At 39.9% G+C, this 72089-nt stretch overlaps 1 protein-coding gene across 1 annotated transcript; it reads right to left on the bottom strand.

The window, feature by feature from the left end:
• Nucleotides 1–23787: 23787 nt before the first annotated feature.
• On the bottom strand, nt 23788–67577 carry TEK (TEK receptor tyrosine kinase). Its single transcript, XM_037373729.1, has 23 exons — nt 67196–67577; nt 54989–55300; nt 49640–49750; nt 45883–46035; nt 43562–43693; nt 42251–42391; nt 41399–41527; nt 40185–40339; nt 39756–39897; nt 39213–39374; nt 38240–38374; nt 37170–37463; nt 35560–35859; nt 34828–34985; nt 33383–33593; nt 32323–32433; nt 31808–31998; nt 31326–31439; nt 30401–30471; nt 26346–26386; nt 25128–25224; nt 24546–24645; nt 23788–24434 (listed from the first exon to the last, which is right to left on the bottom strand). The coding sequence occupies exons 1-23, from the start codon at nt 67245–67247 to the stop codon at nt 24360–24362; spliced, it is 3387 nt and encodes a 1128-aa protein (XP_037229626.1). The 5' UTR covers nt 67248–67577; the 3' UTR covers nt 23788–24359.
• Between the last annotated feature and the right edge of the window lie 4512 nt (nt 67578–72089).

Below are 72089 nucleotides of genomic sequence, written 5' to 3'. Positions count from 1 at the left end.
ATTATCACTTTTCATGAATATTGTGGTTGTTAGGCTTAATATTTGTAAATCAAATCTAGGATCCAAATCATATGTTTCATCATCAAATAGGCAATATCCTCCACCATCGCCTGGCTTTTTCCAAAAGTCTGGCCAGGTAGGCCATTTGTCATCAAGATAATTCCAGTTTTGAGAGGCCACCCTGACGTGCGGAATTAGACTCTATAACTCGAAAGTTATAAAGTAGGTATGTTTATTGCGCGCAGATGCACGGGGGATCGCTCCTCCACAAGCGTGCATGCCCGAAGTGAGGAACCATCTCACATTTATACAATGAAACAAATGAATATTCAATTAACGCCTATACATATTCGTTACCTAAACCCCGCCTTCGTATGTTAATTAGCTGATCAGTCCGTTTCCTGGAATGTGGTGGTCTTGCAGGTTTGTAGGTGATTCATGTTCTTGTGACCATCCGATCTTCTTCAGGTGATTCATGTCCTTGTGACCATCCAATCTTCTCCAGCAAGGAGACTTAGCACTCCCTCCCTCTATTTGAATGTCTCTCATCTTTTTCTCATTCTTTTTTAAATAGCCCCTTTGTTAGAGAAAGAAGGGCAGCGTCTCCCCGTCTCCCCTTTGTTAGAGGAAGAGGGGCAGGTCTCCTCAAAACTGTAGTTGTCTCCTCAGAGCTGTGTGCCTATGTGACCAGACACCGCACCCATGACTAGTCACCATACCCACATTCCTCGAGCAGACACATACAGTCACAATCGATGTCCATTGTCCCCATTTCACACTATTTCTCCATATCAACCCCGTGCAGGGGTGTTACCAGGCCTCCTTTAGGAAGAGAGGTACATATCCAGCATTCCTTAGTTTTCATAGCATTAATAATTATTTGTAATGTTTAAGATGGGTATTGTTTACCCATGCTTCAGTTTCTGAAATACTGACAACTGTTACAAACAAGATCAGAATAACTTCACACAAATATCCCCTGATCCTTTTGACAGTCCATTGTGTCTCCAGAGATTTCTTTACCTGTCAATATCAGGTTCCTCCTTTATCTTGATTGCAGTAAAGATGGCCAACAATACTCAATAGGGTCCATTCCACTTCTCTTGTAGAGGATCACCCCATTATAATTATGATCTAAAGAACCGTAGTCCCATGGGTCCTGCCGAGGTGATGGCCCATGATTTCTCAGGAGCTTTCTTTATCCAGAGTAGTGAATCCAGGCTGGTTGTTCTTTTATCTTGAGGGCGGTGAAGGTTGTCAGCAGCACCAGATAGGGTCCTTCCCACTTTTCTTCCAAAGGTTTCCCTGGAAAAGTCCTTATCACCAGATTTAAGGGAATGGACTGGTTGATCTAATCCTCTGACCCTTGTTAATTGTCTCTGGAGGGCCTTCACATATTCACACAAATATCCCTCCCCTAACTGCCTTAAATCTTCTCTGGCAAATTGTAACTGGTACGGTCTCCCATATATTTCAAAAGGGCTCAAATTCTCCTTTGTTCTTGGTTTAGTTTGTATTCTTAATAATACCAAGGGAAGAAATTGTGGCCAAGTGAGATTTGTCTCTTGTCCTATTTTCGCTATCTGTTTAATTAAATGGTTCATTTTTTTCACTTGCCCACTTGCTTGAGGCCTATAAGGAGTGTGTAATTGCCAATCTATTCTTAATACTGTACTCACTTGTTGTATTATTTTAGCACAAATGTGTGAGCCTCTATCAGAAGAGATTGTTGCCAGAACCCCAAAGCGGGGGATAATTTCATTTAACAATCCTTTCATTACCTCTCTTGCTTTATTTGTTCGACAAGGAAAGGTTTTTGGCCAACCTGAAAACATATCAGTCATAACTAATAAATATCAGTACCCCCCTTTTCTTGAGAGTTTGGAAAATCAACTTCCCACTGTTGTCTGGGGTAATTTCCTTTACTAATATTGCCTAGTTTTATTCTATTTGCTCCATTGGAATTATTATGTAAACACACTTCACATTGCTGAGTCACCTGTTTTATTACAGTATATAAGTTTCACCCTATCAGTTTCTGATTTAGACTTTTATATAATGTATCAGCTCCCCAGTGACTCTTATTGTGTTCTGTTAGGGCTGTGGTCCATATTAAATTGGATGGTACCACTATACGGCCATCTGCCAAATAAGCCCACTTATTTATTTTTATTTTACCATTCATGTCCTGAATTAGCTTTAGGTCTTCTTTAGAATAGATTGGCTCCTGATCTGTACTTACAGTTTGGATTTTCCTGTCTGGTATTAAGGATAATTCCTCCTTTCCTACCTCCTCTGTTACTCGTCTGGCCTCATGGTCAGCCAGGCAGTTTCCAATTTCCAAATCAGTGCCTCAATGGGCCATCTTATGTTCTTTGTTCCTGGATGACCCTCTTATAACAGAGGGGGCCATTCCTCACACCAAGGTCTGGCATGGCATATGTTCCCACCGCTCAACGCCTACTGGGTTGCAGCCAGCAGCGGAGCTCAAGATTCTTCTTGGTGGCAAACACAGAGGCCAACCCAGTCTTGCCCTTGACTGTGGTAGGAGGCACCTGACCAACCTTATTCCTTGTACTTCGTTGTCAATGCAGTTTCATCTGCGCATCCCATAACAAGTCACTGTCATGGCAAAACACACAGATTTACATTAGTAGATCTACTACAGAGTGTATTTTATCTCAGTTTTTATGTCAATATTCCCCACAGCCTTACTGACCAAGGGATATTGTTTTACTGGAACTAGGCAGGCCTCCCGCTTATCATTTTTACTGTAGCAGGCAAAGCATTTTTCGCCTTACCTGGAATTTATTCCCAGATATACCTGGTTAAATATTTCTTTTACTTCAGGGAGGTCCTCTTTTCCACTTTTCTGTTGAATTAAAGATAAGCTCAAGATTTCAATTACTTGATAATTTTTAACTTTTGGTTTCATTTCTCCTTCTTTAAACGTCTAGATGTTCTAATAAATCTCACCCCAACAAATATTTTGGTGAATTTGGCATTCTTATTTGTCTTCTTGGTCACAACCAAATTCCAAGCATCTAAATTCCTCCATCGAAGATTCACCTTTATTCTCCTCAGACCCATTGCCGCCTTACCGGTCCTGTTGTACTGCAAATGCTGCAGCAATTGGGGTGACATTGTCAGGTCCTTCTATTCAATTGTCAGCAACAGCAACCCCCTCCTCCTCACCAGCAGAAGGACTGGGGGGAAACAGCAGACACCCTGCCATGTGTCCAGCATGACTCAAGGCGCACCTTTGAGCGGGTATGGGGGTTTGTACAAACTCACCCCAATACTTTAACACTTTCACAGGGTCTTTGATTCTCCACCACCCTCCTGCTTCAGATCTTACATACATTAGTACAAGCTTTTATCTTACAACGTGTTTCATTCTGGTTGCTCCACAGAGGTAACCACAACCTGAGCTTGTTTTTCCACAAAAATTTCAACAAGAACATCTTTCTAGTTTAGGTCTCAGTTTTCCCCCATCCTTTTCTAGAGCCATAATCAAAGGATCAGGTGGTGTTAATCCCACACTCCTTCTGCCACACAAACGTATCTGCACACATTACTTCATCCCACTTTTGTTCCCTATGAAGAAACAGCATAAGCTGTAAAATTGTGTTGTAATATAAGACTTCCTTCGGGTGGCCATCTTTCGCCATCACCTAATGTATACAAAGGCCACCAATTCTGACAATATTTTAAAAATATCTTTTTGTTCAAATTTCCACTGGGAATTCCGCCAAATTCTTTCCAATGTTTCAAAATAAATCCCAGGGGTGTTTTGGTATTTATTTCTTGGCTCGGTCTGCCCCCCCATCTTCCTAATAAGTCTGGTATTTGTCTACAATGTGTTGGTTATTACTGGAGGCACCATACTTATCTCAGAACACACACCACAGTTCAAGACCTCTATTTAGCCTTATTTCTTGATCTCATTATTTTTCTTCTTATTATTACTATTTTGCGAGGAGATAATATATCTTAGACACTTGCCACCCTTTGTTCAAGTATACAGACAGAACCTACGACAGTAAGGGCAGAGGGTAATTCGTGTTTTTTCCAAATGATGTTAGTTCTACGGTTTTGTCCACAGTCTCCCGCTCTAATTTCTAATTATGCATTCCCCCACTTCATAAACTGATTTTTCAATCGCTCTGTCCGTCTCTGGCCGGCCCCTCGCGGGGAACACGGACGCGCAGGTCGGGACTCCCCACTCGCTTCGCAGTGACACCGCGTCTCACACGCACCCCGCTCTCCGGGCACTCTCCGGGCAGCCCTCAGCCGCACGGGCAGTGCGTTACGCGGTACCGTGCACCTGCATACAGCTCTAGGAACGCTGACAGTTCGCGTTATCACACAAAGTACGCATTTCAATGAACAACTGCCAAAAAAACAGATTCTGATTTTTTTCTGGCCCTAAGCAGGGTGTTAAGTTCTCACACTATTCGCCTAGAATTACCAGAATATTTTCTCATTCATAACTCCAATTTTGACATGTAACAAGACAACACCTGGAACAAACAAGACACGGAGCGCTATTTCAGTTGCTACATTCTAGGAATTCCCCAAATCTTAAGCCACCCTAAAGGAAGTTTTCAGCTTCCCAGTTCTTAAGGCAATCGAACAGGGCTATTACCCTTTTCAGAAGGCATCCCTTTTCTCAGCCCTGCCAGACAGCCTCCAGTCTCTCGTCTTATGGGGTAAAACCAAATCTGAAGACACCCTAAAGGAAGTTTTCGGCTTCCCAAATCTTAAGACAATCAAATATTCAAACCAAAGAATAAATATAAATACCTTTTATGTTGTGCAGAAGTCCTTGTCCACCTGTGTGAGGAGCCGAGGGGTAGGGGAGTCTCACCGACAGAAGATGCATTCCAGCACCGGTGGAGAGTTCTCCTGCCTGGCTCACCAAATTGATGCCAAAACGGCACAGAGTAAATGCTCAGAGACAAATTTTGCCTTTAAACAGCAACCCCCACCATATATTCAATAGTTCTTTACACTGTAGGCACTTTAAAACATACAGAGGTTTACACTTGCCCCTCGGATGCTCAAGACAGTACTCACACACCAACATTCATATTATACAGAAATGTTCTCACATTTCCAACATAAAATAAGTATAATATTTAATATTAATCCTATAATTATTAATCTTACATACACGGATTGACTCCAAATTATCAAGTGTTTCAGTCTTCTGACTAAAACACGGATTTCCAATATTACCTTAATATTAAAACAAATACCAAAACAGAATCAGAGTTTGCTGCAGTGTTTGTCACTGCGGTTGGGGTGTGTGTGGCTGCAGTGTTCGTCATGGCGGTTGAGGTTTGAGTGGCTGCCGTGTTTATCACATTGGTTGGAGTCTCTGCAGTGCTCATTGATGTAGTTTGAGTGGCTGCAGTACTTGTCAAAGTGGTTGGGGTTTGGGTGGCTGCAGTACACTGTAACTGCACTTGGGGTTTGAGTGGCTGCAATACTTCCTGAAGTGGCTGGTGTAGCTGCCATGGCTGTCATTGGGGTTTGAGCAGCTGCAGTGCGTGTCACAGTGGTTGGAGGCTTTGGAACACCTATTACTGTGGTTTGAGTGGCTGCCATGCTTGTCTTGGTGGTTGGGGTTTAAGTGGCTGCAGTGTTTCTCTCAGTGGTTGGGGTCTGAGTGCCTGCGTTATATGTCGAGGCAGCCGTGGTTTCAGTGGCTGCACTGCCGGTTACCACAGCTGGGGTTTGAGTGCCTGCACTTCTTGTCAAGGTGGCTGGGGTCTGAGCTGCTGCTGGTGTTCGTGCGGCTGCAGTGTTTGCCACGGTGGGTTGTGTTTGAGTTGGTGCAGCACTTTTTGTGGTGGCTGGGGTGTGAGTGGCTTCAGTGCTTATTGTGGAGTTTGGCATCTCCACAACACCTGTCACTTTGGTCTGAGTAGCTGCACTGCTTGCTGTTCAGTGGTTTGAGTGGCTGCAATGCTTTTTGTGGCAGTTGGGGTTTGGGTCGATGCAGTGCTTTTCGCTGTGGATTGGGTTTGTGTGGCTGCAGTGCTTGTAGTGGCAGGTGGGGGTTGGGTTAGATTAGCTGCCATGCCTAATTTTGGGGGTTGAGTAGCTGCCGTGCTTTTTGTGGGGCCTAGAACAGCCACAGCCAGTAGCTTAATTCTCAAAAAGATTTAAGCCAGATTCCGCATTCCCAGCAATATAATCAGGGTCACTAACTTTTTGGTCCCAACATACCAAGGATAGTCTTAATTTTTCAGAAGCCTTAAACGCTTCTGTAATTGGCCTGCAGGAGAAGGCGAACGTGTAGGAGAAGGGGACTGGGTGACAGGCTCATTAAAAAGCCCACGGTGTAATTATCACTAGTCCCGGCAGAGGGCGCGCGAAGAACAGTGTCGGCGGCGCAGGGCGCGCAGCGGCCGCAACGGTTCCGCGGCCGGGCGGTCCGTCGTTCCGCAAACCGGCACCGCAAACACCACAGCGGTAACTTCGACCCAGGTCCAACGGACCATAAACAGCACTACTTGGAGCACACACTGCAAGTAAAGCACTTAACGCAGTCCTTACATCATGAGTAGGGACTCTAGAGAGCAAAGAGAGTAACAACATTGTGGCCAGTGAGTATTAAATCAATCCAAAGAATAGTTAAAACAATTCGGTTTTAACACGCTCTAGTCACATCTGTTGTTATCGCAACCCTTCATGCCCCACATTGGGTGCCAAAAAGGACTGCCGCAGTTTAACCCCCGGTCAATAACCAAGCACCACACAGCTGCTTGCTCCCCCTCACCCAGAGGGATGGGAAGGAGAATCGGAAAGGAATGTAAAACTCAAGGGTTGAGATAAAAACAATGTAATAGTTGAAATAAAATAAAATAAAACCAACAATAATAATTAAAATAATAATAATAACAACAATTACAATGACAACAAGGAAGAAGGGAAAGGAATAAAATCAAAAGGGAAGGGAGAAATAAACCTCAAGTGATGCACAACCCAACTGCTCACCACCCGCTGATCCATGCCCAGCCAGGCCCCCAGCAGTGATCCCAGGAACCAGCCAGCCCCACCCCATTTGTATACTGAGCGTGATGTCCCATGGTATGGAACACCTCTTGGCCAGCTCAGGTCACCTGCCCTGGCTGTGTCCCCTCCCAGTTTCCCGTGCCCCTCCAGCCCTCTCGCTGGCAGGGCCTGAGAAAGTAAAAAGTTCTTGACTTAGTACAAACATTACCCAGCAACAGCCAAAACCATCAGTGTGCTGTCAGCATTGTTCTCACACCAAATCCAAAACACAGCACTGCACCAGCTACTAGGAAGACAATTACCTCTATCTCAGCTGAGGCTAGGACAACATGTCATCTTTTACAACAAAAAGGGTTCAAGTGCTCATGTTGTAATTCGAGTTTGAAAAAGTAGGAACTCTTACAACCAAAACAGAATGCCTCTAGGAAGGGCAATGTCTTTAATGTCACAGTTCATTTTACTTAGCCAAAAGACATTCTTACGGAAGCACCAAAAGCTACAGACTGGATCTGTATGTGTCTTCCTTCTCATCTTTTCTTTATTCTATCAACTTTAAAAATCTTGCTTATGTGAGTAACAGTGTCAACAGTAAGTAAGCTTATGTGAGTGTTGATTAAATAACGGTTTTCAGACTATGAACCTCTGTTCTCCTAGTATAGTTATATTGTTCTCAGCCTTCAGTTTTTCTTCGTATTTTTTTCTGCAACACTCTCCTCTCAGCACATATTTTTCCACTTACTTTTTAAATGCCTGACTTTTCTTTCTGTAGTCAGCAAGGGGAAATATGCCAGTTTCTTATGTAAGACCTTAGCAGTTTGTGCTTTGAATCTTTCTTTTGTTGCCCATTTTTCAGTTCACATAGCTAGAATGTTCACGTAATCTAGACTCTGGCACAGAGGTAGTTACATGGGTAGTTTGGCAAATTGGTACAGATTAGGGGTAGGATACCTTTTCTAGGTTTTTTATTTAAAATCAAGCATGCCAAATAATACTAGAAGCCTATGTCCTGCATTATTTAAACAAAGAACATTGTATTTTGAAGCAATGAAGTCCTTAAAGTTTACACAAAGACCTTGTAACCAGAAACGTGTTTGAAACAGTTGTAGCTTACGGCCAAGCAACAATAAAAGGTGAGAACTAAAAGTTTTATTGAATCTTACACTTGTAGTTTGAGTTGCAGGGTGTGGTGCAATAAAACTCCCTGCAGCAGAAGTATTTTTATTTTTTTTTGAGCTAGGATCTATTACAAATTACAGTGCCAATTGCACCTCCTCCCCTGAACAACCCACAGCACGGTTTAACAGTGTGTGGTTACTTGGAGAGGAGCTATTCAATCCTTCTGCATCCACAGGACCCTCTGCAGCTCCATTTGTAAGACTAAAGAATAATTATATTATCTTAAGTAAGTGTCCTCTTTGCTCCAGTGTGATTTGTGGGATCTTTCCAGGGCAGGCTTACCTTCTTCTCTAACTGCCTTATGACATCTGTCAGCGTGGTACAGATGTCACGGTACCCCACCTTAGAAGGAGTATCACATTTCTCATGACTAAGTAGAGCAGTCATAGAGACCAGGATAATCTTTGGAGAAGTAGCATCATTTCCACTACGAAAGTAATTTTACTTTTCTTTTTATCCCTTACAGCTTCTGCCGGGACTACTACAGAATTTATTTTGCTTGATGGTATGTTCTAATCAAAATTTTATTCTGGTAAAAATTATTATGGAGCTTACATTTTTTTAGGAAAAAAAAAAGCAGAAGGTATTTCTTCTTTTCATTATTTTTCTTTTACATGAAGCTTTTCCTGAGAGGGCTTAATAAGATCTTTCCCTTCCAATGTAGTAGCACTGTTGGTTTAGAAACATTCTACAGTTTCACTTGTTCTACCTGTGTGCAGGTGCAAAAGCACACAGGAGGCAAAAGTGCATAGAGCTTGTCCAGCATCTCCAACAACCACACCCCATCCAAACAAAACATAACCACTGGAGCTTGTAACGCCAGAGAGAAGAGCATCTGCTCACAACTCTGTGAACCAAACAACAAGCTGAAATGAGAATTGCACAAGGTTTGCTCCTGAGCTTTCTCACCATTCAGGCACAGTCAATCCTGCAGATAGATGACAGGGTTCAGTCATCTGGAACTGTGAAATGCTAGGACACTCACAACTGTTTTTCTAGCTGCCTCCCTTTCAGATTCATTGGTTCACAAGGGAAAGGAAAACCAACTTTGTTTCACAAGGTAAAAGAAGAACTGTTGGTTTCCTGACAATTGCAGCTGTTATCTTACACTCCAGACCCAAGACTGGAATATTTTCTTAGCATATATAATTTTTTGTCCTGACTGAGAAATACCCTGATTGGCATGCTGTACGATGAAGGCTGCAGATTGAAGTGAAGTGAGAGCCTGACTCAGGAGATAGTTCCTGAACATCAGTGTATGCACATAGCTGCTGGAAACAGGCCATACTTAGAAATACAGTGTCATATGACTATGGAGATCTTAATTAAACAGTAACAGCATTTTTAAAAAAGTGAGCAGCATTGCTTTATAATTTATTAAACTGTTCTAAGTCACTTGTTGCAGCAAATGTATTTTGCAGGCTGTCAAATCATCAGCAAATACTGTTACACTAAACCCCAACAACATATATTTGACTAAGAAGCTATTGACTAAGCATTTTCTAAATTTTCCAAAGCAGCACTACCTGAAGACTATTTGGAAGAGGAAAGGAAGAAGATGATGATGATGAAAACAACACTAATGTTGAACAAAGTCCTGGTAAGAAGATTAAAGAAGTTAGAAATGAAATCAAGTTGAAAAAGTATAGATATTCTGTCACTTCAGGATCAGGTGTTTTACGTGAAGTGGAATTCTCCCTTTTATATAATGTGAACTTAATGTTTGCAATCCCTGCTCATAACACTGTTTTATGGAGTCACCATCTCCACCTAAACCGACTGCATTGCTTACACATTCGTGCTAAGTCAGTGGTGAGTTTCTAGTAACAGGATTGGATAAAGGCATCTAGGACCCTGTTAGTTATGTCCTTGAAACAGAGCCCTGTTCTTTGATCATGCATTGGCAAAGCTGCGTGCTTATAGACAGCACAGAAGTGAAAAGCCTGTCTGTGGTGGAGCAGAGGGAAGACCAGACTGCAGAACATCTCATGGACAAAGTCAGCTTGGTTCTTTTTCCAGCAACATTTGAATTACATAGATTTGAAATACCAGAGCATTATAACATTAAAAACTGGAATTATAAAATACCCCTGTAAGCAGAAGATTTTAGTTAACTGCTTCTTGCTCTAATGTACCAGGAAGAGGAAGATGGAAGAGAGAGGAACTGTGCTGTACTATTCAGTCCTTGAACTAAGAACGTTCAAAATTTTTATTATTCATTGATAAACATGTTGTAGACTGGGGGGAAAAAAAAGGGATATTAGTAAAAAAAAAAAAGAGGAAGAAGCTGTTATATGTGGCCTTCAAAACATTAATTTCAATTGTACTTTAGGCAGTTACAGAATAGTGCAATCCAAATTTTCAAAGGAGAGAATGGTTGCTTTCTCTATAACAATGACTGCATTTAATGAGCCACAGATCAGTTAAAGCACAAATAGTAATGCAAATAAGTACTTTGAATCTGAAAACATGCTTCTATACCAAAACATTTAAGAATGGTTTAGTTTGTGTATTTCTTGGTTTCCTACCACCAGGCACATTTCATTACTACTTTATAACTGCTGCAAAATGTTAAACATATTCACAAATATATGAAGTTAAGTTTCTATTGATCTGAATGAGAGACATGCATTTGTGTGTAAAATTTGGCCTCTGAGATTGTATGTTTTCTATCCATACTGATTCATGAATGAAACAGAAGTATATGCTTTCTGTACCTCTGGTGAATAAATTAGCTTGCTTCTATTTCTGAACAGCTAGAAAAATATACCAATCTCATTTCATTTTCTAACAAAAGGCTAATAAGAAAACGCCTTCCTATAAACCAAACTGTAAGGAAAGAAATTTTCCTAAAAGGTTTACCTGTTTATTGTGAATTTGTATATAGGATCATAAAAGGTGAAATAAAAAGTTATTGCTTAAATATAAGGTTTTCCTTGTGTAATACTGGATTGTTACTACTTCTTACAGTTTTCAGATTCAAGAGCCAAATTTATGAATGTTTATGGGGATGTGTCTGAAAATAATAGAAGTACACGAATGGAGTTTCACCTTTATAGATAGAAGTAGCTTTTTATGTGGTTTGGAACTATCCTAAGTTCCAAATGACTGAGAATTAGTCACTATTTTAAAATGATGCATTGCTAAAAACAAAAGATCTGATCAGTACTGCATATTAGAAGAAATTACACTTACAAAAGTTCAGAAGATCTAGGAGAAAGTGGGCAGGGTTTAGATCTATACAAACTATAGCAAAACTAGGATACACAGATAGCTGTAAAAAGCAGTAAAAATTAAAAAAAATAGAAGACAGAGTGACTAGCTCACTGAAGGCAGCTCTGAGTTTCATTGCTTTACACAGGCAAAAGAAGTAAAATGCTGCAATCAAGTGTGTTGTAGCAGTCACACATAAATAATTTTAAATTGTTCTAGAACAGCCAGCTGTTTGCAAATTGTTTTTATGCCACTTGTTTCTCTTAAAACAATAGAATTAGTGACGCATTTAATAACAGATGAAATGTAAAAAAGCAATGGAATCTTTAATCACTTCAAAGACATTTTTGTCATCAACAAGAGCACATAATCAGGTTCCTGATCTCAGTGACACCAGATACCATCCAAGCAATGCATTTTTCAAAAAAATACCAAATAAGAATACAGTATAGCAGTCTTGATGGGTTTTGCACACAGTAAATTAGTAATATGTAGTATCAATGGTTCCATAGATACTTAAGACCACCCAACCTCCTCAGATGTGAAAAAATGGGTTCTAATAAACTCACAGTAGTAGCATCTCCACAGTCCCTGGGGCCTATGAAACTTCTATCAGAATTACCCTTTCTGACGGATACAAATGATGTCTAGAAAGACTGGAAGATTTGCTTTTGTCCAATTGATAGACAACTAAATGAATTTGGGGTTTCACAGAACTAGTCCTTTTATTAAGAAGTGCTTATTTTTATTTGCAAATCACACAGATATAATCCATTGCTGTATACATCAATTTATCGAGGACATTACTAGTGCATACTAGTGGTGCAGTGTGCTTTACTGTTGTAGTGTCAGGCAATGCTGATTTGCTTCAAAGAAACACAGCTCAAGAAACAAGCCAAGAAGATTTTAAAGTAAACATAATGCTTGCTGTGCCATGTATGACTCCTGTCTGCTCCTTGGTATTTATGATATGCTGTTGTATGGCTTTCTTTAAGCACTGGATGGAAAAATAGTAAGATTTCCAGTCATGTGCTGTGCTTTATTATTTAGATAGTAAAGTAAGGTGCTACTCCAGACATAGGATTAAAGAGTATGCAAAAATGTGATAAAAGCTTGGAAAGGCTGTACACATATATAGTCAATTTGCTTACTTTTCCCCCTGCACAACCAGAAAGTTGTATTATTACCTAGGTGTATGTACTAAACATTTCCTTATAAGTTGAGATGCTTCTCTTTGTCAGTTCCAAACTTGGGAAAAAAACCAGAAAGCTCAGCAATTTGTTATCAGTCTTCAATGGAACTTGTTAAGTTTCTATTAGGTTCCTCTGGTTAGAATAACATAATGATTTTTGTTCTGTGTTTTAGGAAATCTTGTCACACATTTAAATGCTCACATGAACAACACAGACCAGCTTCTGCATCTTACTTTGACTCTCTGAAGGGGGTTCCTGATTCTTCAGTTTCCAGAACTGCAGAAAGCAACCTGTGGGGTGAGAAAACAGCACTAGACACACAGAGTAATGGGAAAGCACAAAATCAGAAACATCACCTGTCATAAATTTCGTAGTGTTACACCATCAACTTCTCAAGCATCAAGTCTCAACAGTATTCATTCATATTAAGACTTAAATGGAAACCACAACTAAATAGAATCTCATTGACAGTAACTAACAAGCTCTCTCAGATGCTGGTATATGCACAACTGTGCTTATACCAACAACACTTACGATTCACTAAATTTGTAATTTGAAATTTCATGGCAGGACAGAATAACCTTTTCATTCTGGTAATACATTCGGATACGTAATTAAGACACCCACACTTGAGAAAGGGGTCAAGCTGAATTTTGGTAAGCAGTCTGCAGACTATAAAAGTTAAAAAGACAGTGGTTAGTGGCTTAAATATGCAGCTGGATAATTTGACTTTCAAGGCTGCTTAAAGTTTGTGCACAATTATAAATATGCCTGCCTTGAAATGTTATTGGGTATTTGGGACAATAAGACTTGTAGTCTTGTACATAATTAATAAAATAGATTATTTCTTCTTCCTATGCTGAAATAGATTATTTCTTTTTCCTCTGCTGAAATCTGTAGATTGCAGTATAGGATGTCTTATTTTTTTAATAATTAATTAATATCTGTCTTTCCTCGAAGAGATGCAGATGATTTACAAAACCCCCAAAGGAATTAAAATAGTAGTAGATTCAGTCAAGAACAAAATCAAGGAACGGAAGGAACTCTCACAGTACTGTCATCCCTGTGAAAGGATTATAAACACCTTAACCCTTGAAAATGATCTTAAAGTAAGATACTTTCTCCTAAGAAAACAATTGTAGTGCATTTTTGGCACATACATGTCATGTAGTTTCATTTTCCTGCAAATAATGGCTGTTGCCTTTTAATTAGAATGATACATTGCTCATTACAGTTCTCCAGAAACTGTCCTTGAAGATAATAATCTACAAAACTGTTATGCAAGTTTTTCTCTCTTCTGTAACACTTAAGGATGAAAATGCTAAGCAGCAGTGTAAGCCAACAGAAGTATTTCCATGTGAAAATCAGGACAGGAATGCAAAGATACCTCCATTTAGGAGTAGATGCATATTCATAAACAGGTGAAGAAACTTCCCTTATGAAACCTGAAATGAAACTTCAAGAATCTGACGATGAATGTGATCTTGTCACAGATGTGCCGTCACAAGCGTTAACAAAACTTCAAGAATAAGTAGGGACTGTACAAACAAGAACAGGGATGAAGAACTGGCTGCTGTAATATATGCAGAAGAATTACGTGATAATGCTATAGCAGCCATTCTTGGGTGTACAGAAGAAAAATCAGAGAAAATGATCACTTTGCAGAACAGCAAAGGTTTGAAAAAAGTCTGAAAAACTAGGCAATGTTTCTCCAGAAGCAAATGAGATTTATTTGGCTGATGCAAACACCAATACATTGAAAGTTTTGGAGGAAAAAGATGCCCTTGTCTATAGTAAGGAGAAACATATCTTTAGCTGCTTCTCTTACGGCAGACATGCAGAAGGGAATTCTGAAGGAAGGTAATGCAGAAACCCATATATTGGTGGAAGCATTTGTTCAGGAGTACACTACTAATGAAGACTGTGAGCAATGGAAGAGTAACACAGCCTGTTTTGTGTACTGCTCACTTGTCAAAAGATGAAACTACAACCGAAGGATCTTACACAGAAGAATTAATAAATGCAGAGGAAAGCCAGAGCATATAAGACAATGGAGGCAATGATTACCCAGAAGATGCGTAACCATGTCCAACTTCTTACTTAAACGCGAAAGTGAAATAACTCTGATGAGTTCATCTGCTGAGGAAGTGAAACGCAGTGGGGGCACAGAGCTGACCAAATCAGATGCTCCATTACAGAAGGGTTGGAGAATTTTTGGTGAGTTTGAAAGAGGAGCACAAAAGGACAGTGATAAGCAGGTATTTGCTTCCTTTTCAGTGCTAGGGATCTTTTTTCTGAGCCTGTGAGGGTGGGATGTGATATACAGTTGAGTTAAAATACTCTTTCCAAAATGTAAGTAAAAGGTTACATATTTGATCCTTCAACACCAGTAGACAGTCATAAAGGAACATTTACAATTCTTTGGTCTAGTTTGACAACAGGTGATCTGTGTGGTACCTGAAGCAGACAATTTCTTTGAATGTCTCTGTGCCTTGGGGTAGCCTTTTTTACTTTTACTGCATTAAGTTTTAAAGGCAGTAATGTATTTCAGTAGTCTCCTGTTCTTCTTACAAAAAAAGGTAGGAACTTTGAGTACCACTGCCTCAGCTTCAAAGCACTGTGGCTTCGTTGTTGTGAATGTAAAACAACAGTTTAATACTGATGGAATTGTAATTTTTCTGGTGATTTTTTTTGACAGAATATCCTGAAACATTGGAGTGAATGGATCACAACAATATTACTGAAGTCTATAGCTTTATAAGAGTTGGTCTAAATAGTTTGTTCTTGTTTTTAATAGCTTCATGGAGGAAACGTAGTTCTCAGTTTATTAGAATCCAAAGCAAAAGTTCCTGGACAGAAGAAAAGAATTGCATAAACTGCAAAATTGGATATGAGCTATAATCTTTGTAATAAAGTGAAAATCAGCATAGCTTTACTTAATATCTGGAGACTTATGTTGAACTTCAGGCTGGCTGAATCTTTTAGTCTAACTTTCAAAATATTTTGAAATTAATTAGAACAAATGTCTCATCAACTCTTCTGTTAAAAGTTGTAGCAAATATTTTAGTACTTAAGAGTAGGTTTTGATGCAGAAGTAAGCTGCTGCCCAGGGCAGCTGAGGTCAATGAGTATTGAAAAGTCAGTTTGGACTGCAGGCTTGTACCGAGAGACAACAGATACAGTGCTTGGAAACCCAAAGCGGCTGTTGCTTTCTCTGCTTTTACAGTGCTTTAGGTGTCAATGTTAATAGTAGGCACAATTCTTTAAGCCCCCTCCACCACTCCTGAGCTCCTTCAGCTTCATGTTTTCCTTCCAGGGACAGCATGCTGAGCTCTGAATGCCATAGCAAAATGCAGTTTTAAGAAGCAGAGTGTTAACTCCATCACCATCTCTCTGTGATTTGAAACTGCTTGAATGTTAACTCTGTTTTTTCCTATGTGTGTATCAGGTACATAACAAAAATGAAATGGTGCCTTTCAGAGCATACCTTGATGGCAGGGTCATAATGCAAAAGTTCATCAGGCACACTGGGACGCAATGGAGTTTGCAACTGCCGTTAAAAAGGTACAAGCTTTTATTGCTACAACTCCTTAACAGAAATCAACTATGTCTGCATTGTCAGCTACCCAATTTCAAAGCATTGGACCAAGGGTTATGACAGCTTGATCTGTAGCTTTGACAAACAAAGTTTCTTTTTGCTTCAGATAGACATCGCTTGAATGTGTCTGTTTTGTTGTGAATGTTAGCTGTGAGTTGACTAATGGTGAGCACTTAGCTTGTGCACGTATACAAGGTTATATGTGAAGTCTTGGTAGCTGTAGTGGAAAGGGGAAAAGTACTTGGTGCCAAGTTATTTGAACATGTACAGTTTTGACCAAAACTGTGAAAAACATTTGTTTTGTGGAAAGTCTTTTGATAAACAAGTTGAAAGAATCAAAATAAAAATTAAAATAATAATAAAAAAATATGGTGAGTTTCCTTTTAGTACTGTATCAACTGTTAAGTTTCTAGTCTGAAACATTCAGACCCTCTAAAACAATTTGTTAAATCTTGTGATTTGATAATTGTGTGCTCTTCTCCCTTTAAATTCTCCTTTATATGTGAAAGATCCTGGAGTAGAAGTTATTTACAGCATTTGATACTAGTTAAACAGTGTTTCGCTTCCAGTTGTTCTACTATCACTTTGGAGGTATGCTTACAAATTAACCTACCAAGCAGTTAATAAAACACTGCTTCCTAGTTTCATTCATGTGTTTTCATTACAGATGCTATAAAACATCTTCACATAAAATTGAGTTATTCTGCCACTGTATGCATTCTTTCTAAATAGCAGTAAAATGAATTAGTGTATTTCATGCTGTACAAATGTGTCCTCCTGTATAATAGATACTGATACAAGGAAAGTTAAGCAGGATGACTGCAAGGATGGCTCCAGAACCTCATGAAAAAATTTTATTTCTAAGATCTGTAGCTTTCCTGCCTTTAAAAATGCAAAGCAATACTTCAAGATACTTACTGATTGCATTGACAGATGAAGTTAGAATGGTGGATTTCCTTGATTTTTCTTCTTGCTACCATGATTTTTTGTGGGGAAGGGGAAAGGGAACAGGGAAGGCAGGCAAATAGGTGTTTCAAAATCATAGTCACTACAATCTGAAAACAGCTTTTCACTTGACTCGTGTAGCTGCTTTATTCTAGTGTCTTCAAACTGATGTATGATCTCAAAAATACCAGAGAACACTTCGCATAAACTCTATTGGAAGGAGTGAAGACTTAATGTGTTTCCTGATATTCCAGGTTTGCTTCAGTGCATTAGTTTACTTTTACCCTAGTTTAACAAAGAAGCTGTGAAATACCCATGTTTCAGATTAGTATAATTTAATAATAAATCTTACTATTAGAGTTTAGATTCAGTCTGTATCTTCTGTGTGTTTCAGCCTCTAAATTTGCTTGAAGTTCAGGCCATTGAAACCAGCAGTGGTCAACAGCACATAATGCTGAAGGGAAATGTTGCAACAACAATCCTTTGTCGACTTTCTGTTGGTTCATTCAAAAGGACTACCCTTTGCCATGCAAGGTGCTGCAGAGTTACTGCAACAGAACTTGGATATATGATTGTGAACAGAAGTATTTTTTAATAGCAATTAATTTCAAATAGTATTTTGGTAATGTGATACACCAGGATAACTTTTTTTAAAAAATTATTTTGTTTCTGTCATGCTTTACTCAAGTTGTTACTCATACTGTATTTTCGTTTTCCTTGATTATTCTAGCAGCCACTACACAAATATAAGCAATTGAACATACAAATTGTTAATCAAAGCAGTTTTGATAGGAGAATTAAGTACTAGTTTTTCAGTCAACACATGCTTGTGCATTGGTTATTTTCCCTTAAAACTTCCTACCACGTGTACTGGCAGAGGATATGTGATGACAGGCTTTATTTGGCATCAAGAAAGGTACCCTTACAAGTCAAAGGGCTGTCGAGGAACTTGTCAAAAGGTTAACAGAGGCATACTTTGGTTTGTTAACGCCAGCTTTGCTTTGCAGTATTGAATGGCCAAATATCACAAGGTTCTCTTCTCAGAAAATTTACTCTATCCTTGCCTTTTTGGTTTTGGGTTGGTTTTGGTAGTTTTTTGTTTGTTGGGATTTTGGTGGGGTTTTTTTGTTTGTTTTGGGTTTTTTGGTTGTTTTTGAGAAAGCAGAGTTCACTGAAGCTCCCTGGAGTCAGACAAATTACATGATCTGAGTTTTGCTTTCTAATTAAGAATGTCAAGTAGTATGGCTTCTGTCAGTTTGATTATTAATATTTTTCTGTAGTATTACATCTGGATTACTTCACGCTTCCTATCTCCAGTATGTACCTTCTTGCTTCCTAAATGGTATAATGCATGCCCCAATAACGGTGAGACTAGGCTGTGATAACTACACACACAGCCTTTGTTTCCTTTGTGCAAAATTACCTTTCTCTTGGTAGTAGCACACATTTAAATGCTGCTCTTAAAGGATCTTCCCTGGGGAAAAAATGTGGTATAGACTTATCATTTCTTGTTTGATACACTCTATGCATCTTTGTAACTGGATCTATTTGGGTGCGACAGTGCTATGGTTAACTTAACTTACTGACGGATTTTTGAATGTGATGATTTAAAATTCTATGCTGGATTTAAAAATAAGCATATTGTGATAAGCAAAACTTCCACACTGCATTGTTAATGAAGGCTATAAGTTCCTAAAAATAACCTCATTTTTTTCAGACTAATTCATTGGGTCCTTAGTTTATGCTCTGAGTGAAGTACTGCCTGAAACAAATGCCAGATGGAGAGTGTGACTTAAATCATGACTGCATTGCTAGTGCTTGCTGAAGGACTGAACCTTTTCTAAGAAAAAAGAAATTAAAAAAATAGTCTTGATATCTCACATAACTTTGAGCAGAAGACCACTTTTTTTATTCAACCAAGGAAAACCTCTATAGCTACTCTTTGTAGAAACTTATAATGAAATAAAATGATATTTTAATTTATAAATACTGGCTTAAAATATTAACTGGAAATGTAAAATTGAGAAGAAATGCTAAAAAATATGTTTTCCTGACTTCAGGGTGACTTAGTAACAGCAGATTTTCCAGTGACACTGGATCCATAAAGTCAAAGGAGGAAAGCAGTAAAAAAGGGGGAAAGGAGATGTCAGTTGTCCACTTTAGCTTATAAATGGGCTTATTTCAGCCATGAGAGGAACCTTCTTGCTCTCTGCAACTCCCCAAAAGGAGGCTGTAGGCAGTTGGGGGTCTGTCTTTTCTCCCAAGTAACAAGCGACAGCACAAGAGGAAGTAGCCTCAAGTTGCACCAGGGGAAGTTTAGGTTGGATATTAGGAAAATTTCTTCACTTACAGGGTAATCAAGCACTGGAACAGGCTGCCCAGGGAAGGGGTTGAGTCACCATCCCTGGAGCTGTTTAAGACATGTAAGTGTGGCACTTAAGGACATGGTTAACAGCTGGACTTGGTGATTTAAAAGTCTTTTCCAACCTAAACAATTCTAGGATTCTATGAAAATGTTTGTTGAAATGAAAAGCTGAAGGTAAACTTAACTTTCTTATTGTGCTATAGAAGAACCTTTTTTTTTAATACATCGCTAATCTTGGGAGGCTGCTTATGTATTGATACTCCGCTCTCACAAGTACTGTTTATGTAACTTTTTATACTTCAATTCAGCATTTTTTAGCTTTATAGCAAGTCAGCTAGGAATGATGCTCTGTTTATTGGTTTTTTAGCTTTCAAAAGAGTCTGCCTTAGCTGTGGTGAAGTATACACTGTTGCTGCTTCAGGTAATGAACACAGAGGTAATGAGGAATGCGACTATCATTCTGGTAGAGTATTGGAACAAAAAGGTGGGTAATCTTGGCATTCAATCTTGTGGAATCTGTTAAATCACATCAAAAGTGAACAAGATCAGAGTACAAAACTTTTTTTGCACAAGGTTCAGCTGAGATACAGTCAGCTGTTCTTTTGGGAATGCGGCTGGTTAGTAAAGCCTGTTTTCTCTGAATAAGCCATAAGTTGAGCAAAGCTGATGTCAATAAAATCATATGGGAAGACTGTAGAAAAATGTTCATTTTGTGACCTTGCACTGACTTCCAAGTGAACCTTATTCTTTTCTGAGAGACACCTTAAATACTCAGAAGTTACATTAAATATTTCCCTCAGGGAGAACATTCTAGAGTATACTACAACTTTCTGTCTCCCATTCACTGTTTTATTTTTTTTAAATTAAAACCTTGTCTTAGGAAGGAATGATGTACAGTTTGTCATCTCTGCATAGGTGGGACCTGTAGGTGGGATCTGCTTCTTTCCATACTAAAGTCCCAAAATAAAATGGAAAAATAAAATTGAGAGAAGGAATGAGGGTACTGATTTGATTTTGCCATTGCTAGTTGCTGCAAAAACTGCTCAGTTTTCAGCTTCTCTTTTTGACAGTTCCTGGTGGCATGGAAAAACACTGCAGCTGTTGTGAGAGAATAGTTGGGTCTGCTGGATGTCAGATTGCAAATGTAGGAGTGACGTTCTCAGAAGTTTTACATAATGCAGTATCTCAGTTGTGCTTTCTGAGTCCTTTTGGCTTAATGTAGGGTCATAGCTTTCTGCAAATGGCTTGGTATAAACCTCTTAGGTTTACTTACTAATGTCTGGTAAATTATGTGGCAAATACCAACATGGAGTATTAGTTATATGTTCCTGAGTCTGTTAGAGAAACTGTCTGGAAATTTAGGTAAAATATATCCGGCAAACTTGCATTGAAATAGTAACAGAAACTTTGCAGCTTCATGTTCAAGATGGGAGAATGGAGAAACTGAAAGGCTTCATGAAGGCATTAATTAAATAACTGCCTTTTGATGGATCCTATGGTGCATATACTCTGGACTGCAAGACAGTATAAGCAACATAAAAAGTTTGGTTCAGTTAATAGGAAACTATACTGCTGTTTATGAAGCAGCTTCCTACCTGTAGTAGTTTGGAACTCGTGTCCCTGAGGGGGTCTGCAAAGCTGTGACTAGTCACCCCACATGACCAGACCTTCAGTTTGACTAGTCACTCTAGTGGCACGCTAGACCTTTAGCGTTGAATATGCAGTGAGCAAAATTGTTTGGATCTGTTGACCTGGTATCCAGTCCTGCTTTCTGTACTTACATAATGTAAGGAAACATCATTGCTGTGTAAATGCTCTTTAAATTTACTTTTTTTCTTCAGTGTTGCACAACCCACAGCTTGAAACTAACAGAGTGACAGTGGTTGATGCTAAGCTACAGGTTTCCTGTGATATGTTTGTTAACCCAGATGGTAAAGCTGTGGACTATGATATAAGGTGTGTAAATTAGTTTATAATACTTCAGGATTAGAATTAATAAATTGGCAGATAACTATATAAGAAGAAACGTACCTCTTTAGATGTCTATTTGTAGCAATATAAATCAAAGACTCTCAATCAGGAATAAAGCTTTTGTTCTTAAAGGTCCAGTTAGAAAGTTTTTTCTTCTTGCCCACCTCAGTTTGGTTTTTTTCCACATTTGAGGGCTTTCCCCCCCTTCCTTAAAACAACAAGTTAATTAAGTTAAACCTCCCAGAATTTGCTAAATTCCCTAAAGGGGAATAAATAGAAGCAAATGCAAATTTCATCTATAAATTCTGTTCCACAGAAAAACAGTACAGTCATAAGCCGTGTATTGAGGCCATCAGCCTGTACAGCTTAACAGGATTTGGCTGTATTTAGTGCAGATCACGTGTATTTGGTCTTTCTATTGGCTTTTATCATTGAGACCTGGAAGACACGTTTTTGATTCCTATTAGTTCTTTGAAGTCCTGCAACTGCTTTAAGAAACACAGGTTTTAAAACTTACTGTAAAAAAAGTTGGAGGAGAGCCAACATGATGTCTCCCTACTTCTTCAACAGCAATATCTGTTTGCTCAGAGCTCTGTCTTTGGTCAATGCTTAAAACCCAGGCTGAGTCACTTGTGGTAGAGCTGAGTTATTGTCACTTAGTTTAATTTATCTTACACTACCTAGGTGAAAAGAAAGAGAATTAAAAAATGCCTTATGTTGACTTCAGCATTGTGTGATTTCAAAGCTGGATAGTTTTAACTTCAGTTTCTGGGAGAATGACCACTATAAACCTAGTTCTTCTAGATATTTCTTAGTGTCTCTGACCATGAACTTCTTCTAAATCTGTCTTTAGACTCTCTGGAGTAACAGGATCATCTGAAGAATACAACACCTCTTCAGCGTGTACAGGCAACACCGCTAAACTTCTTCAGTGCAAGCTCAATTTTGACTGGACACAGCTTAGAAAGTGACTTATTTGCTCTCAGAAAATGAACTGTTTGAAGCCTGGTTTTAGCTGGGTTTTAACTGTTTTTTGTAACTGTTTTAAAGATGTGACTACTTGCCTTTACTGTGTTCTAATAAATTTCAAAAAGGAAAAGAATGTTACATTTTGGCAGATTAACATGTATGGCAAAAAAGAATGAAATGTACTTGATAGTTAAATGACAGCTGTATTAAATAAAATATTATATTCAGAGAAGGAGGAGATGTGTGTACCAACAGAGTATGGTAAAGTTTCTGACATTTCAACTTCCTACTTTGCTGTTCTGTATTTCTAACTATGGAACCGTACACCACCACTGAATAATATTGTTATATCTGGGTTCACAGAAGCTTAGAATTTTATGTTTTCTGATCTTGAACGCACACCAGCAAATGCATAAAATGCAGTGACAATTCCTGCTAGTGATACCTAAAGGAAAATCTAATGGGAAAATTTCACTGTGTCTGCTTCTGAAGCTTAAAATGTACAGCAAGGAGAAAGCATGAATGCACAAATTTCTGCTTGTTGACTTACTGCCTTTTAATAAGACTTGGTGCTTCTCCTATTTAAGTCAGCCTGGTGCTGTCAGTAATGTTACTCTATACTCTGCTGTGCTATCCTTACCTTGTAACCAACCATATACACACCTGCAAACTAAGTGTCAGAAGGGGAAACCTTTCCCTCTTTCTTTGTCTAGCATCTTCCTGCAGGTCTTGTGGGGTGACGTGATCCACCCAGCTAGAAAGTCACTGTGGTCTGATGGTCAATTATGAGCTAGTGAATTGTGGAAGGATGACAGGGAACGTATGTGTGAAGCATGAGGTTAGCTGGTATGTGAAGTCTGAATAGGGTAAATCCACAGGATCCCATATGGTTGAAGATACCCAATGCTCGGGTCAATCTGCCCCTGTTTGTCTATCTAAGGACTAGAAGATCTTTCTGGCAGGCCAAATATCATTGTTTTGAAGCATTTCAGTACAGCATTTTTAAAAAGCCATACCACACTACAGACTCATAAGTGATAAAATAAGCAAAAGTAAGTAAACCCTGATTGTATATTATAGGCAGTAATTTATAATTATGCAGTGAAATTATTAATAGAAATACAAATCAAATAAGCCTCATGTATATCCAGGTTAACTGTAAAAATGTGTTTTACAATATGTAGTATATTCCTCAACCCTATGCTTCATGCTAATTGCTGTATGGCAGCCTTTGATAGCACTAAACACTTCAAAATATATTCTTATTTTGCATACAGGCAAACACTGATTTTTAAAGTGGACAATGAAAGAGAAATAGAATTTTTGACCAGCTTGTTTTGACTAGCTCACTTTAATATTCAAATAAGAATCTTAATTATCCTTGGTAAACATACTGGATTGACATCTGCTTGCAACTCCAACTGTTGCATTGAGCTCAGCATTTTTGTTTGAAGCACAATGAAATGTCTATGAAATACTGCTATAATATCCCCACTTTGCTATCAGTAGCTCTTGGAAATACTGCTATAAGATCCCCACTTTGCTATAAGTAGCTCTTGGAAAGTATCAAAAATATTTAAGATGGCAAAACCTAATGCATTACAATATGTATGTATACACCATATCTACATGACTAAGAAAAAAAGAAAGCCCTACATATGAAACAGCAGATGTCATGACTTCAGTCTATTCCTACTCTGCACAGTATATACACTTCTACAGCCTGTGGAGGCAGAGGTTACAGGGTGATGTACACATACATATCTGTAGTAAGACAGTATTACTGTATTATATACAGTTAAAGCTATACACAGTTCTACACAGCACATGATATTTTGGGCTCCAGCAGACAGAGCTCTGTGTTTTTTCAATACATAATTGATGAATGAAGATTTCTCCTGTCTTAAGCAGCTTCTTCAGCGGAGCAATCAATGCCTGCATAAGTAAACTTCTCATATAAGGTAGTATTCACATAGGTCTGGAAAGGAAATAAACAGAAAGAGTGTGATGCAAGGTGTATTACTTCAGGAGTCCTAAGTGATATTGATGTTATTCATGGCCTAAATCTTTTCTAGGGATCCTTTCTTACCTTCCTTTCTTCTAACATCCTGTTCAGTGACACCAATATCTGAGCAAATGATGGTCTTTCATATGGTTTCTCTCTCCAGCACTGTCTCATTAAGTCATACCTTTAAAAGTCGAACACCAACATTTGACAGTTTAGATACATAGGTTAAAGCTACAAATTCATGTTTATTGGAAGATTGTGTACATATATTTTTCAAAGGAAAAGGGATTTATGCATAGCTGGAGTTATATTTTCCACAGCTGGTCGCTGCCTGAAAAGAATTTTGTTTTTCTCTGGAATAATTGAAAAGGTCTCTTTCAGCTAAAGCTCAGCCATGTTGTGTAAAGAACAGGGTATCTGGCAGAGGCAAAGCGCCTGGGAAAGAGTTCATGGCAAATAACAGTGCATGCTAGGTACAAAAGGACTGAAGTAATTATTTCCACTTGTGCACCCTTTTTAAAATGTTGGGGCTTTTTAAAATGTAATTTTTATGTTTTCCTGAAAAACTGTTTATTTTATTTGTCTCTTGTAGACATCATATATTTCCAATAGCAGATGTTGTGTTACGCTGTTTCAGTTTTTTTGGCCGAGGCATTTACTTACACTTCGTCATCACAGTTGAGAGGCTTTTCCAGTCTGTACCCTTGAGGCAGTTTTTCATAGAGTTCTGCACATGTCATTCCACAATATGGTGTTCCACCTAAAGCAGTGTTTAACCATTGTCATGAATACAAGGCGTTTTTAATAAAACAAAGTTTAATTTCATAGCAGAAATGAAAAAAAAAATTACTGACTTAATAACAGGTAAATTAGTCTAACTTTAGGGAATCTTTTGCATCTACGTTTTTGTTGTTAATGTTTCCACACTGTTTAGTGCACAGTATTGAAGAGAAAAATAAAACCAAGCATAAACTTTTACCATCTGTGAGGCTGGCCTACATTTCTCTACAGCTCTGAGGGCCTGCATCTGATTGTACTTAAACTGCTTTTGCAATGCCTTTGACAGCAATAGGCAGGTCATTCCTTTGTTAGCATGGCATTGGTAAGATCCAGTATTACTGTCCAGCTGACTTTGCCCCTTTTTGCAAATATTTGGTTGCTTAGACTCTTGATTTTCCATGCTGCAATCTGTTAGTTCCCATCCATATCTAGTGCAAACCCATTTAGTAAGGAAAGATGGGAACAATTTAGAAAGCAAGAGTTCACAATTAGTCCGGTATGCAATGTACATCTCCGTCAGTATGCGTCTTCGCCAGCAGACTGTGGGCACACTGAGGCAAATCACAAAGGCTATGAACGGTGTGAGGCTGTATCATATAAATGATGAATAGTAGTGTATGCAGAAATGAAATCTAAATTTTGTTTGAAGATTACTGTTCAAAAATTTTCTTTGATAATAGTTGGAGTAGGAGTTGTTAACCTCCCACCACCACTCCGTGCCACCAAAAAAAAAGAAAAAAAAAAAAAACGGCATTAAGATGTAAGTCTTCATTTAAAACCTAGGAAGGCTGAGGAAAAGCCACCAAACATAACATATTGGCTTAGGCTATAAATCATGTGATATGATGGATTTTATATTTAGATATGGCTTAGGTTTTATATTGCAATAGAAACATGGTCATTATGATTTTCTCATTTAGGATTGTACCTGAAAATGTGATGACTGCATTTCCAAGCATACTGAAGCTAAATAAAATTCAATAGAATGAAACAGAAACAATTGAAATATGCTGCAAAGCAATAATTTTTTAACAGACTGAGTGAATGAGCTGGCTTGGCTCAGATTGGTTTAGTTGTGCAGTAAAAAATTCAGGTACTTACCTAAACTAACAATTTCCCATAACAGGACACCGTATGACCATCTGCAACAGAGGGATATTGTGGAGTGCAACAAAAATGCAACAAGATTTCATATTTTAATTTCAATTATATTTTTTGCTAGTATTCGAAGAACACGGACCCTTAGTGTGAGTCATTCTTTTCTATCTTTTTTATTAGATTTGCATAATGATAAGAACTTCGGCTTCTGGCTTTGCAACGGGTGTCGTCATGAGGGTTTTGGCTTCTGTGGCAATGAGACGTTCTTTAACTATAGCCTGTTAGTGAGGGATGGGATCCTGCTGCCTAGAAGAGGCAAGGGAATCTTTGGCAGCAGGCTGGCCAGCTTGGTGGAGCGAGCTTTAAACTGAAGGATAATGCAGGGAAAGGTCCAAAGTATCCACGCTCACACTATCACATCCAAAAGGGGGATAATCCAGGCCAACTACAGCAGTGATACATGTTCCTTAGCTGCCTCCCAAGATGAGAACCAGAAGACCAACCACCTCGAGGGTGTGCATGGCTGTGGTGGACCCTCTTGCACCCCTCCTGGGAAACCCGTGTGCTTGACCAGCTCTCTGAAATGCCGGTACCCCAAGGCCGGCAGCGTGGGGATAAACAGGAAGGATCAGAGATCTGTGTGCGGTCGCAGGGCCACGATCTCACTGCAGTTACAGGGACACGGTGGGGTAGCTCGTGTGACTGGAATGCTGGCATGGATGGCTGTGTGCTTTCCAGCAAAGCCAGGCCAGCAAGGCGAGGTGGTGGAGTAGCTCTGTGTGTAGGAGGAATGTATGGAGCTCTGCCTAGGGGTGGGTGCAGAGCCCGCTGAGAGCTTATGGGTAGGGATTCAGGGGCAGGCCAACATGGGTGACGCTGTTGGGGGTCCTCGCTACAGGCCACCTGATTAGAAGAGGGAATCGATGAGGCCTCCTACAGACAGCTGGAGGTACCCTCACCATCACAGGCCCTGGCTCTCATGGGGGCCTTCAGCCACGCCAATACCTGCTGAAAAGACAGCACAGCTGGGCTCACACAGTCCAGGAGATTCCTGCAGAGTGCTGATGATAAGTTTTTGCTGCAGGTAGTGGAGGAGCCAATGAGGCGAGGTGCGCTGCTGGACCTTGTACTCACAAACAAAGAAAGGCTGGCTGGGTACGTGAAGGCTGAGGGCAGCCCTGGCTGCAGTGACCACAGGGTGGTGGAGTTCAGGATCCTGTACAGAGGTAGTAGGACACTAAATAGGTCTGCAGCCCTGGGCTTCAGGAAAGCTAACTTTGGCTCTTCAAGGACTTCCTTGGAGGAATTCCATGGGTTAGGGCCCTAGAAGATAGAGGGGTGTCCGAGAGAGATGGCTGATATTCAAGCATCACTTCCTCCAGTTTCAAGATCAGTGCGTCCCCATGAGTAAGAAGTCAAGCAAAGGGGGCAGGAGGCCTGCATGGAGGAGCAAAGAGATTCTGGCAAAACTCGAACAGAAGAAGGAAGTTTACAGAATGTGTAAAAAGGGTCAGGCCACTGGAGAGGAATACGGGAACGCTGTCAGAATATGCAGGGGTTGCAATGAGGAAGGCTAAGGGCCATTTGGAACTAAATTTGGTGATGGATGTCAAGGGCAACAAGAAGAGCTTCTGCAAGTACTTCAGTAGCAAAAGCATGACTAGGGAGGTTGAATGAGGTTAGTGCCCTGGTGACAAAGGACACAGAGAAGGTGGAGTTACTGAGTGCCTTCTTTGCTTCAGTCTTTATTGCCAAAATCATCTTTCAGAAATCCCAGACCCTGAAGGCATGAGAGAAGGTCTAGGAAAAGGAAGATTCCTTGGGAAGATCCTCCCTTGGTTGAGGAGGATAATGGTGTCATTTAGGCAAACCTGACAGCCACAAATCCACTGGCTGCGGTGAGATTCACCCCCAAGTGCTGAAGGAGCTGGCAAATGTTATTGCCAAGCCACTCACCATCATCTTTGGAACATCAGATAGGATAGGAGAAGTGCCTAAGGACTGGAGGAAAGCTGATGTCACTCCAGTCATCAAAAATGGCAAGAATGAGGACCCAGGAAGCTACAGGTCAGTCAGCTCCACCTCCATCCCTGGAAAGGTGATGGAACAGTTCATCCTAGATGTCATCTTCAAGTATGGGAAGGAAAAGAAGGTTATCAGGAACAGTCACATGGATTCACCAAGGGGAAGTCATGCCTGGCCAACCTGATAACCTTCTATGAGAATGACTGGCTGGGTAGATAAGGGGAGAGCAGTGGATGTTGTCTACCTTGACTTCAGAAAACCTGTTGATACTGTCTCCCGCAACATCCTCATAGGCAAGCTCAGGCAGTGTGGGTTAGATGAGGGGACAGTGAGGAGCATTGAGAACTGGCTGAATGGCAGAGCTCAGAGGGTTGTGATCCATGGCACAGAGTCTGGCTGGAGGCCAGTAGCTCGCAGTGTTCCCCAGGGGTCAGTGCTGGGTCCGGTCTTGTTCAACTTATTCATGCATGACCTGGATGAAGGGGCAGAGCGCACCCCCAGCAAGTTGCTGATGATACAAAGCCGGGAGGAGTGGCTGACCGACCAGAAGGCTGCGCTGCCATCCAGCGAGACCTGGACAGGCTGGGGAGTTGGATGGGGAGGAACCTGATGAACAGGTTCAACAAAGGCAAGTGGAGGGTCCTGCAACTTGAGAGGAACAACCCCATGCACCAGCAGAGGCTGGGATGTGACCTGCTGGAAGGCAGCTCTGTGGAGAAGAACCTGGGAGTGCAGGTGGACAGTGAGGTGCCCATGGGCCAGCAGTGTGCCCTGGTGGCCAATAGAGCCAGTGGGATCCCGGGGGACATTGGGAGGAGCATGGCCAGCAGGTGGAGGGAGGTGATCCTCCCCTCTGCCCTGTCCTGGTGAGGCCCCATCTGGAGTGCTGTGCCCAGTGCTGGGCTCCCCAGTTCAGGAGGGACAGGGAACTGGTGGAGAGGGTTCAGTGGAGGGCTGCAAAGATGATGAGGGGACCGGAACATCTCCCTTGTGAGGACAGGCTGAGAGAGCTGGGCCTGTTTCCCCAGGAGAAGGGAAGGCTGAGAGGGGATCTTATCCATACATACAAATATCTCAAGGGCAAGTGTCAAGAGGATGGGGCCAGATTGTTCTTAGTGGTGCCCAGTGACAGGACAAGGGGTAACAGGCAGAAACTGCAGCACAGGGAGTTCCAGCTGAGTATGAGGAAGAACTTCTTTACCTTGAGGGTGAGAGAGAGCTGGGACAGGCTGCCCAGACAGGCTGTGGAGTCTCCTTCTCTGGAGACATTCAAAACCCACCTGGATTCAATTCTGTGCAACCTGCCTCAGGTGAACCTGCTTTAGCAGGGGGTTGGACTATATCAGGGGTCCTCAAACTGTTTAACCAGGGGGTTGGTGTGGGTGCAATGGCAGGTAGTCATCTGCAGCTGCTTGGTTTCCCCCAACCCCTGGTGGGGGGTTCTGTAAATACTGGGGGCAGACTGAGGACTCTGGGGGGCTGTATCCAGCCTGCAGGCTGTAGTTTGAGGACCCCTGGACTATATGATCTCCAGAGGTCCCTTCCAACCCTGACCATTCTGTGATTCCGTGACAGTGTTTGTAGAATCAGAAAGCAGGACTGAGATCTTTAGCAAAATCAATTGACTGTCAGTCCACCAACAAGAGACCTTTCCTAGACGGTGAGCTCTCAGTAAATGCTGCTATTACAGATTTGGTTTGCCAAATATCTCTTTAAATTTCCTGACTAAGGTACTGAGTTTCTCTAGATTTCCCTAGTATCCATCAGCTTTCTGATTTCAAATGAGAACTATAACTACAGCAGTGGTTCAAATCCAATTAGCTTGTGAAAATAGCACTTATTCAGACACTGATGATGAAATGAAAGTAACTTTTTGTTGTGGGTTTTATTTTTGCTTCTGCTGCTCACTTATGCTGACACAGCTACTGGGTGTTTTGAGTCAAGAGTGAATGTCTCATCCTGGCTGTAAGACTTCCCTTGATATTGAAAAATATTTCTTTATTTAAAAAAAGACCATTTAAACACATACTTACACATCACTGTTTGTGGTGTAAACACTGTAATTCAAAGATTCAATTGCCATCCATCGCACTGGAAGCCGTCCCTGAAAATTATTTCATGAAAGTTTATTTGTTGGTGGTTGGAATAGCAATATTGCAATTTATACCCCAACAATTGTTCTGTGTGTTAGCCTAATGAAAACTGACTTCATGAAAGCAAGCTTTATCAATTAAACAAACTTAAGTTGTGCATTTACTTGCCCAAGGTACAGTACACATGAAAGATAATAGAAAATTTATCCAGCCAGCATAAAGAGGAAATGGAAATAATTCCTGAGGGACTTCTGACCAAACCTGTGCCTTTGACTACCTGGTGTTATTCCTGGTCTATGACTACATGATGCTTATCACACATCTTCCTCTTTCAGACCTTTCTAAGCATTTGCCCTGGAAAGCTATTTTTTCAGCCCAGAGATCCTGACATACCTCTGCTTATCATCTTACTAACTTTGGCCCCATTCAATAGACTTGGACCAGCTTGTCTCAGCTGGACAAATTCTGGGATGAAAATATTATTTTCATACCTGTGCAGATCTACACACATGTATATATCCTCTTCGTATGTCAAATACATATTATATGGGTTTTTTTTATAGCACACTTTTATTGCATCTCATAACTGGCCACAAAATTGTTATTTAACCACCATCCAGATTCATATAAGTAATTTTCAATTATATCGTATATTATGACCATGGTATAGAATTGATTTACAAGTAATGTATACATATTAATAAACAGAATATTAATATAAATACATGTTAATATAGAATATTTAAATAATCCGTTTTTGTAGTATCTAATAAGTCTGTATTTTTCTTCATATGAAAACAATAGTAAGAAACAAGAAAACAAAAAATGAGGAAAATAGACTATATTAGTTTGTTTTAATCCTTACCATGGTCTTCTTAACATAAACTTCTTGACCTCTTGATAAGCCAAAGTCAGCTATTTTTGCAACATAATTTTCTCCAACCAAGATGTTTCTTGCTGCCAAATCTCGATGAATAAACTTAAAAAAAAAAAAAAAAAAAGGGAATCACCACAGTATCTGTAAGCTTTATATGTATTATTTTAGTGCTATACTGAAAATTATAAACAGTCAGAATAAGAACAAAAACCAAAACTGCTTTGGTATGTCAATACCAAAAACATTTTAAACTTTATCTGAAGATGAAAGCAGTTAGTTACCATGTTGTTTCTAAGTTTTAATGTCTCTTCCTTGATTCCCCATGACCTAGTGTTTGATAGTGATGATAAAACTAATCTAGTGGGTGCTATAGAAGCTCAAACTAAAATATTACTTTGATTTTACTAAAAGTCACAGTCCCTGAAAAATTAATTGCTGTGCCTTCAGTGGGTAGAGAGTTTAAGACTGACCTGTTTCTGGCTCAAGTAGTCCATTCCTCTAGCGACGTCTGCTGCAAAATGGAGAAGCTGCTGAGAGGAAAGTGTAGAGGCAGTACTGTTGGCAATAGCAAATGCTGGGTCTGTCTCCAGAACTCTGCTTTTCCGAAGGAAGTCCAGTAGATTTCCATGGGGGGCATATTCAATAGCAAGATAAAGATATCCTAATGAAACATCAGATGGTGAGTATATCACAGAGTGAAAGATGGTCAGTAATAGTATTTGGATGTTTGCACTGCTCTGAGGGAAAAAGAAATAAACATAGAAGAGACTAGACGGAAATATCAAACATCATAATTCTGAGGTGCAGAGCTGTTGACGAGCATTTTTTCTGAAGGATTAATGTGGGTTTGTAGATAAACAAGTTTATTTCATTTTTTTACAAATGTTTTAGGAAGATCTACTTATAAGCTGGTGTTTCTATGGGCTGCACTGTCTGGGGTTTTTAAAAGTAATTTTTGAAGTCCATACACTCAAGAGCATCTTACCTCGATGTTCACATGCTCCCAAAAGATTTATGATGTTGGGATGATGACCAAGTTTACAAAGAACTTCAAGTTCTCCAGCAAAGTCTCTGTGGTCATCTTTTGAGGCGTAGTCTGAAAATCAAATAAACATGTATTTATGTTTTCCTTCGAACTGAATTCATGATCATATTGTTGTTAAATGTGAGGACTCTGGGTTCTTTGAGGCACTACTTCTTCAGCCCCAACAGAAAAACTCTTAAAACACTTTAGTATGTGCTGAAAAAGAGTAAGATTTTTCAATCAAAGGAAATAGAGAACCTAATGTCTGTAGCAGCCATCTGCAGAGAAAGAAATCATCTTAATATACCATGCCACTTCCCTTATTATTTGAGAATGTAAGAATGTCATAGCAGATATGAAAACTAGCTGTCTAAAATATTTCCTTATGTGTGCTGTTGACTATAACTGCCTGTATGCAGACTTTGCCTTTTTTAAATGATCATCATACTTGAGTGTCTGCCAGTTTGCCTAGATCATGACCTCGTGAAATGCAAGAAAATATATACATTCCTGGCGTATGCTATGCATTACAGTTCTCTCTAGAATGTGGCAGTCACATCTGAAGATTACAATGAAAATGAGTGATTGTCATAGATGTAGATGTAGATCCTGTAGATGCACAGGTACATTGTCTCTGAATAGCTAAGGTAAAGCAAGATGAGCAAATGTTGTGCCCCAAGGGTAGCTCTGTGCTCTTCTCTATTAAATGAATCTTTTAATGGCTCCCATTTTGCAGATGAACTCACGCTGAAGTTCATACTGATCTACGAATTGAAAAATACAGAATAGTTAATGATATCAACAAGTAAAGATAAATATAAACCAACTGGACCATGCAGAAATACAGTCTTTGCCAGGACACAAATCTTAGCCTAGTGACAGCTGATATGATTTCACTAGCAACTTTGAGTATTCATTTTAGCTTTAGGAGAGGGCTACTAAGCATTTCTTATGACAGAGAAACACTTGGAACAAACAACCAAGAAAAGTCTTTAGTCTCAGCGTCTCCGATCTTTACTACCTTTCATCCTTTTAATCGCAGCATCCATGCGTAAGCCATCTTTCTTAATGCGTGCTTTCAGGACTTGCCCAAAGTTACCTTCCCCAATCACATCTTGAAATTTTATGTCATTCCACTCAAGGACTGGATAAATAGTGGGATCTGGGCTGTTTTTGGCTTTCCTGCTCAGGGTGAGAGTACCTGAGTTAAACTGTACAGCTGGCTCTTCCCTCTGTAACAGAGTTAAGCAAATGACATGAACGGTGATTTCTACTTTACTGAGCAATGCTCTGATTACACTCCCCAAATATATGTGTGCTCACTCATGTACACACACACACACACAGAGCCTGATCCATCCCTTGCTTATGCAAGAGGGAGTGCAGTAGACAGTTATACCTAGTGTAGACACTGACTTCGTCAAGCACTTCTGCCCAGATCCACTAAATTACTCAGGCTCCTAATTTATGCATGTGTACCTTTGTAGACCTAGGCCTCCTGAACAGTTTTACAATCACCTTGAAGATGAAGCAGATGAACAAAAATCATTTGGTAAAACTGATCTCAAAACCAGTTTTAAGTCTTAGGTTTGAGATTTATCTCATATTAAGCTTGGCTAAATCCTGTGCTGATTAGGCTCAGTAGGAAGACTGAGGAAAGAAGAAGCAAGGAAACAAAAAAGAGAGGAAATGATCTTCCTCCATACTTGGGGAGACATCTCTACTTCAGTTACACATTCCCATAAAATACTTCTGTCGGAAAAGTTTCAGGACAAGGAGCAGGAGCAATTCTGTGTGGCCCTGGGGACTGATCACCTTTTTAGAAGAGCCCCCTGCCCCCCTATTTATCAAACAACCTATGCAGATCCATATGTAGGAACTCTTTGGTCCAGCTTCATTCTGTTTCACAGGTTCCCCTCTGAAGAGAGAGAACAGCACTGGAAAGCAGAGTGATAGAGACACTACAGCAGGATACAAATATATACATGTATATTTATATATAGATGTCTCTATGTGATGTTACAACCTTCAGCAATTTCCTTATAGCCAGAACTCTTGATGTTGCCATTGACTGATCCTTGGTGTGCTGTCCCCAGTGGAGCAGTTGCTGACGCTCAAAAGCAACATTAAATAATATGGTAGCTTTCAAAATCAGGTACAACTTCATAGAGGGAGAACAGGCTCCTCCGTTCTGCCTGGCTTTATACTCGTACACAAGTGTGACAAGGTAGAAAAGGGAGAAGGATAACTGGTGTGCAACTTTTTCCAAGTCAGGTTTTATACCTCATAACCTATAACTGTGATTGCTTTAGCTCTGGAGTCAGTAGCAGAGAAGCTTTACATCTGTACTAATTGCACGGGTGAAGAGAAGACAGTGGGAAGGCCAAGGAAAATAAATTGGAAAAAACAGGAAAAGGTGGGACCAAAATTAACAACCACACTGACACACGAAAGCTAGAAACCCACCACCACATTTTGGAAAGCCTGAGCCATTCGACGCTGGAAGTTGGCTCGCTTTAACTGCAGCATAATGAGAAAGGCCAGGAGGATTGTTACACAGGTCATCCCTGCAGAGCCAAGGATAGCAATAAGCAGCATTTTGCCTCCTTTAGATTCATACGGAGCTGTTGAGGAAGCACATAAAGAGTTCGTTATTATTTCCAGGTAATTCTGAAAAAAATATGAACAGTGTATAGCTAAATACTCTTGTCTTGTAAGCTGTATACAGGCATAGAGATACATCCTTTTGTTTTCCAAAAATGTCACAGACATTAGATGTTCTGATTTGCACATGTATGAGCACTGCAGATCCTGCTGAATTCAGGCAGAGCAGAGCTCAGGTCACATTCAGTGATTTAATAATGCACATGTATGAGCACTGCAGATCCTGCTGAATTCAGGCAGAGCAGAGCTCAGGTCACATTCAGTGATTTAATAATCCTATTATATGTAGCTCCTTTAATTTAGGAACTGTAGGGCACTTTCTAGTGGACACACAAAAATATTACGTGTTGTCACTTCACCAATGACTGGGAACTGAATAAACTGAGAATCAAATTTTGGTGATGCCTTGTTGTGCCTCAAAATTAAAAGCGAAAAAACCTAAAATTAAAAAATAACATTATGACTTTGTCTTGGCTAACTAGTTTGCACTGCCAGCCATGGCTTGTGCAAGCTCAGCATGATGGAATGACTAACCTTTAGTTTCCGGAAGAGTCTTCAGTTCAAACGATGTGTTTGGGTTGCTCAGGCCAATATTATTCTGAGCATTAATCTGAACCTGGTACACAGTGTTTGGCTCAAGGCCCTTGAGATGGTATTGAGTAATGCTGGTGTTCTTTATGATAATGTCGATGTGGTTGTACTCAGCCTTCCCATAAATTTTGTAGCTGATGATGATGGAGGAGATGGAATGACCCTCAGCAGTTGTCCAAGAGATGACTGAGGATGTGTCTGTGGTGTTAGAAAACCTGATGTTGTATGGTGCGGGAGGGATTCCTGAGAACAAACACAAATACACACAAAGCATTGAAGTGTACATCTTTCTCTTCCCCACAGGGAGCCAAACACTTTCCTCAGTGCTTTTGCTGCACTAAACAGAGGCAAAATTTTGTTGACAAGCTATGGTGACTGAATGCAGTATTTTTTATGAACCTGATGTGCTGTCACCCACATTGCAGTCCTCTATACTTCCAAGAGAGGTTGGAACAGCATTCAGTATACTCCTGTCCTTGAATGAAGATCAGATTATCTGAGCTGTACGCAAGGACAACACAATTGCATTCCGATTAATGCAGAAAAGGTTAATTTCCTGCTATACTGAATCATCATTCCCATATGACTCCCAGGTCTCATACTTTCACTGCTTCAGGGAACAATTCCCTGCCAGGATACAGGCTGTTAGAAAGAGGGGAAACTGATACCAACATTTCCACAAATCGCATCAGAAAACCACCAGCAGGGGTGAGTACTAGATTTGTGGACATGCCCATGACTACTAAGCTAAGTATCTTCTGGAAAACAGTACCCTTATATTTTTCTTAGTGCAGTTTGGCATCAGAGCTCAGAAAGCTGGAGTGTTCCATGACAGTCATTGTCACTTCTGTTAATACATGTAGGATCTCAGTGAGGGCCTCCTCACATGGCCTGTAGGGAGGAAGAAGCCCACCTTTCTAGTGTGTGGTATGGGCAGTGGCACCCATCAGCCATTCCGAGGGACACCTGTGCAGATGGGACTCCATTCAGACAGGGCATTTGCTGGGGCATTATGAAAGGACACCACTCACTCTCGGGGAATTCAAAGGCAGTCATTAGTCTTCAGTGCAGCACACAACTACTCTTTGCTCATACAGTTTTTACCTTGCATTGTATCTTGTCTTCAGTCTTTAACTATGACTATTTCTGAATTGACATAGCTGAATTGCAGGGTCTGAGTGTTTTTCTGGAGTAACAAAAGAGCCTGGAGTAGTGAACTCTGAGGGTTCACCATTATGAGGAGGAAAAAGATGCTACGTGTGTTAGAAGCATGAATTGCACTGAAATGAAGATGCAGAGTCCCAAGCTTTTAATTTGTTTCCCCCCCCCCTTTTTTTTTTCTTTTAAACTAATCATTAGTTCCTGATAATTTCCAGCATAAGAATTTCCTTGGACATTGAGCTATCTTCATAATAACAACCACAAGTGATCACCAGGAACTGAGTGCTACCAGAACAAAGGACTGCATTTAACTTAGTCATCAAGTGACAATCAGTCTGATAACTGGAGGAAAGAGGAAGAATTAAACAGAAGGATATGAATCAGCTACTTACTGTCACTGAAAGTCCATGCATACAGATAGTTGCTCCATTCTCCTTGGGATCTGGTGTTCACCCGTACCCTGCACATATATTGCTGTCTAGGCTCAAGATCTTTAATGATCAGTGTGGACATATTTCCTGGCACTTGAGTAATGACGCTGCTCTCATCACCGTTGTCATTCACGCTTTTCCTTTCCACTTCAACACGAATATCATCCTCTGTCCTCAGTGTTAAAGGATGCCATGACAGATTCAGGGATGTCATACTTTTTGGAAAGAGAGTGAGACCTTCTGGTGGAGGAAGACCTTGGAAAAGCCAAATAAGACAGGGAACAACATTTCATGCGTGTCGGGTATGCAAGTTAAAATAGGGGTACCAGTTGATTCCAACCACTTGCCCTAGATTGGGGTGGCAAAGGGTAATTCTCCCTGCCACCAAACCCAAATTGCAGAAATTACATCTAAGAGGTACTGATAGTCCCAAAGTATCTTATCAACAGCTGCTGTGTCAAGAAAAAGGTCTCTTCACTGAGCTGGTGGTGCAGATGAGCTTTTTAGATGTGAGAAACCAGCTCTTTTGCTCTCTTGTTAAACAGTTCCTGGTGTAATCCTAATTTATTTTCTATGCCTGTATTCAGTTTGGACTGTACCCTCGGTGGACTAAAAGCTTTTCTGCTTGTTCAGACATCTCCATTTTTAAAGTAAACTGATCTAATACTAAGAGGAAGGACTGATCCAGTATTAGGAGGAAGGACTGGCATGCAAAAGAAGTGAATTGTATCTCCGACTCTGCTGCATAGCCATCCAAATTACATAAATTTTCCTTTCCCAGATCCCTCATCTCCAAATCAGAGAGAATAATAGCTCTGTCTCTTTCTGGTTTTATTCACTTCTGGATTGGTTGGGGTTTTCCCTTCTTTTTTTCTTCTTCTTTGTGTGAGGTTATTTTCAAAGATTCTACATAGAATTCAAGTACAGCCTTCTTTGTTCAAATGAAAGTGTTCTGGCAGAGATCAGGGAACCGATTAAAGAGAAAAGCAGCTGAAACAGCCCTTTTGTGAAAAGCCAATGCAACGACTTACCAAGCGCAGCTGTCGTGAAGCTAGCTTGTGGCCCAGGATGGCCTTCCCCTCCTTCCCCTTGCCGACTCAGCTGAACACAAAACTGATACTCCGTTTTTGGCTCCAGATTGTCCAGTCTTTTAGTTGTGCCTTTTACTGACAACAAAAGGAGAAAGTAAAGCCATAGTCCATGCTGAAAAATGTTAAGGAAGAAAAGGTTTGGAAAATATTCCTGAACCACTAACCATGGAAGTTAAGATACTTAGACTCTTCTTTTGTTTCTTATTCACCAAGATAAACTATTTAGAAGTATAAAATCTTTATATTTAAGTTGAGCTTCAACCTAGCCTAAGAGATGTTTCCATCTGCCCTTGCTTTAGGACAGAGCAAGACTGGTTGCTTAGGCAGTGTGCATTGTGTATGCAGATCTTGGGTTTTCTCAAATTAGTAACAAAAGTTGTTTGCTACTTGTTAAAGCTTGTTAATGTTTCCTATAATATTTTAGGCTTTGCATAAAATGGTAAAACAGGGCTGTAAGAGGTCATCTAACTCACAAGAAGTCTTCGTTTTACCCGTGCCATTCCTGATAAATACTTAGGTAAGATGTTTGTCTCACCAGAGTGTGTAACAGACACAAAAAGAGACTGTAGATCCTCCAGGATGCCCCCATCCTGCTCACTACTTTTGAAAATCTGCTATTTACACAGGAGATTTCAACAGATGGGCCCAACACCGAGTACAGTTTATCTTAAGGAAGGAGGGGAGAAGTCCTTGGTTACTGAAAACTGAACATGCACTTTTGACTACTGTCAGTGTACCACATCCACAATAACATTATACATAGTGGTATGCAAAAAGTCATGCATCCAGTCATAAAAGATTTAACTTTTATGCATTTTAGAATCTTTTGGATCTAGTCAAGAGCAGACACCACATTATGTTTCAGCATGCAGCTGAAGTTTGTGCTTAAGGGAATTTAAGAATGCCTTCTTACCTTCCACAGACATCCAGGACTGGTAACGTTTTGCTGGCTTGTACAGGAGTTTTGTTGACACAACAGGTCCATCTCCAAGATGTAACTCAGCATTGATATCAATTATGAGAAAATTATGTCCACTGTCTGTCAGCCTTGGGGCATACTGTGGCACAGGAGGAACTGAGCAAGAATGCAAGTATTAAACCAGCCTTTTAATTCCCTGTATCAGTAAAACTCTGGTATCTTCCTAGATCAACAGGAAAATGGGAGATACTCTTCAAAACTCTTATGAAGTAGACAGGGCTTTACACCCTAAAGTTGATGGTTTAGATCTTTATAAAAAAAACAACTTGTATTTATTTCTAATTCCTACCACCACGCTTTTTTTTTAATACACAATAGTATGTTGCTTACAAAGGTTTTCTGCTCATATTCTGACCGTAGACACTTGTTCAGACATTTTCTTGCAATGCAGATAACCGAAAGCTCTGCCATGTTTGACTATAAAGCTGCCCTTAAAAGCAGAGAGGCAAAGACATTTAACAAGATTTGTGCTTTTACCTTTGACTGTAACTTGAAATGGTTTCTCTGCCATTCCTGCTACTGTCTGCACACTGCAGACCCAGGTTCCTGTGTCACGGGGCTGGATTCGATTAATTGTAAACATGGCTTCAGAGCGATTACTGGTAACAATTAGGGCAGGCTGAAATGACAAAAGATGTACAGGACCTGAAAAATGTGGGCATGTAGGAAGATTCCCATGAGACTTTCTCACAGTTTAGGAACTCATCCAGCGTTCAGTGATTTCAATAGAAATGGTCTGCAACGGTCTGGTCAATTCCATAGTTTCATATGTGCTTATGAGTTCATGAGGTACCTCAGAATATCGAAATGTTACATTATGCTTGAAAACCATAGTGTGCACTGACTACAGACCAAGTAAAAAATAAACATCAGAAATAATAGGAAGCAATTAAATCAGGAGCCTACCCTTAGGACAGTTCCGTCTTGCTTCAAAAGTTTAAATTCTTCAGATTTAGGAAGTGGCATCCCAGTCGCTATACAAAAAGGCCTGAACTCAACACCAGAATTGAGTTCTACAGGATCTAGTAAGTTTTCTATCTGAGGTGAAAGATCTGCTGAACCTACAGAAGATATATAGTATTTTAATGTCAGTCTTTAAGCAGGACTTTAAAAAGGCAGCACCAAAACAAGTTTAGGTGTACAATGAGCACCAGTAGTATAGGTGTCTGGGTCTCCCTTCATTCATGTGAACATCTACAAGGATCACACTTAATCAAAGTCAGCCCTGCTACAGCAGTGTAAATGTCATGTCAGAAAGAACAAGCCCTGTGCCCACTCTCCTTTGTTTTGCTCTCCCTTCTCCTCTCTTTCTCACTGACACTCCAAGCACAGACAGTGTAGCTGTTGAAGTCATACACACTTTTTGTGCTGAATGTACACTACCTATGTACTCTCCATTTTGTTTGTTTATAAGAGCAGTCAGATCACAACAGCATAGTTTGGCTGGTGGATCACAGTCTTATTTCTCTGCTTGTTTTTGCACTTGAAAGCTTTTACAAGTTAACACTGGATTTGTCACTTTGTTTATTAAGCAGAAATTATAGATGCTGCGTGCATATTGTAAAATACTGTGTGTGAACCTTGTCTGAAACCAATGAGATTCTGAATGAGGTGTACTCAGCTTTTCAAGTTTAACACTTTCAGAGAGACAGAGCTGTTTTAAACCCTGGGGTTGTGTTTGTGTCTCAGTCGTTAATTTCAGATCATGAGGCACATGGTATAGAAATGATTGTATGAAGATGAATAAGAGGTAGGTAATGGTAAAGTACCATGAGCCTATCCAAAACCTGATTGTGGAGGTAGTACATGCAGCTTTTGTCAGTAATTGATATTAAGGTCATTGTCAAATTCTATGGAGCCAGGTTTGAAAATCTACCTCTAATGAAAGCAAGATCAGATGAAATGGTAGCGTACAAACCTGCTAATTGCAGAATATGGGGCAGAGGCTTAAAAACACTGTATTGCAATAAGGAGGTACAGCAGTGTCTGTCCCCCTGGAAGATAACCAACAGAGCAAAGATACCAGGCTGGAAGGCTGCAGCGGTAATGCTGTACCAGCATAAAGATCTGTTTCAGTTACACTGGGAAAAGCCGTTTACTACCGTGTTACCTTGCTTTACCTTCTTTTTCACACTGCAGACCATGCCATCCAAGGGAGCAGACGCAGCCCTTAAATCTGTCACATGTCCCTCGATTGTGACAATTACATTTGAGTTTGCAATCCGACCCATAAAAACCAGGGTTGCATTCTGCAAGTACATATGTTTCCAGTTAGTGTAAGGGTACTAGAAAATATTTTCTATCAATTTTCAATCTCATGAATCAATTCTCCAGTAGGCTTTAGTTCCCTCAGCTGGCTTGAGTTTGAAACTATATATATATTAGTGCTTGATCATCCACAGAGCATCCTGAGAGTACACTAATGTAAAAAATGTAGAGCACATTTGTATCCATGCCTGTCATTTGTGGACTAGATGACAATGTAGAAGTTTCTTCAGTCTCTGCTGTTTTTTCACTTACGCTGTGATAGTGTCCAAAGGCTTCATCAGGTATGTGGCCATTGAACAAGATGACACCTATCCATAAAGGAACTTGTGCTTCATGTCCCAAAGACATTGCAGTCTAATTGAAATAGCTGATTATGCTTAGTATTGCTCAGCAATGAATATCTGTTTGGCATCAAATTGCTCAGTTCGACTTGTAGAAATATGGCAAGACTGGAGATGCTAGAGGATTTTTGGCATCTCAGTAGAACATCAATTAATTTTGCAGAATAATTTTAATAGTTTTCAAGTTTACTATGTCCTTTTTCTGAGAATCTGACATGGTCCTCTGACATGGGTGAAAATTATTTTTCCTCTTTTACAGAATGTAAAAAATCCTGTCTTTTATTCTCCTCCATTAGTTCTCTTCTGTATTTCCTATGTGCAGCACACTAAGGACTCCACCATTCCTCCTGTTTTTTACTATACCTTTATCACATTCCAGCCCCATCCATCCTGTGGCACAAGAACAACCATATGGATCCGGTAGACAGAACATATAGTTTCTGCAGCCATAGTTTTCCTTACAGCTCTCTTCACATGTTTTGCCAAATGTATTGGCTCCACAAGCTATTGAATGAAGAGGGAAAGAATAGTCTAACAGCATTAAGTCCACAGAAGAGCTAATGCTTCTAATGATACAGCTTTAGACAACAGAAAACATGAATTAAAATAAAAAAATCAGCATTTTTACCATGCAGATACCAGATACATTAACATCCATAATAACTTAAGCCATGGCTGCTCTAGTGGTTAAGTTCAGGCAGCAGAAACAAACATAACTTTCTGAGATGTGCAGATTCATGAGCAAAGCATCCATTGCTTTGGGTATGTGCGGACAGAGCTTCAGCAGTAAATCCTTTTTATAAGCCTTTAAAATATAAAATGGGCAAATAATGCCAGGAAGACCAAATAGTCTTCTTAGAACTTCGTGGAAATGCCAAGCTTAGGTTTTCGCTTTTCTGGTAAGACCAATGCTATGCTGGAGTGGTTCAGATGTCAGCTATTCCAATAGCTTAGCTCTAGTATTTGCAGAACTACAATCCAGTCAGAATATTAGGATACATATTTAGCACTGAACCCAAAAGTTACTTGGAGAGATAAGAGCAATGTGGTGCCTGCTGTAATTCTTCCAGAATTCAAACTAATTTACAGACATAGATATGCACTAACAGATATATGCTGTTGATATGCCTCTACAGAGGGAAATTCCCTTGTGAGCAAATTAGCAGCTTGTTCAGAAGTAGCCAGGGAGTCTCTAACACAGGGCTGCATTTCCCAGTGCCAGTGTATCCTTAGGATCTCCTATTTTACCATGCATTTAATAGTCAGTCAGTAGCTTCGAGCATACTGATTTCAGGGGAACCATAGCACAGCCCAGGTTGGAAGTGACCTCAAAAGATCATCTGGTTCAGCTTCTCATGGGAAAAGGAGCCTAGGTGAGGTTATCCAGCACACTGTCCAAGTGCATATTGACCAAGAAGAGCTGAAAACATTCATCTCCCTTAGCAACACAAATTCTACTAGCAGAAGAGGGGGAGAAGTTAAAACACAAGAACATCCTTACTAATTCAGGGTTTATCTCACCTAACACTGTCCCGTCTCCAGCACCAGCTGTAAATGATATATGTACAAAGGGTGAAACGAGGCTTCTCCATTTGCTGCTTCCATCAATAATCTGCCAATTTATGCTACTGAGAACAAATTAACAGTCAATCTGTGAAAATAATATTTGCTTACCTTTCTCACATGTTTTTCCCATAAAACCTGGAGGACAGATGCATTCCCCAGTATCTTCATGACAAATGCCATTGTTCATGCAGGAAGGGCAATGGGAGCTACAGGAAGGGCCCCATTTCTGGGCTTCACATCCTTTTATGGAAAAATTTAATGACATATTTGTGGTCTTCTTATTCAGTAACCAATCAAGTACTAAATTTGTTTTTAATTAAGACAAACAGTAAAATACGTAAAAATATGATCCACATGGACCTCCCAAAACCCCAGCCAACTGACCTAATGTAAGAAATCACTTTTTTGATTGTGAAAGTGCCTCTCTCTGGATCAGAAGCGCTGCATAGTATGCAGTAATGCTACACAAAATCTTCAAAGAAGGAACTAGGAAAGTCTTCCTTTCTTTGAAACCAGAGACAGATTATTTTGTCAGAGTAATTTTGGAAAGAGTAAGTGGAGAAAGATGTTATATTTAAGATTTCTATTCTTGCAGCAGGGATCCAAGACCTACAAAAGGTCCAGGCTTCACCTGGAGCTGACTGTACTGGTAGTAAGCCAGCAGGACCAAGCCTGGCATCACTGGCATTGTACCAGCATTTGGCAATTCATGATTTTTTTCTGTAACAATATATTGTTCTTGAAAGTCATTAGACACATTAGTTCACATCTGTTGTAATTTTATTGTCTTCACTGTGTCTTTGTAACAAAGATCAATCAACTGGTGACCTGTTTTTTCTGGAATTGGTGGACTAAGAGCAATTGTTTGTTCTAATGCCTGCCATGATTTTCTTTCCTACTTCATAATTTAAAAAGATAGTGCAATTAATCCTGCCAGTGAGAGATACTGATTTAATAGATATTTTAATTTGACAGTTAATTTAATAGAAGCAGAGCTCAAGCTTTAAACAAGTATTATGACTTCATTATGTAAATGCTTAATCTATCGTTACAAAATTCAAAATTCTTTGAGCTGCTTTTGAAATCAGTGGGACCTGAAGAGGCACAATAATTTTCAGTATTTGGTTTGTAACGTTTCTTAGATCACAGAAACTGACTTTCATACCTTCCTCTAGTGTAAAGCTAGGACTGAGAAGATAATAAACTGGAAAGTCCCAAGGCAGCTTACGGAAACTGGGTAATCTAGACTTGGATCAGCTTTTCCAGATTTCAGCAAACATTTAGTCAATCAACATGGTGCTTGAGCTCTGTCTTCTCCTTCTCCCAGAGTAAAATTCTTACATGTGGATACTTTAAAAAAAAAAAAAAGCTTTGCTAATAATCATCAGTCTGTGTCTATAATGCTAATTCAAAGAAAGACAGAGCATGTGCTTGTGCAGTGGCATGTGATCATCCATTCTCTTTCTTGTCAGTGTGCTCCCTACCACTCTCCCAGACAGCGTGCAGGAGTTTTTGCAGTAGGCAAGATGGGCAAGGCAAAAGCCTATTTCAAGACGGGGAAGAATTTATGGGTAAGTCTTCTGCTGTGCCGCTTGGCACTAGAGTAGAGAACAGTTCTTGGATCATTTTGTTTAGTAACGTGGCAATAGCTCAAAATCCCAATTTGGGGCATTAGATTTATTCATTTGTAATGGAAGTATTCTGGAAGCATTCTGTGGATGTTAGCAAGTAAAATACATTTTACCATCAGAAACATTTTCTCTATAATGTAAGATATTTGAACAGCTATTTATTTTTACTTATTGGTTTTCTATTTCTATCCAAGTTACTAGAATATTATTTTCTTAATATCTGATGAAAATGGACATAGCAGCATGAGCTACAAGACATATAGAATACTTAATGGAAAATACCTGCCTGCATTGTAAACTGGTCCTGTTGTCCACTGGGAAGTGAACTTTAAGAGCTAATTAAGGCTGGATTAGTTTCTGAAATTACAATAATGTATGCTAAAGATGATAGGATTTAGGATAAATGGAGCTTGTATATAGCCCACCATAGAGAGCAAAGTCACTTGAAAATTCCTGTTTTGTGCTCAGACTCACATCTCTCATTCATGAGAGACCCAGTGCCACCTGCCTTATTCATACTTGGTGTTTGCAAAGCTGAGATGCTGAGAAAACAGATAGCTGTCCTGGCAAGAACTAAGATGAATTGAACAAAAATCCGATTTTCTTTTCTCTCTCAGCTGCTTAAATCACTCTCAGATTGTACAAGAGATCCTTGGGAAAAAAATTTCTTCTGACATAACCTGATGGCATCTTGTGTCAAGAAAGATTTTGGTCCTTATTTGGGCACAGTGTAAGTTTCCTTGCAGATTCATTATGACTTTAAACAATTAATCATCAGCACATATTAATGGAACTTACGTCTTACAATAAGCCTTGTGTAAGCAGAAGTAAAGAGGTTTCCTCCTATATATCTGGCAGAGTAAACCCCTGCATCCTGTGGTTGAACCTGAGGATAGGAGACTTCCAGTTCCCCTGGCACTTCATGCCTGGGCACAGAGTGGATGAAGGAACCTGGGGAAGGAGCATACAGATACAACAGACAGAAGTCATTGACCATCTACAGACAGAAGTGAGTTTGCATTGGTTACTGAGGAAGGACAGCTGGGATGAGCTAAGCAGCAGAATCTATCTATTAATTACGAATATGCTGATGGCTCTATAGGTAGACTAGTTTTTGATAATTGGAGAGGTGCAAGTACAAAGGAAGCTAGATCCTGAGGAGATTTAGTAGATGAATGGGACAAACAACTTTGTGTTCAGCATTGCTTTACAGGAATGTTCCTAAGAGTCTAGTGGTTAAAAGTGTTCATTTTGTTTCCTGGCCTTTCCTGAAGTGAGGGTTGACAATCTGTAAGGACTCTAGTGTGGCTGGAAGGAGTCAAAAGTAAATGCCAGCCAGGGCCTATTTACTTTAAGTAGCACAAAGATTTGCTTAAAAGACCAAAGCAGGAAGAACACAGCACATCTTTTCTTCCCAGACTTAACATGTTTCTGTCTTTTCTAGGTTTTTGGGTTTTTTTTTTGTTGTTTTGTTTTTTTGTTTTTTTTGTTTTTTTTTTAACCAAGGGACCTTATCTCTGTTATTCTAGGTTTGCTGCAGTTGGTTATCCATGCTTGCTAAGTAAGGCAATAGCATTGTTTTCTCCTGTCCCTCTGGACTAACAAGTAACAATGTTTGAACACTGGTTGCTGTCAAAAAGAAGCTGCATTCAGTGGACTTCAGGACCCTTGGGAGTCCTTCCACTGCAGTCTGTTAAAGCAAAGCTACTGGAGTTGGCTAATGCCAGGTCCAGCCAGCTATTGCCAAAACATACGTGCACATGCTCACATATGGTGTACTAACAAAGCCAAGCACCAACAGACCCACACAGCAGAACTGTGCCTGTGCAGGTACTGCGTGTGCACATGGGATTCATGTACACGTGAACAACCCAGACAGCCTGATCCTATTCTTGCTTGCAGCTAGTCAAGCTTGCTGGCCGATCTCATACACCCACACACCCAAAACTGGGTCTTAGCTGGACCTATAGCCTCTCTAATAGCTGGCTCTCAGCCCACTTATCCTACTCGCCGATTAGCCTGGCTTGAAGTTCACGAGTGTCACATGCACATGCAAATGGGTCTCTGGTATAACTGTCCTTAGACCCTTATCTCTGCAGTTGCTGGCCCCAGACACGTTGAGTCCCTTTGACCCCTGGCGTACGTTTCCAGTCATACTTGTCGTGCCTTGTAGTCTGGCTTGAAGGTCACTAGCAGATTACACATATGTGAACAGGTAAAGGGCACACTTATGTTGAAGAATAATTAAGAATAGAGTTTAATAAGACTAGACCAACTGTAGCGCAGAGCTTGGCCAGACCTGTGGCACCTTTTATCTGCCTCTTGCCCCATTTTCTTATGCTGCTTTCTTTCCAGTTCACTTTGAACCCTCCTTTTCTCCTGTTTGGCCCTTTCTCTAATTATCCCATGATTTCACACATGCTCACAGTCCCCCTCAATCATGCCATAACAAGTTTACTCTTTCCCCCTGAGACCCGTGGTAATCCTGTTTCCTTTTTCCTACACTTACAAAGCTCTGGCTGAAGCTGCTCAGGGCTTTGTGTTGTTCCCTTAGTGGCCTTCAGAAACTGGAGAGCTCTGCCCTTTGATGTTTCATCTGTCATCTGCTACTCCTTAGGGCTTGTGTGTCTGTTTATTTATTATTTCTCCTGTTTCTTGTCTTAGTCTTTTATGTGGAATGACCATTAACCAAATGATACTCCCACAAATCAAATATCCTTAACTACTACATCCCCTTATAGTCACACTGATAACAAAACAACTTTTTTTCACTTTGCTGAAATAATTTGGAAGGTAAACAGCATCAGATCACTGCCTGTGATCATACCATCAATCTGACTATAGTAAAATTTCAGGCAGCCTAGAAATGTAAAACTTGGCTGCAAAACCAGAAAAATTGTCTTGAGTCAGTTTAGTCCGTTAAAACACATAACAGTTCTTCAAGAAAACAGGGTCAAAGAAAAAGAACAAAGAATGAAAGGGATTAATTTTGAAACTATGGGACCATTTTTTGCATGTCTTTTGAGTTACAAGCTCAACTCAAACAAACTTGGCAGCAAAGTATTAAGAAAGCCTTATGCTCACAGTCTGTTAACAAGGTTCAGGTTTTGTGGCTTGTTTTCCAGGACGGCACGTGTTATGCCAGTGTCTTAAAGCAACCTTGTTTAGCAGGGTAGTCTCATTCTCTAGATAGCCTTTGTGAGGGTCTGCAAGTGGTATTTTAAATGACTGAAGTGAAAGACTGCAACAGTTAAATACAACAGGACAAGTATTTTCTCTTCTTTGCCAGCTGCTGCATCAGGAATCCTCAGAGATGCTATATCAGCTGCAATTTCAGGTGGAGAGCTTGACCTACTGTCTAGACTTATAGCCAGTCTGAGGCTTTTTGCCAAATTTCCAGCTGAAATCCCAGCTAAAGCAGCACCATGATGTAAGCACTCCTGCTCCAACATATCGGCTGGTTCTTGTATGAGAAAATGCTAACAGGAGATCACAAAACGTCCCTGGGGACCCTGAAAAGACAAGTGATGGCAAACTTTCTCCATTGTGCACTGCCATAGATCCATCTCTGAAGAGCAAAGAAATAGGTCTTTAAGAAACTCTGCTTTGCATATTGCCTTTTTAAAAGACACCTTCTGGTTATTTTTATTTTCCAGCAGAAGTGCACAGCAGCTGGGTTTGAGGCATTGATTCTTTTGCAGTGTGCTCGCTCTTCCTTACCTCATCCTGCTCTATTTACTTACTCTTTCAGTAGCTCACTGTAAACCAGATTATCAGTAGATAAAGATGGACCAGTGCTTTCCACAGCTACAATTTTTTTTGGTCTAACATTCTGATTAAGTATGAAAGCACTGTCACTTCTAGTGACCAGTATTTTACGACGTTTCTACAGGAGGTAGATAGCAAACTGCACATCTATCCAAGTGTCAAGTAGTAGCAACACACAGCTGAGTAGTGAGTTACATGTGATTTAGGTGCCATGTTAGAAAAGCTGATGTACAAAATTTTGCAACCTGACTAATCTTTGTAGTTGAATGAAATAAGGATTAGATTTTGCTGACAGTTTTGTCTTTCTAATAACAGATTACTAGTGCTGAATTTCTTAGACTGAAGAGCATTCTAGAAGCTAAATGGCCTTTAAAAGACATTTGAAGAAGGAAAGCTATGCACTTGAAAAGCAGTAGAAATGCAAAGAAAGATGCAGTAGCTAGGCCTTCATGGTGTCACAGACTAAAAAAAAAAAAAAAAGGATGCTAAAATCAACCAGGTAAATACATGAGGAGATAAAGAAGGAAAACAAAAGAAAGTGAGAAACAAAGCAAAGGTATGAATCGGCGATTTGGCATTCTGGTGGAGGAGAAACAGATCAACTCAATATATTGGGTACGACAAATGTCGCCTTTAGAAAACACTAAATGTGTATGGAATTATGTCTGCTGTGCTGCTCCAGTCGCACAGCATAGGCATTATCAACAATGACTTTAAAACAGTTATGTGGCACTGATTAAGACAAGGATAGCAGGAAAAGAAAAGACAAGAGAGAAAGGTTGATTACCGTTTTTGTAGATCACTGCATCTTCCTCTTTTGCTGCCATTCTGATGAAGGAAATATTGACGTGCTCTCCCTTATTTGCTGTAACAGTTAATGCCACTGGGTGGAATGAAGCTGAAAACAGAACAGGACAGAAGTGTGGGATAAATAGCAGCAGTTATTTTCTCTACCTGATCTCTGGGCCGAAAGTTGAGAATGGTTTCCAGCATGACCCTGACTCAGATTCTGACATTTGAATTTCTTTAGAGCACACTCTGACTCACCACCAGCAACCTCAACTCTATGTTTTGACAAAGACAGAGGACTCACCTACACCCTGAAACAACACACTACCCCTAGAACCTGGGGCATGAAATAAACAAGAAAAACAGGATTTTGGCTGAGTAACTGGAAACACTTCCTAACTAGGAGCCCCGATTGGCTGTGAAACACTTTCCCAAGTTTCTTCATCCCTTGAGACATTTTTAAAACAGACTGGATAAAGTACTGGAACATGTATCATAGGCAACAAGCTGCACTGGCAAACAAATACCCTGAGTGACTCAGGTTTTTTTCTGTTTAAGTTTTATGATGCAAAACAGTCAAGATATTCAGGAGATCACAGCCACACAGGGTCTGGGGAAGATGTAAGATAGAGAAGGTCTGTGCTTGTGTTAGTTCACCGTGCTTTTTATAAATACTGAGAGAGCTGGCTTGCACTGAGAACAAAAGAAAAAAATATTCACAGCCAGTTATACTTTTACCAAAATATTCTGAATTGAAAATATAGCTTAATTAAAATGAAAAAATACATGAGATAACTGTCTACATTGGTGACATCTTTAAATTTGCCAGCTGGGAAACTGAAATTAATTTTCCTGCTTAAACAGAAAGGTACTTTTATACATTTGTTCATAGTTCTTGATTCAAGAAAAAAAAAGAAGGTAGTAGATATAGGGATTTTCACAAAATTTTTGCTTTTTCCTTACCACTACTAGTGGAAAAAAAGATCTGAGGGCAGTTGGGGAAGGGACAGAAAAATCTCAAGAAATAGTACTTTTTGAAACCAGTGAAATCGTAATTATTATTGCAACATTACTTTGAAACAAGTTAGAAGGATGCTCTCTTTCATTTAGTTGGAAAAATCCAAGGGAAAGCTGTGAAGTTTTTTGAGGGCAACTTCAGGTTTTCTGACCATTTTTAGCTCTGAGTTTTTATGCCATACTGTCATTGATATGTTGCATGGCAAAAAAATTACAAGAAATCTTCTAAAATAAGTCAATGTTAACTTCCAAACTGTTCAGCTCTTTATCTGAGTGGGAATGTTACACCTTTGTGCTTTCCCTTTTAGAGCACCCAGGAGAGTGAGGCATTGATTTTAACCAGCCCTTTGTTTTTTTCTGGTTTTGAGGCTCTTTAGCCTTAGGGTTCCACATGTGCAAATTCCTCTTGGATAAGTCTATCCTGCATCTTGTTTCTGTTCAGATCCTGAGAGCCTGATTCTGCTGCCACCTGCCTCCCCAGCAAGGTGAGTGTGACCTTTCTGACAGAAAGACCTACCTGAGCCTCATCTGGAAGAAATCTTTGAAGAGCCATTCATGCTAGCATAGGTTCCATTTTTATTAAAGTCACATTTATTTCACAAGGAATATTTTAAGGAACACATACACAAGTTAGTATGAACTGTTATATGAACTGGTAGCTTATTCATAAAAATTGCCATTTATCTGTAGTCATACCTCTTTTTTTCAGTTCATTTTTAGAAAACTGTCAATGAAGTATACTTTGGCTCATATCAATGGTTGCAGAAAATGAATCTGGAGCCTGCGGCTGAAATTTGGTGGCAAAGAAATACACAGAGATAAGATCAGAAAGCAGAGAGAAAATATGAAATATCTTTCTGTTATATTAAATATGTAATAAAGCTGTAAAAAGTGAGCAGGTGGATGCTAAGTCAAAGTTTTTATGAGGCTGAAACTGTGTTAGTATGTCCACAATATTATTTTGTAAAATCTGAGTGGGTAAAAAGGGTGGTATTCTTGCAATATTTGAGGAGAGAACATTTTAATACTTTCATTTCAGAATAGCATTTTAATTAAAAATCAGGATGTTTGTGTTATATGATGTAAAATTAAGGAAAATTTGAGTAAAAATGGAGACATTTCTATCAATTCAAGCCAATCTCTCTCCCAGAATTTTACTTCCTTGAGGATTTTGACATTTTAATGATTTGTTTCTGATTGGAAGTAAGACAACAGTTGACTTCTCATGATTCTTTGCAGAATGGAATTTTGGCCCCTGTGTAGTTCTAATGTTTATGTTCTGAGCTTCTGCCACACATTTTCATTCCTTTGTAAGTGCTATCTAATTGATTTCAATCGATTTCAGCAGGACTCTTCCTGCACGTGCATGGGAATCTACTGAGCATTTACCAAGTCACTGAGGCACTGGCATCTGAACATACATCTTTGAGAAACAGGGAATTCTAGTACAGAATAATATGTAAGATCTCATTAGGAACAGGCAAACAAAAACTGAAAGCAGTCCCAACTTACTGTCAGATCCTGATTCAGAAGTTATTTATGAATATAACAAATGTGTGGTGAAAATCCTGATCTATTTAGAAAAAGAAAATCCAACAGCTTTCGCAAAAATTAATTGCAAGTTATAAATGATCTTAAGTGTTTTATTTGTAGTGGAGTTTGGACTAAATTTAGTGAGGCACTGCTAATTGTTTTAATAAGATATTAAACTTTTGTATTCCCATTTTCTCTTCTTTGTATGTTGTTTAGCTTAACCGCAGGACTTTTTCTTCAGAGTACTGTTGCAATGGAAAGGAACACACACTCCCTGGTGGGCTCTGTTCCAACATATTTTTAGATTGTTACTTGTATTTCATGATTTCATAACTTGAGTGTGCCAATTCCTTATAGAGACATAATGAACTATATTGCAGTACAAGTGCCATAACGTGTCGCTAGCATTTCCATTATTGTCCCTTTGCCTGCTTTAGAGAGTTTCTGGGGGGGAAACTTGGATTTATTGTGTAGAGAAATGACATAAATTATATTTGACTAGATGCAGAACAGTTTATATAGTGTTCTGTTCTAGATAGTGTGCTGTATACAGTATAAGCATTACTCTCCATACATACATAAAACATAATCTGTTCGCTCTCACTGCATGTATGCAAATTACGTATGTAACCATAATGCTACAATATAAAGAATTCAGAACAGGCTTATTACTTTCAGAATGGCACACATGTACAGTAAAACAGGAAAATGAACCTGTTATCTTCCTGTGTTATACAGCAAAAATCTTCACGGTGTCTGCATATCTGACAATAGGTACGTAATCAGGCAGATGAGAGTTCCCGCTAAAGTCAGTGGGGCTAGCCAAATGATTAATGAGTAGTGAGTGCTTCAGCAGCTTCTTGCCCTGAGACTGCAAAACAGTGGCTGGATTTTCAGAAGTGCTGCTCCCTCCCATGTTTTTGTGTCCTCAATGGGAAACTGCAAGTTTCAACTCTTGCTCAATTTTTGGTGTTGAAAAACACATTCTGCCTTTAAAAATTAATCAGACAACAACAGTGAAGGGGAAAAAGGCCTGTTTTCCAACTACAGAGTCTTTGCCAAACCTCACAGTCCTTCACTGACCTCTTCTTCCTCTTTCTGTGCACTTTAATAGCTTTGAGAATTTCTGTTGTGCCTCTTTCTCACCCGTCTAGCCTGATTAGATTATATGCTTTCACTGACAAGTCACTAGCTCAGGTTTTGTCAGTGAAAGCTTTTGCAGAGAAAATCCAAAAAATTGATTCAAACCCAGAAATTATTCAAAGAAACCTACCTACTGCTGGTGTGAATGTTGTGTTATTTCTGGTTAGAACAACTTCTGTCGCATAGGAAGCTCTCAAAGGTTGATTACTTTAAATTCTCTGCTTCTAGGTCCACAGATACCAAGTGCAAAAAACTGATTGGTTGAGAAGACACTCTTCCACCCATGAAGGTTGCTGTACACAACTGCCAGAGATGTGGTCAACTCACTGGCATTCTGCCACAGACAGGGTCACAGTGACTTTCCATGGACTATTATCTTATCTCCTCCTCATTGCAGCCTCCTTTGAAACAATGGAGTTGTCAGCCTCCATCTGCAGAGCTTTCGTAGTGACCAGTCCAACCCTTCAAACACCACATTTGGTCAGAAAATACATAAGCCAAATTAAATTGCACTTGTTCTGCCCACCTTGTTTCTGATGTTTCCACACTAAAAGAAATAAATAAACACTAGCTGTAGCTTGGACAAATGAAAAATACCTTTTTCTAAATTGGCTATGCAATTTCAGTGGATACGAACAAGGATAATAGCTCCTAATAAAACCTTATAAAGAAAGATTAAAAGTATCAAGTCTCCTCAAAGACAAGCTGCCATGGTACAAAACATTAGCAATACAGTGAAGTCTGCTAAAAATCAGTGGAAGTTTTGAAAACTTGATTTGCTGCAGTAAATCAGCTAGCATTTCTTGCACTTTTTTGTAGTTTATGGTGATCTCTGCTTTGGAACTTGTCCCAGAAGTGTAATGAGGTGCAGAGACAAGCAAAATTTTGCACATAACAAAATGCAATTTAACAGCTAGAGTGCTGGACCTTGGAAATCCCACCTTCTCATCCCACCATCTCGTCGCCATATTTGCTTTTTTTACTGTGCATAGCCTTAAAAGAAAAACCAAGTCAATAGTGAAATCCATAGTGAATTTTTTGTGAATAGCCTTATTTGATTTTGGGAAACTTCGCTGGAGTTTCTTTCCACTGTTGAGCTGGATTTTTTTTTTCATACTGACACAGACTGTGCAGATCCAATATTGCTGATCTGTAGTATTACTGAAACCTAGGCAATGCAAGTTATTTTGTAGCCTCAGGTTGCCCATGTATTACAAAAAAAAGGATAGTGACGTTTAGCTGTCTACATCTCACACCTGTCAGGACTTTAAAGTGGAAGCATGTTCAGAAATCAAGGGTCTGGGATGTGAAGAACCCATGGCAGGAGTTATCACATGTCATTTCAGGGTGTGAGTGAGGCCAGTACTTACCTTATTTGCCACCTGACTTTGTGTTCCTGGTAGTAGCCAGGTACAGGCAGAGTACCTACAGATGTCTAACTAACTTCCATGAGGAAATGACCAGCAGCTAGTATCAATCACTTGCCTGTGAACCTTAGAAAAGAAACATGGGCTTGGGACAAGTCTATTTTTGTTGACTCCAGACTGCCTTGCCTGCTCTGGATCCATGTTTGTGCCCACTTGTGTTAACCAGGGATAGCTGTCAGTCTGCAGGCAGTGACATGCAAAATTAAGATGTGACCACCATACAGTACCTCCCAGCGGCATCTTCATGGTATGTATCCTTGTCACCTCATCCTTGAGTTTCCCTTCACAGTAATAGGCTCCAATAGTTTCACTGGCCTGTTCCCTCTTCCACACCACTGTTTTGGCTGTTGGTCTCTTGGAATCTTCATTAACTTCCAGTGGTTCCCGGTGCTGGTTTGTCACATCCTCCTGGTCTCGGTCTATTGTGATAGACTCACGGGAGCGCCATTTGGAAGTGATACAGATAAGTGATGTCTCTGAGTTGCCCACCAGAGGGAATGAATTGATCAGTATGAGGTCCAGTGTCGCTTCCACTTTACCTAAGGAAAAACGCAACAAATGGAAAAGTTTTACTGCAGAGTTTGAGTATGACTGATCAAACCACAAGATAAGCTGTTTCACTGAGTACTCAGGTTTTTGCTGTTTTGTGTCTTGCACAGCTTTTGTGCAAAATAGGAAGACTGTAGATTAACTATTCTGCTACATGGACTTGGGGATTTACTTTGTATGTCATGAACAGACAGAATTTGTTCTTCTCAAAAGAGGAAATAAGCCCTTCAGATCTGTGGAATTTATTTTAAAAGATGTTGCAGAACCAAGTAGATCCTTAGATAGTTAGACATGTACAAAAACGCCCCAAGTATGGTGCTTTGCTGGTAACAGGGTCAGTAGATCATAAGGTTGTCAGCTAATAGTGTTTCTTTTATGTCATTTACATGGATTTAATATGTTTAAATTAATGTAAAGCAGATGTTTTTATATTTTATACTTTCAGTTATAGGAATTGGTAGTACTTTGAGCACTTGGGGTATGTTTTTTTTCAGCTGTTTTATGAATTTGATTTAATGATTTCATCATCATTCACATTAACCACTTGAAGCCCTAACATACAGTAGCAAGAACCAGGGCACAAAGAAACTTTATCAAAAACAAAGAACAAGTCAGCAGCACTAATAAAGCCATTTTTTATGAGGTCAGGTTTAAGTCAATCAAAATGTCTCCCTTTGAACAATCAAAGTGCCAGAAATACATGGAGGTGGAAGTTCTTTGGAAATGATAGATACAAGCTTAATTAAAACAATTTCTGGCAGAATGCTACAGATCTAGTTGTTCAAATGCACATAGCAGGACGGAAACACAGCTCTTTTGTAATCAACAGTTTGCAAATGACAAGCGTTTGCCTTTACTTCTGAAATTCAGGGCAAGGAGAAGGGAAACAGTAACATTTTTTCCAGCTGAAACAGGAAGAAGAATTAATTTCTTTTATCCATCACATCTATTTTCCTGGTTTGGATACAAGTGTATTTTGTATTTATACAGAGAGAGACCAAATATTTAGGGTCATTCAGCTTCCAAATGTTTCTCTGATTGGAAGGAAGGGCTATAGTCTCAGATAAGGGAGGTCAAAAGGTCTGGGTGCTGGCTGCAGCCTTTGCGTGTGTCTCTCCAGTGCTCAGGGCCAAGGGAGGTCCTCTGCTTTCAGTGCCAGCAGCCCCTCTGGGGACTGAAGTATCTTGACAGCACACTGACACGCACCACGCCTGGGCAGCCTGCCGCCATTACCACCCTCCAGCGTGCCAGCCCTGATAATCTGCAGCTACATAATGGAGAAATGAAACCTTCCCGAAAAGTTGCGACAGCTGTTACAGTAAATATTGCATAAAGGAGCAGGTCAGCAAAGTCAGTTCACCCTGTTGCATATTACATAAATAAATACTTCAAAAAAAGTTAAAGAAGAATGTGATAGAAATGAGGCCAGATTTGTGAATTCATCTTATAGGGCATTTATCTCAACATTTTTATTTTTATATGGGGAACATTTGTGCTCCTACTATGGGTCTGATGCATCAGCTGAAGGCAGATGTAATTCAACAGTCATCAACTCTGAGAGCAGACGGCTTCAGTTTGTATCAGCAAGGATCACACACCAGGTAGAGATATTCTTAAACCCCAGGATCATGATTTCTGCCAACTTCTGTAAAAATCAGAAACAAATCTGCATCCAAACTCTGCAAGTTGACGTGATTATCTGTGTGGAAGTCAGGCACGGTGCTGCAGATCAGAACTGAAGTATTTTGGTGTTTCTGCCTAGCATCCACAGGCACAGAGCTGCATCTGTCCTTCCAGTACAGAGGTATGGGCCCAGGCTGCTGGGGTCCTTCAGAAGGTGGCTGCTCATCCAGGGCTGCAGTTCCATATCTCTGGAATTTCTCTGTTCCTCTGACTTCCAACACAGATTGAAAGTTGAATTCCCTCTTTCCCTCTCTGCATCTCAGTCTTTCAATACACTGAAAATAAGTAGTAGAAGTCCAAGTTTTGAGGACTAATTTTCATGTTGCCTTTGATTACTATGCAAGGAATAGCAAAGCAAAGTTATATCATACTTAAGGCATTTGCTGCATGCTTTTTTGTTTCTTTGTAGTAATACAAATCATGTAATCAAGGTGTAACCCTACCATAGCTCAGGCATATTACTCATTTACACTTGCAATTATTCCAAATTAATCAAAATTTAGCTATTGGTGGATGGATAGTGTTTTGATTGATTGTCTAAATATAGGTGTTTTTTTGTCATATTAAACACTGCAGACAACCCAGACACCTCTGTGAAGCAGATGAAGCACAGATGGAGTTTCTTGTCTTCCTGAAGACACCACTAGAAGGCCTTTCTGCATCTGAAAGGGAGTAATATCTATGCATAAGCATGGAACCATATACCAGCATGATTTGGCAGCTAATATTTAACAGCTGGAATATATTGCGAACAGAAATTAAAATATATCCAAGTGAAGGTTTTATACTAAGAAAAACTATGCTTTAGGTATATTTTTTTTAGGGAAAAAAAGCACCCTAACAGCACATTGACTTGAAGGCAACTCACTCGTTCAAGACTGAATCTAGCAGGACTGATGTTTTAAATTAGCCTAAGGCTCTGAGGTGATAGGCAGGCTTTCTTTGACTCCACTGGGAGCTGCTGCCCTTAGACTGTGGAAAAAAACCCAGATCCTCAGAAAAGTATAAAATGCACATATGCTTTATGCATAGGGATACCTACACCATCTCTTTCTGATAATACAACTTGAACTTGCCCAACTGTCTTTTCGAGAAAGGAATCTACCTAGTCTGGCAAAACATAGGCAAATTCTACCCTTGATGTTAATGAAGACTTTGAGTATGTAAGGACCAAATAAGGACAACAGGATCTAGTGTTCTGAGAAAAACACAAAAAACCATACAGACAGGAAACGTCACGTCTGTACCAGTGACAATCCTCTGTGCTTCCTTGAAAAGGTCCTTTGATTCCTTCCCTGGTCCTCAAAGAACTGACGCTGTCAGGAAGGCAGTTTGCTGTGTCTACAAATAGATTTTGAGAAGAGAGGCACTTGCAGAAGGCTAATGCTGGAAATGGGTGACACCATGCAGAGAGGGTTCATTGCCCAGTGTTTTTGACACACACTCATTGTGGTGCAGTGGTTTGAGCCCTTCTAGCACAGAAAAAATGGCATCCCCTAAACCAGTAAATTTATATAATAGCACATGCACTATAACCCAGATGGCACGATGAATGCAGGAAGGCATGCAGTTCCTCTTGGTCCACTCATAACGACAGGATTGTGCTCCTTCTTGCTAGGTGATACCTGGCTGTATCTTTCACAGCTTCTCTAGCACATGTTTGCCTGGGGAAACCGTACTGAACAGACAATAATTGTGTGCCTCTGCAGCCCCGTGTGTTCTCATTCCCTACCACAGTGCCATTCATACAGGCACACAGTCATCATATTTTCTGTACTGTGTCGCACCAGCAAAACTCAGCCAGGGCCAGCTGGAAGCAACAGATCTCAGAAACTCCCTGGAACACATCCCAGACACAGGTCTGCTCAATGAGCAAGAAAGTCTCCAATAAAGTTTAAAATATCACTTCCCTAGATCAGAATTGCTGCTAGACACTGGTTTGGGAATAAAACAATGTGGCAACCTCAAGCTGAGGTGGTTTAATGCCATAGATGGGTACACGCAAAGTCTTACGAGAACAGAAAAGCGTTATGAATTGTCCTTTTGTCTCAGAAAGTCCCTGCCCAAATACTTCCAGATTTATGCTGTTAACCCTTGTTTCATCCCCAGGAAAACATGGAAATATTCAAGAAAATTTCTACCTAATATGAGGCCTTTGCAAACTTGTCTGTTAACTGGAAAAGTGCTCAATACTGTGGAGCAGCAAACATACCCACTTCATAACTTTGTAACTCCGTATCAGGCAGTGGCCATCACGGTAAAGGGTAACCGTACGCCACTGCCCCCCAAACAAATACTGGATCACTAGCCCACATTTGCAAGGCCTACTGAGAATGCAAATTTCTGAGTACATGTTTTATTTCACTATTAATTAATACTGAGTAGTAGCAGAAGGGAAGAAATTATTTGACATTACACATGTAATGATGCCTTTATTTTCCTTGCATTTGTAGAGCTTTATTATTAACTGCTTGATGTGAATATAAGATGGAAGTCCTTCCCCTGGCATTTTGAGCGTAACAGAGGAAACAGAGAACTGCAGTAAGAGGTAAGTGGAAAGATAAATACTTTCCAAGTACTAATTACTTAAGATAAGAGGGGAGGGCAGAAAATTCCAGTAAATTCTACCCCTTTTTTCATCAAGTGAAGCAAAGGAAATAAAAAGTGATGCAATTTGAAATACTTAAGCTGTTTTGGTTTTGGTTTGTTTTGGTATTTTTTTTACTTTGAGGCAAGGTTATTTCTGTTAGGGGATGTGAATCTAAAACATATAAATATGATACTATTAGAGAGAAAATAGAATTTGTGCTTAGTTCAGGCTTCGTGTTATGCTGAAAGTAAACCAGTCAGTTCCATATGACAGTCACTGCAGGATATAAAAATCATTTTGAGACTGATGGAAATGTACGTCCCAGACTGTCAAGTTATCAACCCCTCTTTCTTCAGATCTCTTAAAAAAACAGCACCAAACACTCTCTCTCCTTGAAAAAATAAGATTTTGATTTAGAACAAAATGAACTTGCTAAATATCTGCACCTCAGTATTTCTCATTTGTATCTTGTTTTGTAGTTACAAGTTCACCTCCTGAATTGTATTTTTCTGTATAAAACCACATACCAGTTTAAAGGAATTTAACTAATCTATTTATAAATACAAATGGCAGTCATTTAAATAATTTTACTTTAAAAATATAGCTATAAATTACATTGATTTAGTATTTATTTATTTATTAACCAATTATGCAATACTAAACATAATCAGGATGGAAATAATGAAAGTCAAATATGAAGAGGTTAACAAAATAAGACACCCAAGCCCCATGTCTCCTCTCTCTTAAAAAAAAAAAAAAAGAAAAAAAAGAAAAAAAAAAAGAGTACTCTTTACTTACTATTAAAGCTAGTGAGAAACTAACCCAAAATATTAGTTGTGTGGGGATAGTTTTCCATATGGAGAGTGGAACATTTACCACACCAGAATTTGGCAAACTTTATTTCCTCTTTTTCTGTGCACTCAATATTTCTTTTATCAATCTTGGTTATTTTTTGTTCATTTTCTAAAAAAAGAAAATCAATAATCTTGGGGGTGGGGGGGCTTTGAAATCACATATTCATTTTATGGGCTCACTAGTCTCTTAGTGTGCTGGAAACTTCATCTGGGATGCAAAGATAGCAGCAGCTCAGGTAGCTTCATCCAGTGAGTCAAATTCTCCTCTAACAGCTCAGTCCACAAGAAAATAAGGCTGAAGTTATTGTTACTGAAACAGATTAACATTCTTTGCTGCACAGCAGCTGCAGCAGGACCAAAGAAAGAGGGACAGAAATGCTGCTGAAAAGCACCTTATAAATGAGCAAAAAGTCAAGTTTTCCAATGAAAGCTTTCTTGTTATCCATGGAAAGAATCTTATGATTGTATCTTATGTGATGTTACTGGGCAGCTGTGCAACAGCTCACAGCTCTTGCCCTTAGAAATATGTTGGTATTTGTGGAGGGAAGGTACTGTGAAACTAATAATAAACAAGATAGTGACAGAACATCAGTTTGCTACTTAGTAGCAGTGGGAAGACCACAGCACAAGTGTAAAAAATGAAATAGCTTGTCAAAACTACTAGGGCTAATGCTTTCTTATGGGTCCTTGGGTGCATCTGAAGCAGTGAAAGGAAATGCAACTGCCTTCTTGTAAAATAGGGTGTAATTGTTTTCTCTACATTTCACTTGTTTCATAACCTATGAAAACAATCTTTTAAGATGAAAGAGCTAGGAAAGAAACACTGGCGCAACCTGGTTGGGGGTTTCCCAGTGAGGGTGCCTAAATGTGTGAGTCTAAGTAACCAAAATGCAGAAAGATGCTTTCTTATGTCTTTTCCTTAGGCCCGGTTGACCATAAGCAAGTAAAGCAGAAAACAACATATCAGCAGAAATTGCTTGTTGAACAACCAGCTGACAATGTGCTAGGTAACACTGAAAAAGGATGAGGAATGTATGAAAGCTCAAGTAGGGCACGCTTGTAGTTCAGCTACATCTGGCTGGATTTGCAGCTAACCAAATATGGGTACTGCTGTCAAGAAAGTACTCACAAGCAAGAATAAGTACGTCCATAACAAGGGTAGTCTTTGTAAGTTGCATTATGAACCTACTATGTATGCTGCATATATCTATTGTATGCTGTTTGTGCGCACATGCCAAGCTGAAGTATGCAAAATAACATAATCAATTAGACCTCACAGGATTTATCAGTGCATACAACATGCATAAGGTTGTCTGGGAGTGTCTGTGGAGTGTTTGTTGCAGGGCAGACACAGTCTAATGTGTTCTTACCTGTAGTGTACCCTCACTCTGCCACTCACTGATTTTTCTGAGCAGAGTAGTGGGAGGTGTTCCTTGTGCTAAGCACACATTGTGACGAATGAGGCTGATGTCACTAAGCAGTGGCATGTCAGGGATGAACAGCCAGAAAATAAGATGAAAATCATGAGCACAATCAGAAGTGCGGATGGAACTACATTATCAAGAGAAACTTGTTACACTCCAGACAGGAAACTAACCAAGCCACTTCATTAGATAGGCTGGCACAATGCAAAAAATTAAAATAAATACCAGGAAAGCAAAACATCAGCCTTGAAAAAATGTACATAAATTAATGACTCTTGAATATAGAAATGTAATTTGTGAACCTGTCTTTAAAAAATGCTTTCAGAACTTAGTAAATGCCTAATAACCTTCACACCCTGAAAGTATTTGCTTCTCCTAGTGATGAGTTACAAAATTAATTTTGATGGTTTTTTAACTTCTTTATATTTAACCATTGTTTAACATTATTAGTACATGTTCTAAGTTTGAGTGTTACTTGGAGAATAGTTATAAAACCTGTACCCTAAGAAACAATCAGCATCTTAAATTCCTTACAGGAAAGTCTCCAGTTCAGACATGGGCTGTTTTTTGCTGTGTGTCTCCTCTGAAACTGCAGTGGAGCAGCACGCTAAATACAACCTTGCAACTAGCGCAGGATAGATACTGTCTTTGGAGGACAGTTCTTCATGGCAATTTATCTAAGATTTTCATCACCCTGGTCCCAGATAGGTCTTGTGTCACAGTGGAAGCTGACCGTGAAACTATACATCTGTCTCACACAAGTGGTAGGTGCATCCATTTGTGGTTCATTTCTTCTGAGCCTACCCAACACCCCCAACACCACAATGACTTCTTGGTCTTCCTTGGAAAGCTGAACAGGGTTTTTGTGCATTTAAGAGACAGGAGACAGGTCTGGGCCAAGCAGGGTCAAGTCTACATGACCAATACAGAGCAGATTTCCAACCCAGGTAGTTCTCATTGTGGGCACATGGAGGACCAACTCCACATCTTCCCTGCCCCAAAGCCAGCTGCTCAGCTGCAGTCAGTCTCTGACTTCTATGTTCCCTCTTGTCCACCTAAAGCCTTCCAGATAAAATTCTTGTGGGTGTGAGACCACCTCTGCAAAACACTACAACTTCATTTTTTTCCCTGAAATGAAATTTCAGCAAAAAAGTAATCCATCCAACCAGCTTAATTATGAATAAATACCCAAATTTGTGTGTGCGTGTATCTATATCTATATATGAAATCTGTTTCTAAAACAATAGCATATGTTAACACTTGTGAATGTAGAGTGATTTCATTTCATCTTTTAGATTTAATTCCTCTCCATTTGATGCAATGCCTTTTCATTCCAGACTGTTCCCAGCTGCTGAAATGGCCTTCGGGAACACAATCTTCCTGGGAGCTACTCTACCTCTCACTAGGTCTGAATGAGGCACACACCAAAAGCAAACTTTAAAAAGTAAAAGAACTGGAGAGAATCAACCCACTTCTGTAATTCCAGTTAGGGTAGGTGCCTGCATAAGGCTGAAGCTGTTGCTTTTGGCTTCCAACTGCAGGGTCAGAAAGCGATGAATTAGATCACAGCTGGAACTTTTTTTAAAAAAACACATATAGACATCAATGCAACTAAAACAAAACAGCTCTCTTTCTCCCACAAGACAGATCCATTGATTCTGCAGGCATGATTGTCCTAACAGAACTGTGCAGAAATACCAGCATTCAGCAGGTCAGAGATTCCACAAGTGATTCCTGTGGTAGGCCCATCATTTCTGGATTACATGAAGGCTACATCTCAAGAACGGTCTGAGTTCCATGTAAATTGCAAACCTACCAGGGTACTGTTCCCTCTGGGTAAATAACCTGAGTGTTCCAGGCAGATGCAGTTGCTGGGTCTTACAAATCAAATACACTTGAGGAAGAACAAATGAAATCCTTTTTTAAATTCCTTTTGCAATTCTCATTACTAGTTTGATAATTTAGGTTACGGGAAGGTCGTGTGTGAGCGTAATGTCTAGCCAGCATAGTTTTCAAACAACTGTGATTAAAAGCTCAAACATGATTTGTGTTCACTGCTTTGGCTATGTCAGGCTCAAAACACCAAAACCCTCAAAAACTGCAGCCATAAGACAAGCTGTTTGAAGTTCAGGTGCCATTTTGGTCTGACAACAACACATTTGTTGTAAAAGGACTAGTCCCTTAATTATGGGAAGAATGACATTCATGTGCACTGTCAGAGGCATGTATTAACTAAAGGTTAATACAGGTTTTCTTTAGATTAAGTTAATCTTCACAAAAGAAACAAAAGTCTTGCAACAGAAGTATTCATTAGAGCTTCCCAGTCTAGCTAAAAATTATGACTTCTTGTAATTTTGGAGTTTTGTAATTTTGAAGAGCCTGCAGCATTATAATAATGCTTATATCTCTATATATAATAAATGTTAAAAGCTGTTTCATTTTATGACTATGTAAATGAGTCACATAATAATGATAGTATTTACAATTCATGTTTTTTTCATAACACCTACTGATCCAAAAGAAAAAGCAGACATCAACAGGGATGATAGGTGGATGCCACTACACTGTTAGCTCCACTGTAACCCTTTCTTAAAAAGCTAATATAACCTTTTGAGTCTTTTACCATATATGGATCCAACAGCTAAATTAAAAAAAAAAATAAATTCAGTATTTTTAGAAAACCACTGGATCTAAGGTTATTGATAGAGCAAAGCTATAGCACAGAAGACCCTGTCTGTCTTGGAGAATGGCGACATTTGACAATGTATTTGTTTCCTGCCAGAAATAGTCAAAGAAATGTGCTTGAAACTCATTTTAATTGTTGCTGCTTTCCAAAATCTCTTACTGATTGTAGCCATCTTGCTAAAATAAGGCTCACACATGAACATTTCTGAGACTTAGCCCACTGTGAGAAGCCGTAAGCAAATTTCCAGGCTATCTGAAGATGTTATGAGGCAAAAGGCAAGTTCAGACACTCATTCCTTGCTTTGTCCTTAGCCTTCCATGGGAACAGGTGAGTTTGTGGTTCTTCTTTGATCAGGACTTAACAGATAATTCCTAGCCACAGCCTTGCCTTGGGTTTTGCATTCATACTTCAGAATGGATGCCAGGATCATTTTGATCCTACAAAATGTTGACTGAGTAGAATCAACCAAAAGACAAACATGCGGTGATGCTCAGTCTGATTTCAAGAATGTTGATAGGATGAAGTTCAGCCCCTTGTCAATTTAGTTAACATTTGCTATGGCAAGCAGTGACCATACATACAGTACAAAACTGAGCCTTTCTGTATGTTTTGAACGACACCTTCCAAATCAGACCTCTAGCTGAGAATGGGCTACTGTTACTCAAAAAAAAAAAAAAAAGGACATGAAATCAAAGGCCATTTCTCGTAATGGAGGTCAAGCTGGCGGTCTTCACCTTGGGAAAGGGTGGAGTGTATTTTGTGCCTACCCAGCAACACACCCAGGGAGGCCCACGATCATCAGGGACAAGGTTAAGCCAGCTCACTGTCTGCACTGAGTGTAAAGCCTCCCCTGCTCAGGGAATGTCATTCCCGCTTTCCTGAACTCCGCCTGCAGTATCTAGAGGAAAGCGGGCTCGCATTGTCTTTCGCTGCTCGCCCCAGGAAGCATGATATCATTCTCAAACAAAAGCGGGAAAGCTGACAGATCTGTTGGGATGGGTGTGACTTCAGCACACACCTCGCTGGTCAGCCCCTGTGGAACAGGCCGTGGCCGTCCGCTCGCAGCACCGAGCTCTCTGCCCTGCCCGTGTTTACAGCCCATCTCTGCAGCCAACTGCCGTTCCTCCCATGCTTGTGACTTACATGAACGTCGCTTTCCTTCTGTGTCAATTAGGTATACGTTACTACGTAAAGAAACAGGAGAGACAACGAAAAACAGTGAGGGTAACTGGACTTTCTTTCCTTCTCCACCTGTAATGCTTGCAGCACCAGATATCTCCTTAAAGGTAAAGGCTGGAAGTGATCTGAGGGCTAAACAGGTTGAATCGAAGTGCAGCTAAGCAATCAAGAAATTTAAGCCAGGAAAGAGGAACTGGTAAACAAAATGCAGCCTATTACAGCAATGGCTGAATAAGAATACTTCCAAACATGCATTTGACAGATTTTAAACACATTTTTTTTGCCTGTATGAATCTCTAGCCTCTTACAGATGCCAAAATTAACATCTCAAACTCATTTGGTCATGATTTCACTTAGTTATTAACATGCTGCTAATCAAGAAGATTTGGAAATTTTAAAGCAAGATGCACAACAATAAGGACTTCTGCCTTTTTGTGCTACTTTCTGGTTTTCACTGAAGCGCAATCTGAAGTTTTACAGCACATGTTGCCTTTTTGCTGTGAGATGGACTGGAACACGTGTGCATATCTCATTGAAATTGTTAGGAGAGAGTTAAAAGTCTAGGCTAATTGTGTGAAGTGTATTGCTCCTGTACAGATTTTGCCTGGTATGTTACCCAGAAGAAACTGTCTAGAAAATCAAAATGCGGATGTTGAAAGCAATACTCAAATGCTGAACAACCAAGAATCTGATGGCAAGAGCACAGGCTTCCTTCAGGGCTCTGCTTGCCTAGCTTCAGCAAAACATCTCAAACGTTAATGCTCCCAAAGCTAGAAACTAAATTTACATTACTGTAATCTTACCGTATACCTTTCTGAAGATTTCTCTTATGACTAACTTCTGACCTGCTGAACTAATGACATTTGCTGATAATATGGAACCATTATTTAGCTGTATTTGAAATGTTAATAGATCTGATGTGCATCTTTCTGCCCTTTTTGTCCACTGACTTTTATCTAGATTCCAGTTGTGGAATCTTGTCTAAAAACTTGCCTAAAAATACCGGAATACCTAGAAACATCATTATTTCCTACCACACATCCAGTTCATAAAGTCAGTCACAGAAAAGGTCAACATTTAATCTGTATTTAGAGCAGATATTCTTGGGGAAAGACACCAGTGGTATCAAAGTTATGAGATTTACAAAGAAGTTAGTACCATCAGATGGAAGAGAAACCCTGTTGCAATGTGCGTATGTGCCAGCAAAAGGCTTCAACAATTAAAAAGGGGTAGAGTGTATTCTACACGTAGCTAAATCTTCCCCAATAGCTTGGCCACAGCCCTGCCCTCACTCACTGTAAGAGCACTGCACAGAGATCAGTGGACTCACTGAAACACACACAGGTACTTAAATCAGTAAAGGTAAGTGTAGGAGTAAGGAATAGGGAGTCATGTGTTCTGTCTGCACATTGCATGAGAAACAAGCAAAGCACGACAGGTCAACTACAGATATTAAAGCAAAGGCTTACCTGAAATCATCAGGCTGAATCCATAGAGAACCAGATGTGCTAAAGGGTCCATGCTTTCCAAAATATATCCATCCAGTTCTTACAGTCGCTCATGGAGTTTCCTTTCCTTGGGGCAGATATTTACTGGTGATGCTTCTCTAGCATGGTACAGTGTTTACAGGTCACAGGCAAGAAATCATAGCGCTGGCGCAGGCTGGAACAGTCTCGGTGCTGTCTGAGTACAGGGAGTTTAAGTTCCTTTTTCCTGTTTCCTTTGTAGATTAGGATGGGAAAGGCAGGATCTTAAAGGCATTTTTGTATCAGCAGGACTGCTGCGCAGTGCAAATCCCATCCATCCAGCAATACATCAAAACGGTTATCTGGATCGGCCAGAGAAGCAGGGCACTGTTGTCAGTCGCAGTCAGCAGAATAGGAGCAACGATGGCATCCTCCAGCAGGCGGGAGAGTGCAAGTGAAATGTCCTCCACCTAGGTACAGTAGGTGGAAAGTGTCATTTCCCTTCTTAAAGTACAGATCTGCTAATTTCTCAGGGTGCTAGCATCTTTTCTCTTATTGATTTAATCCACGTGCAAGCTGCTGGCTGCAATGCATCTCAGCACACAGTAATAAAAATATGAAAACACAGTAACAAAACAACAAGCTGAATCCAGTATAGACCAGAGCCAGCTACAATCCAATAAAACACTGCATTAGTTCATGTGCTTTACTGGAAACAATTTTTCTCTACGTTTGACAATTGGAAACAGGCTGAAAACTTGTTGCAATAATAGATCACACCCAGAGTTATTATGACATCAGTGGGAACAAAATGCCAAAACACTCAGGGCGGTCTCAAAACTCAGAAACTGAAACAAAACTTGAGGAAGAAATAAAAAGAAAATCACAAAAAAATTTACTGAAATAAATGGAAAGGCAGCAGTCAGCTATATAAACAGAATTGCAAATAAAGGCCAATCTTATTTACCACTTGGCTAAATATAACCCATGACAATGTAGCATTTAAAAGTCCTGTAGTTGTGCCAAGATGCTAACACCCAGAATGACTTTTACAGACGTATGGAAAAGCTTATGTTAACATCGTTTTGGAAATAGATATGGGATGATCCTACTTTGATTAATGTCCTTAGGAAGACCTTTTAGCCTTTCATTGGTGTAGATTTCACAGAGGAAGTCCTTTACATTGAAGATCTATTGCCATGTGAACAGAAAAGACGTCACCTACAGCAGATTTCAACGCATTAACCCAGAGAAGCTCCTGACATGACGCCCTTTCCCCCCAGAAAATATAACTGGAAACCAAAGCAAGAAAGTACTTAAACTGAAAATACCCTCAGGGTGAAAAGACACAGTGTGAGGTACAAACACTACTGAAATTTCATGTTGAGGTTTAAAGGAGGCAGAGTATTAGGTATTTACCTGGTCTGGTTCCAGACCAAAATACACACATGTAATTTGTCCATCTTTGGTTTTTGAGAACATTTTCTTCTACTCTTAGACATTAAAAGGCAGCCAAGAAAGCCAACTGTATCCTGGGCTGCATCAAAAGAAGCCTGGCCAGCAGGACAAGGGAGGTGATTCTCCTCACTGCTCTGCTCTGGTGAGACCCCACCCAGAGTGCTGCACCCAGCTCTGGGAACCCCAGCATAAGGAGCACATGGACCTTTTGGAGCAAGTCCAGAGGAGGGAGGGCCATGAAGAGGATCAGAGAGCTGGAGCACCTCTCCTATGAGGACAGGCTGAGAGAGTCAGGGGAGAAGAGGAGGCTCTGGGGAGACCTTACAGCAGCTTTTCAATACCTAAAAGGGTCCTACAAGAAAGCTGGAGAGGGCCTTTTTACAAGGGTATGTAGTGAAAGGACAGGGGGTAATGGCTGTAAGCTGAAAGAAGGTAGACTTAGATTAGTTATTAGGAAGAAATTCTTCCCTGTGAGGGTGGTGAGGCACTGGCACCGGTTGCCCAGAGCAGCTGTGGATGCCCCATCCCTGGCAGTGCTCAAGGCCAGGTTGGATGGGGTTTGGAGCAACCTGGTCTTGTGGAAGCGGTCCATGGCAGTGGGGCTGGAATTACGTGATTTTTAAGATCCTTTCTAACCCAAACCATTCTATGATTCTATGTTTTGATGCTTATCCACACTCCAATTGCACGTTAGCCTTTATAAGCCTGGTGGCATAGGCCCCTCTAACATCAGAATACTTAGCATATTACCAGTTACAAAGCATTGTCATAATCCCTATGTAGTGGATAACTTTTGGTACTTTTGCTCATTTAACCTACTTCTAATATGGTCTACGCTTAATTTTTTTTCAGTGTCTTGATTTTCTGAGGGGTGGGGGAGGTTAAACAACTTCAGTAAAGTCTGTAGCCCTCCAGATAGTTATTGTGAGCTTAGACGGGTTTTTAAACTTTTCACTTAAATCTTGCTTCTCAGAGCATAAACAGGTCACTGAGGAGAAATGCATCATGTCTCCATCTTTAATGCACCTAAATGCAAAGCAGTGCATATGGGCTGCTGCTCATACTGATTTTGCAGTATGCCTAATTGTCCAAGTCAGCTATTCACTATTTTCTGAAGAATCAGCTTGTGCCTACTGATCATGACAAGGTAGCTATCTTCAGGATGAGAGCAGACAGCCTAAATATGCAATACTCCACACACAGAAAAAAAAAAAAAAAAAAAAAGTTGCAAAGACTTGTTGAAGCCAGAAGAGAGGAAATATATACTTAGGAAAGTCAGAATTTGGATGGAATACCAGCCTCAGCAGGCTTATGTATTTGGTTTGTCTTTTATTACACAATTTCATTTTTGAAGAACTGAAGAATAACATCTATGATTCAGCAAACACTTAACTACTTGTTTATGTGTAGTAAGTGTTTAAGCTTAGATCTGTTTCTGTCTGGAAGGCTTTCAAGTGCCACAGTTTGATTATTGCTCCCACTGATGTCAAAATTAATCACATGATAAGCTTTTGCTAGACTGTGGAATTTAAACGATTTCAGTATTCTGGTTTATTCTTACTCATAATTATGTGTCTGCCACATATTTTCTTTCTTTCCATATTTTCATACTTTTATTTCATGCTATTAGAATACTAGTGTCCTGGTTTCAGCTGAGTTGGAGTTAATTATCTTCTTAGGAGGTAGTATGGTGCTGTGTTTTGGCTTTGACATGAAACTTTTCAGTTCCTCAGGCTTTGTTAGCAAAAAAACCTGGAGGGGCACAAGGAATTGGGAGGGGACACAGCCAGGCCAGCTGATTTGAACCAGCCAAAGAGGTATTCCATACCATGGGATTTCATGCCTGGTATATATATTTGGAGAGCTGGCCAGGGCAGGCAGGTCCTGCTCAGGGACTGGCTGGGCATCAGCTGGCAGTGGTGAGCAGTTGCATTGTGTACCACGTGTTTCTTTCTTCCTTTCCTTCTGGTTTTTATTCTTTCCCTTCCCTTTTTCATTATAACTGTTATTGTTGTCGTTGTTACTGTTTTTCTTTCATTTTTATTCTGTTTCAATTATGGAATTGTTCTTAGCCCAAACCTTGAGTTTTACATTCCTTTCCAACTCTTCCCCATCTCTCTAGGTGAGGGAGGAGTGAGTGAGCCACTGTGTGGTGCTTAGTTACCAGCTGGGGTTAAACCACAACAATGAGTATTCCTAGGTCATACCAATTTTCTGTTCTGTGAACTAAGAACTGCATGATGTGATCACCCCTCTGATTACTGAACAACACAGAAGCGCAGTAGAATTGTTGCTCCCCTCCACCGAGCAGCAACGCTATCATAGCGGGGTCCTCTGCACAAGCCCATTTCTTGCTATGCTAGTCCTCAGCTTATGCTGGTGTATCTACAGACAAGAGGATCCTAAATCTTAGCCTGTATTCACTGTTAAAGACCAGAAAAATTGGAAATAGCCTACTGGCAAAACCAAAATGCCAGTGAAAGAAAATGGGCTAAAAGTGAGGATGGCAGAAAGAGTAAAATATGATAGCAAGTTACTTTAGCTTTTGTTGCATGCAGGGCTAAGAGAGGCTGTTGACGACAGGGCTGGACGATGAGCATGCCTATGGCATGTCCTCAGGTGGGCATGTAGCTGGGTTTGGACCCCATGGACTACACTCTGCCTTTTCTAAAGGTACTTGGAAAGACCTAGAAAGGCTGCTCAACCCCACGTGATGTCTAAAGCAGTCCCCTCAGGAACATCAGTTCTGTTGGTGGTTAACTGCTGATTAATACCTATCAGAATTCACATCTGACTTAACACCCATCACAATGGCCTGCATGAGTTTTTAAATTGAATACAGCAGGGAAACTAATTGTCTTTCAACATGTAAATATAACCCTAGCATTAAAGATGGCTTTTCATAACTCTTTTTGCTGAAGTCTAATTTTATGATTTGTCAAGTGCCCTGAACTCCTGACACCAGGCTTTCCTCTTTAGATAAGCAGCACGCTTTTCTCAAGGACAATCCATTCATACATGCTGTAACGCATGGAATTATGTGAGGAGGAAAAAGAAACAATGCCACTCTGCACTTCTTTAATCAGGTAGATGTGTTAGCAGAAAGCACATATCCTCTTGCAGTGTCTGGCTGTATTATGCTTTTTGGAAACAAGCCAGTACTTTGGCCTTGACAAGATATTAATGTGTGTTAGTAGGAGGCAGTAAAGGAACTTTAGGAATTATTTATTACTCACTACAATCAGCTAATGTGAAGCAGAAGCTCATAAATGAGTTGTTTACGTTTTTCTTAAACAGATCCTGTTCTCCCCTCCAGAACAGCCTATGCCACTGAGGACAACGACAGCCCCTTAGCCACCTCTTTCGGATCACCTGGAAGTGAGAGGCAGCAGCCGGGTGGCCAGCCAGAGGACATGTGTGGTTGCTGGTCTAAGCAGTC

This window comes from Falco rusticolus, chromosome Z, assembly GCF_015220075.1.
Source record: "Falco rusticolus isolate bFalRus1 chromosome Z, bFalRus1.pri, whole genome shotgun sequence".
Taxonomy (NCBI): Eukaryota; Metazoa; Chordata; class Aves; order Falconiformes; family Falconidae; genus Falco; species Falco rusticolus.
Note: the sequence above shows the minus strand (reverse complement) of the source record. Positions and strands in the feature narration are given on the sequence as shown.

What these genes read in the sequence shown, in the direction of transcription:
- TEK (XM_037373729.1), bottom strand. Translation starts at nt 67,247, where the DNA reads ATGGACCCTTTAGCACATCTGGTTCTCTATGGATTCAGCCTGATGATT. An exon ending in TCTGCAGTGTGAAAAAGAAG is followed by an intron (nt 40,340 to 41,398) that starts GTAAAGCAAGGT and finishes TATCTTCTGTAG; the next exon opens with GTTCAGCAGATCTTTCACCT. An exon ending in ACTACTTGAGCCAGAAACAG is followed by an intron (nt 31,440 to 31,807) that starts GTCAGTCTTAAA and finishes TTTTTTTTTAAG; the next exon opens with TTTATTCATCGAGATTTGGC.